The 72,089-nt window shown below is 37.2% G+C and overlaps 3 protein-coding genes and 4 long non-coding RNA genes across 7 annotated transcripts; 5 read left to right on the top strand and 2 right to left on the bottom strand.

Annotated features, from left to right (window-relative positions):
- The first annotated feature begins 9,687 nt into the window (after positions 1-9,687).
- LOC110878951 (protein C2-DOMAIN ABA-RELATED 4) lies at positions 9,688-11,789 on the top strand. The gene is made up of 3 exons (XM_022127350.2): positions 9,688-9,970; positions 10,794-10,886; positions 11,342-11,789. Exons 1-3 carry the CDS (start codon positions 9,860-9,862, stop codon positions 11,630-11,632), a joined length of 495 nt encoding a protein of 164 aa, XP_021983042.1. The 5' UTR covers positions 9,688-9,859; the 3' UTR covers positions 11,633-11,789.
- An 18,956-nt stretch (positions 11,790-30,745) lies between these two features.
- On the top strand, positions 30,746-32,288 carry LOC110874743. Its single transcript, XR_002556186.2, has 3 exons — positions 30,746-30,868; positions 31,493-31,580; positions 32,052-32,288. It is a non-coding gene; the product is annotated as an uncharacterized LOC110874743 (long non-coding RNA).
- Positions 32,289-34,585: 2,297 nt separating this feature from the next.
- Positions 34,586-35,832, top strand: LOC110874744. The gene is made up of 3 exons (XR_002556187.1): positions 34,586-34,714; positions 35,248-35,301; positions 35,565-35,832. It is a non-coding gene; the product is annotated as an uncharacterized LOC110874744 (long non-coding RNA).
- A 5,566-nt stretch (positions 35,833-41,398) lies between these two features.
- On the top strand, positions 41,399-42,645 carry LOC110874745. Its single transcript, XR_002556188.1, has 3 exons — positions 41,399-41,527; positions 42,061-42,114; positions 42,378-42,645. It is a non-coding gene; the product is annotated as an uncharacterized LOC110874745 (long non-coding RNA).
- A 2,546-nt stretch (positions 42,646-45,191) lies between these two features.
- LOC110874746 lies at positions 45,192-46,681 on the top strand. The gene is made up of 3 exons (XR_002556189.2): positions 45,192-45,314; positions 45,939-46,026; positions 46,498-46,681. It is a non-coding gene; the product is annotated as an uncharacterized LOC110874746 (long non-coding RNA).
- A 7,936-nt stretch (positions 46,682-54,617) lies between these two features.
- Positions 54,618-55,256, bottom strand: LOC110876493. The gene has a single exon (XM_022124664.2). The coding sequence runs from the start codon at positions 55,254-55,256 to the stop codon at positions 54,618-54,620; it is 639 nt and encodes a 212-aa protein (XP_021980356.2).
- A 3,121-nt stretch (positions 55,257-58,377) lies between these two features.
- LOC110878952 (probable calcium-binding protein CML23) lies at positions 58,378-59,153 on the bottom strand. Its single transcript, XM_022127351.2, has one exon. The coding sequence runs from the start codon at positions 59,019-59,021 to the stop codon at positions 58,575-58,577; it is 447 nt and encodes a 148-aa protein (XP_021983043.1). The 5' UTR covers positions 59,022-59,153; the 3' UTR covers positions 58,378-58,574.
- Positions 59,154-72,089: the final 12,936 nt, after the last annotated feature.

The following is a 72,089-nucleotide window of genomic DNA, read 5'->3' as shown; positions in this document are numbered from 1 at the left end:
TTTGAGAGGGAGAGGGATGGTAAAAAAGTGCTAAGAGTAGCGGTGGGCGCCAATGATGAAACAATGGTTAACCGGGTAGGGTTAACACACTGGTCTCGTCAAGAAGGGTTAATCCCTTCCTCTCGAGGATCGCTGGCTAGGTCATCCGTTGGTTGATCTCCTGCACAAGGAAACAAACCGTGACTCGTAACAAGGAGGATGGGGTGGGGGGTGCTCCTTGTTACCACTCTCCGGCGTGAGAATCAGTAGTCTGCTTGAGAAGCAAAGTATGATAGTAGTAGTAGTGAGGGAGTTGTGAAGAGATACCTCAAACCTGGTTTGGGGTTGGTATTTATAGCCGAGGAGTGAAGGAGGAGGTGGATGGATAGACTGACGACATGCTGCACCTTTGCAGGTGTGTCAGGCATGTCGGCTGTGGAGGTGAAGCCACGTCAGTCTGTCACTTACGTAGACCTGACAGGCGGCTGCCATTGGTGCTACTTGCTCTGTGGTGTCAGTCCCCCTTGCTGAGTGCACAGGATGCGGTGCGGGCCGCATCGCTGTTTGCGGTAACTGTAGATGTTCCCGCGTCTCACTCTTTGATCAAGAAATACGCGAGATGCGGTGTCAAGCCGCATCATCGTCTGTGGTGACTGTTGCTGTTATCCAGCTCCCTTGTATTGATAGAAGTGTTCACTGGATGCGGTGCTAGGCCGCATCGCTGTGAATACTTCCGTTTTCATACACCAGATGCGGTGCCATGCCGCATCACTATATCGTTCTCATATTCCAGGTAAGTCCTCCATCATTGGGCAGATTGGATTCAACCACTGTGTTTGCACGTTCCCGCACGGACACAGGTAGGTTTTTAGCTAGTGGGGGTTTTGATAAGGGTAATGGTCACTCGCGGTCGTGCTGACGCGAGATCTGGGACCATACCCCTTCAAACCCGATGGCCCAGCTCACCCACTACAACTAATGACCGAGCCTCACCCGCTTCAACCGCCCACGGCCTACCTACCTATGCCACATCTGGCCCCTCTTCACTCGTTAGCCATGACCCACCCACTCCACCTACACATCTGTCCATTCATGCATCCTCGTCCATTCTTGGGCCACCCCTATGACCGCCCATCACAACCATACTATACCAGCGTACACCAACAACCACCTCCCTCGTCCCACTCTACACACCCCATGTAAACCCGATCTCAATCGGGTATCTTCAAACCACGCCATCAAATGTCATTAAATACCGAAACCTCTCCCACCAAACCACCATTACATAAATCACATCTCACCGCCTTGACCGACCCTAACTAGAAAATTACCATGACTAATGAATATGAAGCACTATTGGCAAATAACACATGGGAACTGGGTTCGAGGCCCCAGTTATGCACCAGTGATTCGTTGCATGTAGTTGTTTAAATATAAATTTCATGCTGATGGGACACTTGAACGACACAAGGCACACCTTGACGTTAATGAGAAAAGTCAAACAGTCAGGGCTGGTTGTGATGAAACGTTTAGCCCGGTGGTTAAACTAATTACCATTCGCACGGTTCTTAGCTTGGCTACATCAAAAGCTTTGACCATTCACCAATTGGATGTGAAAAATGTTTTCCTTCTGGTGTCCTTTAAAGGAAACTGTTTATATGTTTCAACCACCAGATTTCACATCACCTTCTCATCCCAAACATGAGTGCAAGCTGAACCGGTCTTTGTACGGCTTGAAACAAGCTCCACGAGCTTGGTACCAATGGTTTGCGGGGTATATTTCTAAATGTGGATTTAAGAGTAGCATATGTGAAACCTTTTTGTTTGTCTATCGTAAAGGAGATCAAATGGCATACTTACTTTTATATGTGGATAACATTATTCTCACTGCTTCTAGTGACTCTATATTAAGAAGTATTATTCAATCATTATCGTAGAATTTAACATTACTGATTTTGGATCATTACACCATTTTCTTGGTATCGTGGTGCAAAAGCAAAAGAATGGATTACTTCTGTCTAAGTCAAACTATGCAGCAGACATCTTAGCTCGTGCACACATGTCCAACTACAAACCTGGTAGCACTCTAGTCAAAATCAGATCCAACCTGAGTGCCAATGACAACGTCCCATTTTCTGACACTTCGTTAAATCGAAGCTTGGCCGGCGCTTTGCAGTATCTTACCATTGATTAGAATATTGATCCCTCAACTAAATGATTAGTTTTAACTCAGTTTACCTATCTTCCCATGAGTGTGATCATGGGTTAGTGACTTGTCACTTTATCAGTTATTAACTTTGTTAGTGTGTTAGTATCACATGATTATAGTGACAAGATTAGAGGTTATGACGACCATTATATATACTCATATATATGTTTCAAGTTCTTATACTTTGAGATTACTATGATATTATGAGATATTATTAATTCTTCTTTTTCCATAAATATTCTTCCTTCAGTTACCAAATTACCATTGCGTTCATCAATTAGGCATTCTTCCAAAGCCGAAAAGTACATTAACGATACACATATATCTTCCGTATATCAACATAGCAATCAAATCCTTCTTAAAATTATTCTAAAACAATAGGATTTCAATATTTTTTTAACGTGTAATCACATGATTATAGTGACAAGTTTAAATGTCTTTTTTAATTACAACTGTATTTCTAAGGTTGAACGTAGTGGGGCGGTATAGCCCACCATAGCGCCGCTATGGCGCCGGGCACACCACCCCCCTGGGCGCTATGTTTCAAAAATTGGGGGAGGGCGCCAGATTTTTCGCGGCGTTATTTTTTGTTTGGTTAATCATTTGGCCAATCAAAAAATAGAAGAGTTTTTTATATTACTTAATAAAACTTAAAATTATTAAATAGGTAATGATGGGTAGGGGCTTTATGACTACGGCCTCAAATTGCATAACGCCCCATAAAGCCCCTTGCTGACGTGGCACGACACGTGTCGCATAACGCCCCACAAAGGGCTTTATGACTACACATGGTCTAACAAAATGAAATTAAACAACTTTAAAGTACCCAATCTCAAATGAACCAAACAAATAAAAAAATAAATGAATCCTAACAATAACCTTATAGAAAGTAAAAAAAAAAATACATAATTCTAAACCAGGATATCAAAATATAATTCCGTTTCAAAATATTAAATAACTAGGATAAAGACCCACGCGCTTTGCATCGCGGGGCTTTTTGAGTTGAACACATAATATGATGCTAAAGAACCATAGCAAAAAGCAAACACATATTTATAAATTTCAGTTCGTGCAAACTATAATCAAGTGCAGGTTAATGAAATGGGCTAGATCAAAAAATATTAATGTTACAAAATCATAACAAAAACCAAGCATAAATTTATAAACTGTAGGGTTCTTGCAAATACGGATGAGCTCGGTACCGACCGGTACCAAAAATACCCAAAAGTGGGTACCGGTACCGAATATACCTGGTACGGTACGGTTCGGTACCGGTATTTGAGGGTAAAAACCGGTAGCGAACCGGTACCGAAAGTGTACCCGGTTCGGTAAATTCGGTACCGGTACCGGTTCAGTACATACTAAAAAATCATCTTACAAAGCACAATGCACACAATACAACTCCTATTGCATAAGATTGTTGTAAAATAATAGTATATAAATATATTGAATTTATATATCGGTTATAGATATTGTATAGTTGTCACGCATCTTTATCATACTTGGTGTATTCTAGAGCACGTATGCAAAGTCTAAATAATAAATGTGGCCTTTATAGGCTTATAGCAACATGTTATCGGTCGGTATGCCATATCATCCAAGTTGTGAATGAATGTTAGAGAGGCGGTGTGGAAGTTATATACGTTTATTATCATTAGGCCATGTGTAGTCATAAAGCCCTTTTGGGGGCGTTATGCAATTTGAGGTCGTAGTCATAAAGCCCCTGTGTAATCATTACTCATTTTTTAAATTTTTATTTTTTTAATTCATTTGTAACTTTTTTAGAAATAAAATTCATTTCATTAAATAAAAAAAAGTACAATAAAATTAAAAAACATTAAACTAGAAAAAAAAAACATTAAACTAGCATAAAAAAAATTACACAATCAAAGATTATATATTTTTTTCAATCCGCTCCTTTTGTGCCAACGCCATTTTCAAAGCTTTTCCCGTTAAGTGGTCATGCGGTTTGGAGTAGAACTCAAAGTCGTGAGCCCATTGTCGATCCCGCATAATCTCCGTAACTTCGCGGTTCTCCACCAAACGTTTATTACCGAGTTCGTGTATGTCTTGAAGTCGCTTGTTTATCTCCGAAAATGCGTTACTCATATCCGTTCCCATAGACATCGACGACGACTCGGGTTTTTTCGCCCGGCTTTTTCTTCCGGGCGGTCTTGGTAGCTCCTCCACCGGCTCGGCATCCGGAATATCCTCGTTCAAGTCGGTGTTTCGAGCGTCGGAGGTTGGGGTTTCGGGTTCACCCGACTCGTTTGTTTTGGACCTCTTTGATTGCCGTGTATTTCCCGAACGACCATTTGGAGTAGATACGATGGCCCATTTGGGGCTATGGCGAAGGATTTGCCAACACTTCATGTACGGGAAATGGCCATTAGCCTCCGTATACTCGACCAATGCCTCTTGCGTAATGTCTTCATCGCTACTTCCACTTTTCCATCCGGAATACAAGCGTTGGTACACGGTTTAAAAGTTTGTGCATTTCCTGTTTATATCGGTCCACTTCCCCGATATAGAGTCCGGTAGGCGGTATTCCTCTCCTCTACCCATGAGCTCGAAAAAGAGTTCTCGTATTCGGTTCCAAAATACGGTTTTACTTTGATTGTTTGCTAAAAAAAAAACAAAATAAAATGTTAGTGCAAAATTTTAAAAAATAAAAACTGAAAATAAGTAAAAAACTGAAAATAAATATAAAACAGAAAAAAAAAACAAAACAGAAAATTAAAAAAAAAACAGAAAAAAAAACAAAACAGAAAATAAATAAAAAACAGAATAAAAAAAAACAGAAAAAAAAAAGAAAATTAATAAAAAACAGGAAAAAAAAAACAAAAACAGAAAAAAAAACATACATATGACCGGGTCCTCCGAAACATCGATGAAAGCGCGGGTTAACGCATACTCATCTTCGGGCTCCCACGTTATCACATTTTTTTTCGCTCGGGTGTTGGTTTCCACTTTCTTTTTATGTGCCCGTTTTGCTTTTCCTTTTCCTTTTTGCGTCTCCGGTTGCGTATCCGGTACCTCGGGTTGCGTCTCCGGAACAACATCGGGTTCGTGTAGTGGGGACCCGAAAGTTTGAGCCGACCCAAACGCTTGAGACGACCCCATCCCATCCGTGTTTTGATTTGGGTTCCACCCGTAGAGATTAGGGTCCCATGATAGCGGTTGGTTCAAAAGATTCATGAACCCGGGACTTTGTTGATTGTAATCGAGAAAACCGGACCCGAAAGGGTTGGGTCTAGTGGGAACCGGCGCCACAAGGCGAGTAGGATTACCGCTTTGGTTTGGGTCCGCACTAGATCGGGGAGGAATGAAGCCACGGTTGAATGGATGCATTGTATAAAATATCAAGAATTTTAAAAAAATATGGAAGAGATGAGAATGTTTGAGTGTGTGTGGTAAAAAAATAGGAGAGGAGAATGATTTAAAGGAAAATGTGAAAAATAAATTGATTTTTTTTTATTAAAGTGACCGTTTGTAACGGTCAAAAAATCAAATTAATCACCTCAACACGCCGCGATAATTATCGCGCTTCAAAAATTTTTTTGGGCATAGCGCCCTTGGTGGTGGTGTAGACGACTCTATGTAGGCGCTATGGGCCTTCAAAGCGCCCCAGTACGCATAGTCTTATAATTCATAACCAATTTACTTGTCGTTCTTGACCCAAAACCGAACCAAACATGTGTTAGCCCTTGTGTAATGGGGCGCTTTGGCCAAGCATGGCGCCCAAAAAACGCCCGGAACACCACCCCCCTAGGCGCCATGTTTCAGAATTTTGGGGGAGGCGCGAATATGTTCGCGGCGTGAGGGAGGAGTGAGGGAGGAAGGTTATTAAGCTTGGACCAATCAAAAAAAGGTTAATGTTTTTATAATTATTTAATAAAAACGAAAATTAATAATTAGGTATTGATGGGTAGGGGCTTTATGACTACGGGCTTAAATGCATAACGCCCCATAACGCCCACCCGCACACGTGGCGCGCCACATGTCGCATAACGCCCCTAAAAGGGCTTTATGACTACACATGGCCTTAGAGTGTCTTTTAAAGACTGCTGTCTATTTTGACCCTTTGTCAAATGAAAACCAGCATATTAAATTAAAATTAAAAACCTATAAATAAGCAACATAAGTATGCATAAGTTAGTTGTAATTTTAGCTTTGGGAGTGTTTCAAAAAAAATGGAATTTTCCTTTTTAACCCTAAAGTTTTAATCTTTGACAATTTATGTTTAAAGTTTTAATCTTTGTTAATTTAACCCCTTTGATTAATATGATTTTTCACTTCTAATTCAAAAGTTTCCATCTTTTACGATTTACCCACTTTGATTTTTTTAACTTTTAACTCAAAGCTTTTCATCTGTTGCAACTTTGGTCCTTATACTTTTAATCTTTCGCGAAGTGTTGTAATCTTGGCTTTGAGGGTTTTTTCAAAGAAAAATGGTTATGCATATGGTTGTTGTAACCTTGGCTTTAAGGGTTTTTCAAAAAAAATAATTTTTTTTCTTTTCACCCAAAAGTATTTTATAAATTACTTTAACCCAAAACTATTTGTTTTTTTTTACTTTTAACCCTAAACTTTTTTATCTTTTACAATTTATCCTCACAACTTTTTTTACTTTCAACTTGTGGGGGGGGGGGGGTAGTTGCACGGACCTCCCATCCGCCGGAGTATTGCAACTCCGCAAGCTAGCTTAGCCCCATAGCTGCCTGGCGGTGATTACCCACGGTGAAGAGCCCCAACACCCCATTAGGGCATTGCCGGGAATCGAACCGGTGACCTCAAGAAGAGTCTGGGTGAGGCTGGCCAACTGGGTTACCCCAGAAGGTTTACTTTCAACTTTGGTCCTTTATAATTTTCATTTTACGCAAATTTTTCGCTTTATGCTTCGTTCTAAATTTTATGACTTAACACATCGCAACATGCGTCTTTGGTTTAACGTTTTTACGTTTCCTTCTAAATTTTGCGAGTTAACACGACGCAACGTGTGTGTGTGGGTGAACGTTTTTACATCGTCTATTTTTTCCCATTTCACAGGTTCAACATAACGTGCGGGTCCTAAATCGACTTCGTTATAACTAAAGAATCCCCGCCGCATTGCGGCGGGTCGTGATTCTAGTTTAAGTCTAAATAATAAATGTGGCCTTTATAGACTTATAGCAACATGTTATCGGTCGGTATGCCATATCATCCAAGTTGTATGTTCACTCTTTGTGAATGAATGAGAGGTGGTGTGGAAGTTATATACATTTATTATCATTATCATTATAATTCATAACCAATTTACTTGTCGTTCTTGACCCAAAACCGAACCAAACATGTTTTAGAGTGTCCTTTAAAGACTGCTGCCTATTTTGACCCTTTGTCAAATTAAACCCAGCACAATTTGACCCCTTTAAGTCTTATTATAATATTCCAAAATAATATATGTATATTATATAATATGATATCATGTTAGCATATCATATCTTTATTATGTTATTGACTTCGGTAGTTTGGTGGGATGAAAACATGCTATCCATTAATTTGTATGGCTATAATTTTTGTAATTACTAAAATATCAAATAAACTTTTATATACTGATCATCGTTTTTGCAATATAATTTAAAACACTATATATAGTACGTAACTAACTCAAGGAAATAATAAATTATAATATAATAAGCTTTTATTACTATTTTACCTAAAGAAAACACATAATGAATAATAATATGATTTGAGGAATTGAGGTTGTATCGCGTGTCATAATTAGTGAGCTCAAATTTTTTGCTAACCGTTGATCTTATTTAACCCCTCTATGTTCTATTTTTATACGTAATTTTAATCATATCTTATATCAAAATACTGTTTTATAATTTCTTAATCTTTCTTATTAACTATTTAATTTTTATTTTATTTTAACTCGTGTAATACAAGAGTTTCTAACTTAGTATCGAGAATAAGAAAATTTCGCCAATACAGGAAAAACGTTTGATCTTTCTTGTACTAATACTCATCAGTTGAAAATGTTTCAAAGGATTGCATATAATGGTAGGAATATCTAACATACCACGAATTTGATATAAAAAAAAATTTATGAGTTTAGGTGGAACTCGTGAACATGGTTTTCTAAATGGTAGGTCTCGGTCAACTAGATGGGTTGACACGTGGCTTGGATGGGCTTCGCTGGGCTGACCCACATTGAAGACGGTATGGTGGGGCGGGGGTTTGGGGCGTGGCCAGCCCAAACTGCATATTTAAAACAAATTTAATTTTTTTAATAATGTCTTGGCCAATCAGCTCCCGCATGTCACCTTGATAGACCCGCCCAACGTCCGGACTAAATCCCCCGCCCAAGGGGCCACACCGAAACCCAAACTCACCCGAGGTGGTGACTTAAGCGTTTGTGGCCAACCCACACCCCAACCCCGCCCCATGCCCCATAGTATAAATGGTGAGTCTTGGTCAAGAGTTTCTAATCAATTATTGAAGGGCATCTTTCATATAAAATCTTTAAGAGAATTAAGTATTTTATATAAAAAAACTAAAAGTCAAAAGAGAAATGGTCATTTAGATGTTAATTAGCTTAGGCATAAATATATAGGTAATTACTGTTTTTTTTTAATTTGTAATTTCAGAGTAATCATATTAAAACAATACATGAAATACATATTTAAACTTTATATGGAGTTAACAATCTGTTTAAACCTGAATCGATTATATCACACCAATTATATAAGCCGGATCCAATTTTTTTAGCAAGTCTTTTTATTAAACCAGCATGATTATAACTATTAATCGACTTATATCCTTCTAGATATTTTCTTAAAATATATTTATTATTTTTGAAACTTGATTATAACTATTAATCGACTTATTATATCCTTCTAGATATTTTCTTAAATTATACTAATCGATTTTGACATGTTCATATTTTTTATTTATCACATGTATAAATTAGTTTTGACATTTAATTATTTAATAATAATAATAAATAGGTTTTTGCTTTTCAAATAGGTGGCGTTATTTTATTTGACGAGAACGATCTATACTTTTGTTTGGTTCGATATTTTCTAGCTTTCTGCTAGAACATGCTTTTGAAATTATTTTCATAACTTATATCATTACGTTTTATATCACTGTAACCGTTCAATTTTTTTTTTGTAACAAATGCTTTATTCAATGACATTGGTATAATTTTTAACACGTGTCAAGAATGTTCAACTTGGTCGGTCTTAATACAAATTTTCAAAATATAAAAAATACAAAGGTTAATTGTATTTATTTAGAAACTTCATAAGAAAGTACAACTAGTAAAATATAAAAAAAAATAAAATAAAAGTGCATTTAGCAACATCCCAAAATTGAATTGCTTAAAGTCAAATTTGCATTTACTCATAACAGAATTGTATTAAAAGTCATGAGATAATAATTAAGAGAATATAAGAAATTTGAAAATTTACTCATTATAACACACGGACCAAACCAGTTACCAGACCTTGTCTTGTTTTACAAATTCCACCCTGACTTCGTCTTCATCTTCTTCTCCTCTATATAAACATAACCCCAACACCAAACCAATTCAATTCAATCATATTCTCTCTCCATTTCACTTCATCATCTGCTCAGTTTCTTTGTTCCTGTTGCTGATTGAACAAGTTGTATTATAAGTTAATCTTGATGGAGCATTTGTTGGGATTGCTTAGAGTTCATATCCACAGAGGTGTAAACCTTGCTGTTCGTGATGTTACTACCAGTGATCCTTACGTTATTATCCGTATGGGCAAACAGGTGATTCTTTCTTTCTGCTTTTGCTTTTGCAATTTCTATGACTGTCGGTTGATGATATACGTGATCTGCTATGTGAACGTCGAAAGCAATTTCTATGACTGTCGGTTGATGAAAGCAATTTAGTTTCAGTCAATCTATGAGTTTAGATGACCGGTGAATCGATCGTGCCTTGTGGGTTTGGGTTTAGTATAAATGGGATTGGGTCAATTTCGGGTGTTTAACTAAACAGGTTGGGTTTGCGGGTGTCAGTTAACACATTTATTTTTTATTTTATTTTCTTAATAAGTGTTTTTATGTCATAAATTAAATTGGTTACTTATTACATACCAAAATCTAAAACTTTGAAGAAAATAGACATAAGTTTTATAATTAAAACGTAATTTGTTTTAAGAACATTTTTTTTTGTTAGTGTTAACGTGCGTTAATATTCATGTTTGTTATGTTCGGGTTCATATGCTTTACACAGTTTATCTTTCAGATATAGATCGTCTTTGGGTTTGGGTTTGGGTTTGGGTTTGGGTTTGGGTTTGGGTTTGGGTTTGTGTTGGGTCCCCTGCTCCTTTGGTCCGCCTTTCACGGCGTCACTATTAAATTAAATAAAGTGTTCAACAGCAACCATGGTTTGACTAAAATTGATATACTATTTTCTCTCTCTAGAAGATTACCGTGTATACTCGTACATATGTGATGGCCGGAAATACTCCGGCAGAAGAAAGTTGCCAAATTAACAGCTTATATAAAATAATATTTATTATTGTTTATTTGGAAATGAAATGATCTTGTAACTAACTATTTGTTTTTTTTTTTTCATTTTATAATTAAGAAATTGAAAACTCGAGTGGTAAAGAAGAATATCAATCCTGTGTGGGATGAAGATTTGACCCTCTCCGTCGCAGAGCCTCTCCCAGTCAAACTTGTAAGTTATTCTCTTTCATTCTAAATTGCTCTTTGAATATCATTTGTAGGTGTGATAAAATACTATTTTACCGGTTCACTAGTCGGACCGTCTTAAAATCTGAATCTCGTTATAAATAATTAAAAAGTTTTAAATATAAATTCTGACCCAAGGTTTAAGTAGTAAATGGGTTGTAAAGTAAATATTTTATGTGGAAAAAAGATAAATTGTGAAAATTATGCTATGTATGTTCATAAAAATATATACTTTGAAAAAAATGAAAAGGACTTCTAATAATAATTAACTGAAATCATTATCAAGACATGACGTGATATATGTTTTGTTTGGTTCACAATGACTTTCACAATTCACATGTGAGTTGTACTTTGATAATATTCCCTTTTGAAGTTATTTTTTATTGTTACAAAAAAGTCAAAAATGACCCTCATGATTTAAACAATTGCAAATCAATACAGGAGGTTTATGATAGGGATACATTTAGTATGGATGACAAGATGGGGGATGCTGTGTTTGACATCCAGCCATTCCTGGAAGCTGTTAGGATGCGTTTAGGGAATCTACCAAACGACACGATCATAACTACAGTGAAACCGACGAGGACTAACTGTTTGGCGGAAGAAAGCCACGTGACATGGACTGATGGAAAAGTTGTCCAACATATGGTTCTTAGGTTGCAAAATGTCGAGTGTGGGGAGGTTGAGATTAAACTATCGTGGATCGATATTCCAGGCTCCAGAGGTCTGTAGATTATTAGTTTATTTTTAGTACTTGTAAACAAGTTTATCTTGCATATTTATTAAACCGAACTAGCTTTTATCATCTCTCTCGGAATTGGAAAGTTTGGTTTTTGATTTTGTTGGCAATGTTGTTTGTGTAAAAGAAAATGTGACATGTCCTAACTTTTTTTTGGTCTATCAATAGTGTTAAGAGAAACATTATTAGAGCGTTTAAAGAAACTATCAGTTTTTCATTGGTTAAAAGAAACGCAAAACCAAATTGTTATGGTGCTTTTTATCTGTCGATATTTTTGGAAGAGCTTAATATTTAAAATTGTTAACTAATGCCTTTTCACCCCGTCACAACCACTTATTGGTCGTCGCCACTGCCACCTCCACTATCGACACCCCAACCTATCGATTGCCACTATTGACACCACCTAACTTGTAACCATTGTTGTCACCAGCGTCAGCTGCACCATCGCCATCGACGGTGGCAAATGACGGTGGTGTGGGATTGGGGTGACTGCGGCCAGGTGGACCGGTTGTGGACCTGGTCAAAGTAGCTGAAGTTGTTAGTGTGGCGAAGGTGTGAATGAGAACCCAACCCTATTCACTAATGATAACTTTTTAGTTTTTACAGAGGAGAGATTATATGAATATTTTCGTACAAGCAATAGATTGCGACAAGGGTTATATCCCTTTTAAAATGGATATAGTGTAAGATTAAATATATTATGTATTAATATTTAATCTATAGCCATTATAATCATCTATACTATATTATAATACATGAGAGAAGGATTCCAAAAAGTAAAGAACTTCTTCCCCCATTATTTATAAATAAACCCCTAGAATGAGGGTAAAGTGGTCTTTTAAACCATAATTATTTTTTAGTCCCTCAATCTATTACATTTAAATCCTTGACATTTAACATAATTATGGGTAATTAGTTACACTCCCCCCCCTCTTTAATTCTTTAATTTATTCCTGCGATATCTTACAATCTGTAACGTTTTAAAAAAAATCCGAAGGTACCATGACGATCGGCACATTTTTTTAAATGTTTCGATAGTTGTCTTTTTTAGTTTCGCCGTGCGTTCATAAAGTACAAATAGCTTATGCGTAAATGTACAATTGATTAAAGCCAACATTTGTTTTTTACCCAAGCCAGCTTTGACCATTACCTAGCTACCGTGCATTAACATTTGTTTTTTACCCAAGTTTTTTATTTTGAACGGCATTAATAAACTAAAATATTCCCTAATTTTACTTGTACAGAGTCAGTTTGTTGTGGCATGTTTAATATAGTAAGTATAGATAAAACTCACAACAAACTTCCTATTAAACATGCCACAACAAACTAAACAGGATATGTGCATCTTATTTTAAAAACTTAAAACTCACAACAAACTTCCTAAATAAATGGATGACCAATCTAAAACTAAACTCTAATGGACTACTATAAATACATAGCAAACACTCACAATTCTACATTTCTATTGCTAAACAGATTTAAAATATGGAGCCAGTTCTGAATTCACTTGATACGAAAAAACAAGCATGTGATATTGAAAAATCTAAGGTCGGTTCTATGATAAGTTTTGTTATATCGCAATAATGAATAATGGTTTTCTTTTATTTACTTTTATGTGAATACTAACTTATTTGATTTTTCAGATTCAACACACCAATTTAAACACCCCAGTTGTCGAACAAGCTTTTGTTAGTTTTTAAGTAATATTTTCGCTTATAATCTTTCATATTAACAAGTTCGTTATGTTATTATTTGGTGTTTTATTGTAGGATGATGGTGATAATAGTGTTGAAATTATTTCTTATGGTGCAATGTTCAGTCCATACAAGTCTAAGCTTCAACGTCAATTTAGTGAAAAGGTAATTTTAAAATTTATTTAATATTTTTTAAATTTTTTATTCAATATTTGTTCTTTTTTAAATTTATTTAATCATTTTTTAACCTTTTTATTAAATTTTTGTTTTTTAAGGATCGGAAGTATGAGAATCAAAAGAAAAGATCTAAGAGACTCTCTGAATGGAAATGGGTCGAGGTTATAAATTTAGATGATTCTGAGGACGATGAGAAAGAAGATGAATTAGATGATACTGCTGATTCGAGCACAAACAAGAAAAACGGATAAAAAAAAGAAGAGATTTTAGATGAAATATATCAAGTGTTTTTATGTTTTTTTCATTTTCAGTTGTTTTTGTTTGATATAGACTATCCCATGAATAATAAAGTTTATTTTATATTTGAAGTTTATGTTTTGTGTTATTTTATTGCACTTATAATTTACATCTCGATTGAACTAATATACTTTAGTACTTAATCATGTTCGTATTATATAATTTACATGTTCGTACTTGATCATTTCCAAAGAGATAAATTCGATTACCAAGAATGGCCAAGACATGAAAACTACCTCTTGGTTTAGAGTAAATTCAAGATTGTATTTACAAAGCACACTAAACTTATTCAATTTAACAGTCATGTTCCACGAGAATTTCATATATATCAATTAGTGCCTTCTATAAAAAAAATTGTTGGACGACACGAGATATGAAAAAATAATTATATAATATTATAGATTTTTTGAATAATTTGTATTTCTTAAATAAAAAGATAAAGTTAATAAAGATATAAACTTTTACATCCTATTTTTTTATAAAAACTGTTTTATATAAATATGATTTTTTAAATATTTATAAAAATGAAATTTAACATTAGTTAAAGGTGTTTAAAACGTACTTACAAGTCACCTACTATTTTTTACTTTTTACTTTTTCAAAAACGAAAATTTTAAAATTAAAGTTTATTGGATGAGTATGATGTGGATATTTAAAAAATTTATGGACTTTAAACAATAAAATTATAAACTTTATCATTTCACCAACAAAATAAACTTACTTTATAACAATAGCAACTTATTTTTTTTTTTTTTTTGTCATTTGTTTAGTATTTTTTATTAACAAACGAATCTTTACATGTTTAAAACAGTTTTTCTATACTTTATTTATTATTAATTTTTATAACAAAACAAAACTTTGATATTTAGTAGATAGAAGATAAACTATGTTCCAAAATTTTAGGAATTATTTAATACTAATTTTCAGATTAGTAGATAGATAGTAAACTATATCCCAAAATTTTAGGAATTATTTAATACTAATTTACGATATTTAGTAGATAAATAGTAAACTATGTCCCAAAATTTTAGGAATTATAAGTCAACTAATAAAAAAATAATTATTGCAGTTATTCTTGGATATTAATCTAATAATTTGCATTTTTTAATTAAAAAGTAATAAAGTAATAAACTTTAAAGCTAAACTAAAAAACTGAACTTACTATGATATAAAGTTAATAAAAAATAATTATTTTATAAACATTTTTATAACAAGTAATATAAATAAAATACTCCGGAAATTTACAATCTTTACTAGATAAATTCTAAACTGGGTTCCAAATTTTTAGGAATTATAAGTTCAACTATATTGTTATAGATAATATTAGTCAGTTCTTAAATAATTATTTACCAACTTGACTAGAGACATAGTAGTAGATTGTGTTGCATATTTTTAGAGATTATTAGTTAAAAGTAGACCCATATAGATAAGATTAGTTAGGAACTAAAAATTTGAACTTAGTATGATATAAAGTTAATAAAGATATAAACTCTTATCATCCTATTTTTTATATTTGTAAAAACCCGAAATTTAACAATTTAAGTTAAAGCTCTAAAACGTATTTACGAGTCAAATACTATTTTTTATTTTTATAAAAACGAAAATTTTAAACTTAAAGTTTATTGGATGAGTACTATGTGGATATTTATAAAAAGTTATGAACTTTAAAGAATAAAATTATACTTTATGATTTAACCAATAAAATAAACAAACTTTACAATTATAACAACTTATCTTTTATTTTTTGTCTTTTGATTATTAATTTTTATACAAAAAAAAAACAATATTTTTTGTCTTTTGGTTATTATTTTTTATAAAAGAACAAAACTTTTACATATGTGTAAACTTATGACATATATCCACCACAATAATGTTATCATAAATATTATACGAATAAGAAAACTACCAGAAATGAGTGTTGCAATGCAAAGTGTCGCCCCCGCCGCATCGCGCGGGCACCCTACTAGTTTACATAATATAGATCAAAATATATTATAACATATTAAATAATTAGTTGGTAATTGTTGATGGACTAATTAGGTTTCCTCCTGGGTGCTTATATAAGGAGAATTATGTGGAGGTTAAGGGGTTACTCAGTTACACAATTACACACACCCCATTAGCTATAACATCATAATTTCGACCTCCTCTCCTAGCCGATATCCCTTTTCGGTTTTCTTATTCCCCATCATTAGTCAGCACCCTAAGAAGGAACCAAATCACGATGACAAGCATGTCGAACTCCATTACTGGATTCTCCAACGCACTGTCTGCTATAACAGGTATGTTTTAATGTTTCCTTCATGTATAAACAGAACTAAACCAACATATAGAGAAAATGATTATAAAAGACAATTAATAAATGATAAAGTGATAAACCACTAACATTTCCTAGATGGAAAGTCGTTATGAGAATTTGTATCCCTTTGTTAGGGTGTCCGGGGCATTTAGCGGGGAGGCATGCGGTGAGTGGAGTTTCCGAGCGGGAACACCGCCGCCATCAAATCGCGGAAGCTAATCGGGGATTGAGAGCGGTGGGTATTCATCGATGAGGGGATTCAATTTTAAACGGCTATATAGCCGTTATATATTTATAAAAAAAAATTCCTAACCCCTATAAATACTACTACTTCAATCTTTTTATTTTTCAAACCCAAAACAACTCTCACCCATTCAACTCATCTAATTTTTTTAACCAATCTTTAAAAAAAATGGATTCCAAGTTCCCGTTTTTTTCTCCCCTGCCCGACTTTCCCGACGATGAAGATTCATCGTCAAGCGATGCTAGTTTAATTTTCTTCCAAAATCTCATCCAACAAGCGGAGCTACTAGACACGTGTAACACCTCGAATTTTTGTGTCCAATGATGTGTTAACACGTGTCATTTGATTACACGTGGCATTGATATTAAATAAAGGACTAATTTTGACAAACCTTGAAAGTATGTAAATTCGAGGGTTATAAATGTCAACAAAGGGTAAATATACTGTATAGTAACCCTAAATGATGCTCGTACCTTCAAACGAATAAATCATGGATCATACGGAAGCGAAACGCGGAAGAAAGTGAGAGATTACGAGCTACAGGGGTTAACCGTGTCAACATGTTTAAATTATACCTCTGAGTGACCCTTTAACGTTCCCGAGGCTTTGTAACGGTATTATACGCTCACCAGAATATACTATATAAATTCCGCGAAGTTCCGTTTTAAAACGGGAAAGTTATGATCAAATTCGTATGAGAAGGGTTAAAAGCGCCAATAATATAATTTAAGGCTTTTCGGATAATAAGTAATATATCCGGGGGCTTAACAATACGGGTAAATAACGCGAGGTCCTTAATTGTAATTAACCGAGGGCCAAATCGCAAAGTTACCCCTTCAAACCCGAAAGGTCAGGTAATTAATTACCAAGATTTTATAATCATTACAAAAGATTTAAAAAGATATTCATTTTAACCCCTTACGGACCGTAAAGGTTATGCCTTACGGACCGTAAGGAGGGGAATGATTGATTTTGATCCGCCTCTGGCTTACGGACCGCAAGGCCGAAGCCATACGGTCCGTAAGCGATGCCCAGCGACAGAAAGTTGGCCAGCGACAGAAAGTTGGCTGCAAGGCCGAAGCCATACGGTTCAATTTTACTTAGTAATGTAGCTAAAAACCAAACCGTCGTAACTACGGTTTGACTTCAAAATAAATCCGTAATGGCTCAGTCTTATGACGGATCAAAAGTAGTTATGAGTTGGTATTTATGTGGGTAATAAACCTCTAAAAGGGTTCCCTCTGATCACCACTCTAACTAGCTCAAATGTCGAGTCAAACGAATGCTTAAAAAGTCAACAGAAAGCTATTTTTGCGATTCTTGCATAATCTGTGATATAAATGATATGCAACCTGTTTAGACACTCATAAAACATGATATTAAGTATATAAACTTGTTTACGCTCGTTTGAATCGACCATTTGCTATATTGACCCGGTTCGGAGCCGAATGTCGCAAAAGTTTGACTTTTGCTTTGACTTCAGTTCTGACCCGTTTTAGTGAGGTATAGATATGCCTTAGGACTCTATTAGGACCAGGTTACATGATGGTATAAACCTCTGTGACCGGTTCGTTGGTTGTCCGAGTCTTTTACGCATTTCCGTTAATCGCCTAAAAGTTGACCGTAACGGCCTTTTTAAAATAAAACGAGTATTTCGGACGCGTGAACGGACCATAACCTTGCTTACTAAATTATAAGCATGTCCTTAAAGTTTCACGTCAATCCGAGGTCTAGAATGAAAGTTATGCTAAATAGCGCATTTATAAGAAACTTTTGTAATAAACGGCGCAATTAGCATAACGCCTATCTAAACCAAGATTTCGTCACCAAAACTTTTACCCACTGTTATAAAATAATATTTTTTGGAATTTTAAAGATTTTTAATAATTTTTACCTTGCTCATAACCTGCGGTTATGGCTACGGTTCGGTAAATACCGAATATGCCCTTTTCGGCCAAAACTTGAGTTCTACAAGGTCTTTTGACCCGATTCCAGTTGCTACTGATTTTAAACAATAAATAAAGTATTTTAGACTCTATAAACTGTTCGGGAAACTCAGATTTCCTGTAGAACTCGAAAAGTTCTTTAAAAGTCCTTAAAATGACCGAAAAACCCCTACGGGGCGATATATTAACTAAAACTCGTTACGGGCATCACGGAAGGTATCCTACTGATACCACAACCTCTTTAAGGCATATTGACTTAGGAAACAAGCGTAGGACTCTCATGGTTAACCGTTTCGCCTATTGCGCGCACGGTTCGGCTTATGGAACTAGTTTTCATAAATTAGCCGATATGGGTCAAACCATATTATTTTGACCCTAAAATCCAGAGTGTGAACTTTAAACCCATATAAAACAAGTCTCTGAACTTGTTGGGTCAGAATCACACTCCATTCTCGGTTTTCGCCTTTTCGCGCGATTAAACCATATCTACCTTTTGAAACCAACCGGTCTAGGCTACGGCTAATATAAAGACCTGTTAGGATTCTAATAGGTTAATTAAAACCTTCGTTCCAGAATAGGAGCCCCAGTAAAAGCTATCTGTGACGTAATCCATTAAGGAATATACTTGCAAAGGTAAATACTTTTAACTTATTTTCCCTTATACGGGCTTGGGATACGGTATATTAATACCGCTTGATTGAGCATCATATCTTCCATCGCTTAGGTGGTTAATTGAATAATGTGATCGGCTCATTTAAACAGTCTTGTTACTTAAAAGCCTTTGGGGGGTTAATGACCGTTGTCCCGGATATCCTTGGCATCATTTTACGAAATGGCCACGACCTCGACATCCCGGTGTAGGCGTACACCCGGTATATTATGTCGACATTATTATTATTAAAAGACGTAGCCGTTGGTTTTTACACCACGGTTTTACGCAATGTGGTGTGTCTATTAATCTTTAACCCGGACAGGATCCGGGCTACTGAACGCATAAAAGGACATGTAATTCGTTCACAAGATCTTAATAATTTTCCCAAGTTATAAAAGAGTTTGTGCCTCGTGCATTCAAATCAATTTTAATAAACATTTTCAAATGTGTCAGTTGAACGTATTTACCAGTGTAAACTGACGTATTTTCCCCAAAAGATTAAGTGCAGGTATTACACGAAATTTGGCTGGTAATAGCTTCCTAGCATCACGAATAGTCTCGCAAACTTGATGCTGTATCTGACTGAACAATACTTTATCTTATTTATGATCCCCTGTGGATACAATTCGACTTCTGTAATACACTTGATATTACATTCAAAAGGTTGAATTATATTTATCTTTATGCTTCCGCTGTGCATTCATATAATTGTGTGGTTTGACTATATTGTTGCCAACTACGTCACGGTAATCCCCCACCGGTGATACACGTGGAAATCGGGGTGTGACAGGTTGGTATCAGAGCCAACATTGAGTGAATTAAACACTATCCTAATGTGTTTAATCTCAGTGACACAATTGCACATACTTGAGTCTAGACAAGAACATAGGACAAATTCGAATTGTTATTCCAATTTTGTCTTTTTCTTTCATTATTAGTATTTAAAGTTTTATAAAGCAGGAAATATGCCGCCAGTGATTTTCCGAGGTAGAGGAAGGGGAAGAAGAGGCAGAGGAGAGATCGTTACTCACCACGATCACGAAGCCGGGCCTTCAAATACGCGAGCTCCTTAAACTACAAGGAGTGAAGAACCGCAGAGGCGAAGAGACCTTTATGAACCTGCGAGGCATTCCACCTCGCACAGCTCGACGCCATCATACCGGCACTCATTCGGGCCAAATTCCGAGAATGACCCCAACAACCCGCAACCCTCCTTCATACCTCTACAGCGTTCGGTATCACACCGAAATTTTGACGACCCTACTCCATACTTCAGAGGTCAGTTTAATCCAGCTGACTACATCCAGGAACCTTCGGGCTTTGTTCCGTTAGGACCACAAGATCATTTCTCCGAAGATCATATGGACGAGGATACTGATCCGACAGAACCTGCTCGTGGTACGCCCACGCACCCAATAGAAGTCTCTGATGGGTCATCCTTCCATGGCACACCCTATCAGGGACCAGATAGCTTCCAAGCGTTGTTCGACCGACATGAGTGGTACTACACGCCACCTCAGCAAACATCACAACAACAGCGACATCCGCAAGATCCTTCCGAGGATTCACGCTTCGTGGCAGTTACGCCACCACCTCCGCCACCGGCACAACCAGTAATGCCTGATCCGCCAAGGTGTAGGAGGACAAATGCTCGTATGTCCACACGAGGAGGAGGGGATTTCCACTTCAGCACCCCTCGACACTCCAGTAGTAGCCACTATCCGCCACTACAAGAAGAAGGACCTTCAAGTCCTGTACAGGAGGCGAACTCCGCACCAGCTGCACCAAATTCGCCACCATTTGCGTATGACCAACCCATACCTGCTTACACGGGTCCAACGTCTTACAACCCGTTCGAACCGTCATCGCAAGCTCATTACAACTACAACTATGAGCGCGACCCATATGTGGTAGCGGCAAGGTATAAAGCCCGCTATCCAGACGGAAATCTAGGGATACCGGATTACTCAGCTCATGGGTATCCAGCACCACCTAGACCTCCAGTGCCGCAACCAGCGCCACAACCACGTTTCTCTCCTCCTGAGCATGAAGAGATACTCCACCGACTGGATCGTGTGGAGAGAGAGTTCGAGGAAGAGAAAAAGAGCCACCGAGGATTTCTCAAAGGCTTGGCAAACCTATTAAAGGGCAAAAAGAAGAAACGTGATCACTAGCCCTTAATAGTTGTACTAAGTAATTTCTATTTTTGAAATAAGTCCCTGCGTGGACACTTATCGTATTTTAGTCCTTCGCGGACTTATCCGTAAATCCCTACAAGGACACATGTCGTGTACTAGTCCCTGTATGGACCTATCTTTTATTTAACCTTTATAAAGGTATGTACTTGCTTTAAAGACCCGTTTAGGGCAATATGTGATTGTATTTGAAACTATGGAATGTATGTTTTGAGTTTTGTTTTAATATGTATGAAATAAATCAAAACCATTCCTTTTCAATTGATCTGCCTAAATAAAGAATCTTAAGAGTGAAACCTAGCCTGGTGTCTTTTAAGATCCGGCCAAGATGGTACGACCTAATTAAAAGATTCCCTGTTAACCTCTGCAAGCATGTTGACGATCATGGCAGATGTGATTCGTTAAAATCACACATGTCATTCTTATACAATAATCCTTTAAAGGATTTCAAAGACCCAACTAAATGATTTATAAATCATGGGCAAAAATCACCAATAAAGGTGATCAAATTATCAAACATCCACTAGTGATGTAGTGCCTACGGGCCAACCTTATTAAAACATCCATTAGCGATGTAGTGCCTACGGGCCAACCTTATTAAAACATCCATTAGCGATGTAGTGCCTACGGGCCAACCTTAATAATATATCCATTAGTGGTGTAGTGCCTATGGGCCGTAATAATTGTCTTATAAGGACAAAAGACGGTGGTGGTCTATGACTCCCTGTCATAAAGAGATGAAAGAACTACGGTTCAAATCTCTATGCCTTTGATTCTCTGAAATCTCGGCTAACATTATAAAACATCCTCGTGGTTAGGCTTTATGCCGCCAATATTATTGTTATAGCTAAAATAGGACATATTCAAATCCTAAAATTAAGTGAGTAATAAGTTAACCAAATATGGTCTCTGTTACCATGGTTAACGAATTGCCATAAAAGACAATTCCATAATAAACTCCTGAATAAAATTTTGTTATCTTCTGTAACAGATTCAAGTTACAATGGCGGATCCCAACGGAGTAAACAGCCATACAAACGAAGATGACTACGACAATGCGCAAGTGCATCTGACAGGCGCACAACTAAAGGCTCTGATTGACAACGCTGTTCAGGCAGCTCTTGATCGTCAATACACCGAGTCTCATAGCAGAACCGTATCAAAACCACCCTCCAAACCAAAGTCACAATCCAAACCACTCTCCAAACCCAAGAAAGATGACGATAATCACTCGTCCGCTGAGAATAGTATTCGTCGTGATCGAGAATATACTGATGCATCCGGTGCCAAGGGCTGCACCTACAAGTACTTCGTGTCTTGTAAACCCCGGGAATTCACAGGGAAAAAGGGTGCTGTTGATTATATCACCTGGCTGGATGAGATGGACACTATTGTGGACAACAGTGGGTGTGCGGAGAAGGATGTGGTGAAGTTTGTGTCGCAGTCGTTTAAGGGCGAGGCCCTGGCATGGTGGAGAGCGTTGGTACAAGCATCGGGTAAGTCTGCTCTGTACAAGATGACATGGGAGGAATTTATTGCTCTCATTAAAGAAAACTACTGCCCTCAGCATAAGGTGGAGAAGATCGAGTCTGATTTTGTGTCATTGGTAATGACAAACCTGGACTGCCAGGCCTATTTGACGAGCTTCAATACGATGTCTCGCCTGGTCCCGTACCTTGTGACACCAGAGTCCAGAAGAATCGCTCGTTTCATTGGGGGATTAGAACCCGCGATAAAAGCTAGCGTGAAGGCCTCTCGGCCGACGACCTTCAGGTCAGTGACTGACCTCTCCTTGTCTCTCACTTTAGATGCTGTCCGTCTGAGGACGCTAAGGAGCAAGGAGGCGGAAAAGAGGAAACGTGAGGACGACACCTCACGAAGGTCAAGAAAGAAACACCGTGGAAACGGTGATGGCAAGAGAGGGGCTGAAGCAAAGAAAGACGAGCAACAGTCAGGAGAAAGACCCAAATGCAAGATCTGCCAGAAACCCCACTCCGGGAAATGTAGGTTTGGGTCGAACTCACAGTCCCAGCCAAAGTCTTTTGCCTGTGGACTATGCAAGTCCAGGGACCATAAGACTGTGGACTGCAAGAAAATCAAGGATGCAACGTGCTACGGTTGCAACGAAAAGGGGCATATCAAGAGTAACTGCCCTAAGAATACCAGGAAACCGGAGGAGCACAAGAAGACAAATGCGAGAGTCTTCCGCATGGATGCAAAGGAGGCAGTGCTGAACGACAATGTTCTTACAGGTACTTTTCTCGTAAATAATATATTTGCAAGAGTACTTTTCGATTCTGGCGCTGATAAGTCCTTTGTAGACCAAAAATTTTGCGAACTATTGAATATGCCTATCAAAACCCTAGACGTAAAATACGAGGTAGAGTTAGCAGACGGCACGATAGAAACCGTCTCCACTATCCTAGAGGGATGTGAAATATCCATTAAGAACCATTCTTTTCCTCTATCTCTACTTCCTTTCAAACTAGCGGGTTTCGACATTGTTCTAGGCATGGACTGGTTATCCCACAACCAGACCCAAATCATTTGCAACAAAAGGCTTATAGTGCTAAAGACTCCGAGTGGTGAATCGTTTACCATTCGAGGAGACACGCAGTATGGATTACCCGAGGACGTATCTATGCTCAAAGCTTCTAGATGTTTGAAGAGAGGCTGTGTCATTTACATGGCTCAAGTGATAATTGAAAAGCCCAAGCCAAAGATAGAGGATCTTCCCGTTATTTCTGAATATCCAGAGGTTTTCCCCGAAGAACTACCTGGTTTACCACCAGATAGACAAGTAGCAGCTCCCATAGCTAGAGCGCCCTACAGGCTATCTCCTACTGAAATGAAGGAACTAAGGACCCAGTTGGATGAACTGTTGGCAAAAGGTTTTATCAGACCTAGTTCGTCTCCCTGGGGAGCACCTGTCCTATTTGTAAAGAAGAAGGACGGATCGATGCGGTTGTGCATCGATTATCGTGAGCTGAATAAAGTTACCATAAAGAATAGATATCCGTTGCCAAGGATCGACGATCTGTTCGATCAGCTGCAAGGAGCGAGCTACTTCTCGAAGATCGACTTAAGGTCGGGCTATCATCAGCTAAAGGTCAGAGATGAAGATGTGCATAAAACAGCATTTAGGACTGGCTACGGTCACTATGAGTTCCTAGTGATGCCTTTTGGGCTCACAAATGCACCGGTTGCGTTCATGGATCTCATGAATCGCGTCTGCAAGCCGTACTTGGACAAATTTGTCATAGTCTTCATCGACGATATCCTGATATATTCAAAGAACCAAGCTGACCACGAGAAACACCTCCGTTGTATTCTCGAATTGCTACAACGTGAGAAACTCTACGCCAAATTCTCTAAATGCGAATTCTGGCTACGAGAGGTTCAATTTTGGGTCACGTTGTAAGTGAGCGTGGTATCCAGGTGGATCCCGCTAAGGTAGAGGCAGTCATGAATTGGCAAGAGCCAAAGACGCCTACCGAAATTCGTAGTTTCCTGGGGTTAGCAGGATACTACAGGAGATTTATTGAGAATTTTTCGAGGATTGCTGCGCCCTTGACTTCCCTAACCAAGAAGAAAGAAAGGTTCATTTGGGGCCCAAAGCAGCAAGAGTCCTTCGAAATTTTGAAGCAGAAACTAAGCAACGCACCTGTGTTGACACTACCTGAAGGTTCAAATGAATTCGTAGTTTACTGCGATGCATCACACACAGGCATGGGGTGTGTGCTTATGCAGAAAGGCAAGGTGATTGCCTATGCTTCAAGGCAATTAAAGGTGCACGAAAAGAATTACACCACCCATGATTTGGAGTTGGGTGCCGTTGTATTTGCACTGAAACTGTGGAGGCATTATCTATACGGTATTAAATTTGTGATTTATTCTGATCACAAAAGCCTTCAACATCTGTTCAATCAGAAGGAGTTGAACATGAGGCAACGCCGTTGGATGGAAACCTTGAATGATTATGATTGTGAGATCAGGTACCATCCCGGTAAAGCGAATGTAGTCGCTGATGCCCTGAGCAGAAAAGAAAGGCTAAAACCTATTCGAATCAATGCCAAGAGCATTGAGGTCAAGAACAATTTGATTGAGAGGATATTAACTGCGCAGCGTGAGGCTGTGTTGGAAGCTAATTATCCTAAGGAAAAGTTAGGAGTGACTGAAGAGCAGTTAACTCTTAGCAAGGATGGAATCCTTAGATTGAATGGACGAATATGGGTTCCGATTTATGGAGGACTACGAGATGTTATCCTCCAGGAAGCCCATAGTTCCAAATATTCTGTCCATCCTGGAGCAGATAAAATGTATCAGGACTTAAAGGCAAACTATTGGTGGATAGGCTTGAAAAAGTCTGTAGCCGCCCATGTAGCAAGGTGCTTGATTTGTGCTCAAGTCAAAGCCGAGCACCAAAAGCCGTCTGGCTTGCTACAACAGCCTGAGCTTCCCGAGTGGAAGTGGGAATGCGTAACTATGGATTTTATTACCAAGTTACCAAAAACCAGGAAAGGAAACGACACGATATGGGTCATAGTTGATAGGCTGACTAAATCAGCTCATTTCCTACCCATCAAGGAGACGTATAGCTCCGATATGTTAGCCCAACTTTATGTTGATAAGATTGTAGCCTTACACGGCATACCTGTGTCTATTATCTCCGACAGAGATACTAGGTACACGTCTCATTTCTGGAAAAGCTTCCAGCAATCTTTGGGCACGCGTTTGAACTTCAGTACGGCTTACCATCCACAGACGGACGGTCAGAGTGAGCGTACCATTCAAACGTTAGAAGACATGCTTCGTGCATGTGCGATCGATTTAGGTGGTAACTGGGATAAGAACCTACCCCTAATCGAATTCTCCTACAATAATAGCTACCATACCAGCATAAAGGCTGCGCCTTTCGAGGCATTATACGGTAGGAAATGTAGATCGCCTGTTTGTTGGGTGGAAGTGGGAGAGGTCCAATTATCAGGACCGGAGATAGTTTTCCAGACGACGGACAAGATTGTCCAGATTCGGGAACGTCTCAAGGCTGCCCGCGATAGGCAGAAAAGCTACGCTGATCCGAAGCGTAAGGATTTTCACTTCGAAGTAGGTGAAAAAGTATTGCTTAAAGTATCACCCTGGAAGGGGGTGATGCGTTTCGGCAAGAAGGGCAAGCTGAGCCCGAGATACATAGGACCTTTTGAGGTCATTGAACGTGTCGGGTCAGTTGCCTATAAGTTGAACTTGCCCGAAGAGCTCAATGGAATTCACAATGTGTTCCACATCTGCAATCTCAAGAAGTGCTTCGCCGATGAATCATTGGTGATCCCACACACGGATGTGCATATAGATGAGAGCTTAAAATTCGTAGAGAAGCCATTGTCGATTGAAGATCGACAGGTGAAAAAGCTTCGAAGAAAGCACGTACCGATTGTAAAGGTCAAATGGGATGCCCGTAGAGGTCCCGAATACACGTGGGAAGTTGAAGCCACAATGAAAGAAAAATACCCCTATTTATTTGAGTAAATCTCGGGTTGAGATTTATTTTAAGGGGGTGAGGATGTAACACCTCGAATTTTTGTGTCCAATGATGTGTTAACACGTGTCATTTGATTACACGTGGCATTGATATTAAATAAAGGACTAATTTTGACAAACCTTGAAAGTATGTAAATTCGAGGGTTATAAATGTCAACAAAGGGTAAATATACTGTATAGTAACCCTAAATGATGCCCGTACCTTCAAACGAATAAATCATGGATCATACGGAAGCGAAACGCGGAAGAAAGTGAGAGATTACGAGCTACAGGGGTTAACTGTGTCAACATGTTTAAATTATACCTCTGAGTGACCCTTTAACGTTCCCGAGGCTTTGTAACGGTATTATACGCTCACCAGAATATACTATATAAATTCCGCGAAGTTCCGTTTTAAAACGGGAAAGTTATGATCAAATTCGTATGAGAAGGGTTAAAAGCGCCAATAATATAATTTAAGGCTTTTCGGATAATAAGTAATATATCCGGGGGCTTAACAATACGGGTAAATAACGCGAGGTCCTTAATTGTAATTAACCGAGGGCCAAATCGCAAAGTTACCCCTTCAAACCCGAAAGGTCAGGTAATTAATTACCAAGATTTTATAATCATTACAAAAGATTTAAAAAGATATTCATTTTAACCCCTTACGGACCGTAAAGGTTATGCCTTACGGACCGTAAGGAGGGGAATGATTGATTTTGATCTGCCTCTGGCTTACGGACCGCAAGGCCGAAGCCATACGGTCCGTAAGCGATGCCCAGCGACAGAAAGTTGGCTGTTGGCTGTCCAAAGCGGTAAAACATGAAGTAATGGGTTTCTCAGGGTCATGGGTGCCCCCTACTCGACCCATAACTCTCTAGGCCACCTGCCATTCATCCATGGTCACTTGTAGAGTGTGTTGTGATGATCTTAAAGCCCTTCTTGCACTATAAATAAGCACATTGTGTGCATAAGTTCATCACAACTCAAAAACACTTCTCTGGTCACTTCAAAAGCTCCCAAGTGTTCTTCTTTGTTCTCTAAGCAAGCTAAGCTTCTGTAAGTCGTTTAGATCCTTTGTGGTTCAATTTTACTTAGTAATGTAGCTAAAAACCAAACCGTCGTAACTACGGTTTGACTTCAAAATAAATCCGTAATGGCTCAGTCTTATGACAGATCAAAAGTAGTTATGAGTTGGTATTTATGTGGGTAATAAACCTCTAAAAGGGTTCCCTCTGATCACCACTCTAACTAGCTCAAATGTCGAGTCAAACGAATGCTTAAAAAGTCAACAGAAAGCTATTTTTGCGATTCTTGCATAATCTGTGATATAAATGATATGCAACCTGTTTAGACACTCATAAAACATGATATTAAGTATATAAACTTGTTTACGCTCGTTTGAATCGACCATTTGCTATATTGACCCGGTTCGGAGCCGAATGTCGCAAAAGTTTGACTTTTGCTTTGACTTCAGTTCTGACCCGTTTTAGTGAGGTATAGATATGCCTTAGGACTCTATTAGGACCAGGTTACATGATGGTATAAACCTCTGTGACCGGTTCGTTGGTTGTCCGAGTCTTTTACGCATTTCCGTTAATCGCCTAAAAGTTGACCGTAACGGACTTTTTAAAATAAAACGAGTATTTCAGACGCGTGAACGGATCATAACCTTGCTTACTAAATTATAAGCATGTCCTTAAAGTTTCACGTCAATCCGAGGTCTAGAATGAAAGTTATGCTAAATAGCGCATTTATAAGAAACTTTTGTAATAAACGGCGCAATTAGCATAACGCCTATCTAAACCAAGATTTCGTCACAAAAACTTTTACCCACTGTTATAAAATAATATTTTTGGAATTTTAAAGATTTTTAATAATTTTTACCTTGCTCATAACCTGCGGTTATGGCTACGGTTCGGTAAATACCGAATATGCCCTTTTCGGCCAAAACTTGAGTTCTACAAGGTCTTTTGACCCGATTCCAGTTTCTACTGATTTTAAATAATAAATAAAGTATTTTAGACTCTACAAACTGTTCGGGAAACTCAGATTTCCTGTAGAACTCGAAAAGTTCTGTAAAAGTCCTTAAAATGACCGAAAAACCCCTACGGGGCGATATATTAACTAAAACTCGTTACGGGCATCACGGAAGGTATCCTACTGATACCACAACCTCTTTAAGGCATATTGACTTAGGAAACAAGCGTAGGACTCTCATGGTTAACCGTTTCGCCTATTGCGCGCACGGTTCGGCTTATGGAACTAGTTTTCATAAATTAGCCGATATAGGTCAAACCATATTATTTTGACCTTAAAATCCAGAGTGTGAACTTTAAACCCATATAAAACAAGTCTCTGAACTTGTTGGGTCAGAATCACACTCCATTCTCGGTTTTCGCCTTTTCGCGCGATTAAACCATATCTACCTTTTGAAACCGACCGGTTTAGGCTACGGCTAATATAAAGACCCGTTAGGATTCTAATAGGTTAATTAAAACCTTCGTTCCAGAATAGGAGCCCCAGTAAAAGCTATCTGTGACGTAATCCATTAAGGAATATACTTGCAAAGGTAAATACTTTTAACTTATTTTCCCTTATACGGGCTTGGGATACGGTATATTAATACCGCTTGATTGAGCATCATATCTTCCATCGCTTAGGTGGTTAATTGAATAATGTGATCGGCTCATTTAAACAGTCTTGTTACTTAAAAGCCTTTGGGGGGTTAATGACCGTTGTCCCGGATATCCTTGGCATCATTTTACGAAATGGCCACGACCTCGACATCCCGGTGTAGGCGTACACCCGGTATATTATGTCGACATTATTATTATTAAAAGACGTAGCCGTTGGTTTTTACACCACGGTTTTACGCAATGTGGTGTGTCTATTAATCTTTAACCCGGACAGGATCCGGGCTACTGAACGCATAAAAGGACATGTAATTCGTTCACAAGATCTTAATAATTTTCCCAAGTTATAAAAGAGTTTGTGCCTCGTGCATTCAAATCAATTTTAATAAACATTTTCAAATGTGTCAGTTGAACGTATTTACCAGTGTAAACTGACGTATTTTCCCCAAAAGATTAAGTGCAGGTACTACACGAAATTTGGCTGGTAATAGCTTCCTAGCATCACGAATAGTCTCGCAAACTTGATGCTGTATCTGACTGAACAATACTTTATCTTATTTATGATCCCCTGTGGATACAATTCGACTTCTGTAATACACTTGAATTACATTCAAAAGGTTGAATTATATTTATCTTTATGCTTCCGCTGTGCATTCATATAATTGTATGGTTTGACTATATTGTTGCCAACTACGTCACGGTAATCCCCCACCGGTGATACACGTGGAAATCGGGGTGTGACAACACGGCATCGTCTAGTAAAAAAAATTGTCCGTCGAGATCGTGTGGGAGGCCACGAAACACTCATGGCCGATTATTTTGTCGATAATCCAAAATTTAATGCCGATATTTTTCGTCAGAGTTTTCATATGTCCAAGTCTTTGTTCCTAAAAATTGTTAGTGACGTGGAAGCGAATAACGAGTGGTTTCAAGAGGGCATGGACGGGAGAATGAAGAAAAGTTTCACGGCGTTGCAAAAGGTTACTTCTGCGATTAAACAACTTGCAACCGGTAATCCACCAGACGAAAACGACGAGTATTTAAATATGGCTGAAAGGACCTCTCGTGAGTGCCTTGAGTATTTCTGCGAGACGGTCTGTAAAATGTATGCCAGTGAATTCTTACGTAGACCAACGAGCCACAACGTTGCGCTATTGTATCAGGCTCATGATGTAACACCCCAAAATGAGTTTGATAATTTAAACTCGGTTAATATAAAGGAATCGGGTAAAATACCGTTTAGGATAAAAGCGAAACCGTAAAATTAAAGCTGACTAGGAATATTTAACCGAGTGGTGACATGTATATGAGTAACAAGATAATGAGTGTAAGTCTCATTATTAATTGAAACGAAATTTGAGGGACCAAAACTGTTAAAAAGGGAAACATGATTTATTATATTAAAGGAAAACACACACACACACACACAAGGTGTGCGTGGAACGATCAGGAAGAAGAACAAGGGTTCAAACCCTTGTTCTTGATAAATCTTCAAATTGAAGGGTGGAATGAAGTCCAAATTCACAACCGAACATGAATTAACGATCACCTTCACAAGGGGATCATAAGGTATGTCTTAAAACTCAGATTTGATGATCTTGTTTGAAGTGGGTTATGATTAATCCATGAATTTATATGAAATTAAGCATGTAGAGGTGATAGAAACACTAAATAGAACTTGTGTTATGAATAATTTTAAGTAATTGGGTGATTTAGAATAAAACCCATTGCATGAGTTTGAAGATGATGATCATGATGAATTTGAAGATGTTATAGTGTGATCTTGTGATGTATAGGGTGTTATATGATAGGCTAAGATAGATAAATTTGATGTGGAAATTATGATTGTGAGATTTTGCTTGAATGTAATAGTTCATAAGATGAAATAAGGAAGAACATGCTTAAAGCACTTGTACATTATGCTTAGGAAGTAGTACGCACACCAAGTGTTTGATGAAAGGTCTAAAAGACAACAACAAGTGAAATTGTATGCAAGTAATGGGTAAATAGATATAGTTCATGTGAAGATTATCTAGGGATGATGTCGAGTATACCTTATGCTTGTTTAAATGAATTTATGATGTGGAGTATGCTTCAAGTGGGTCGTATGTTAGATGTGAATTTGATATGGTTTTTCATATGTATGAGCATATATGCTAATAAGAATGTGAACGTGATGACATGAGTATATAGGAATCATGTCAAGATGGATGGGAGCTTTTGAGGCTAACGGGCTATGGAAACTCAATCAAGTAAGCGAACGAGAATACGGACGCGCAAGGTAAGTGCACTCCGAACTTACTCTTTAGTTGTTAATGTATATATGATATGTGATTATTGTTGAATGCAATGTAAGAAGATATGGATTGATGCAAGTAGTAAGTTAAGTTTTAATGGAATAGGTTGGAAGTGGTTAAGAAAAAGATTCGATTTGGTTTGGGTAAGAAAGGGAACTTACATAATGAAATTATGCTTGAATGAATAAAATGAGTTATGTATATTTGAGGATATGATCATGTAAATGGAAGCTAATGTACTAATCGTTTTTCTCTTGAGAATTAATGTGAAGTATAGGCATGGTAACAAAGGATGTGAAGGTTGACTCCACAATCTGATGCGAGAAATCGAGTGGATGGATGAAGGGGCTAGTATAAGAAAAAGCATGAAATGTTGACGCGCTATTATGCTTGTGCTAAGATTTTTGTATTATGTCACCGGTTGCTAATAATGTGTTTGAATGTGGTGACTGCAGGCTACACATGTTTGGATGTTTCATCTAGAAGCGTACGCGGTTGAAGATCGAGTCAAGACACGGATTGTATGTGGGTGTATACGTAGTCACTTAATTGAGTCATGTATGTTAGTTTTTGCATTAAATTATGAAAGAGATTAATGTATTTTAAATGAAAGAAAGAATATCATGAAGGAAATTTCTAGTTATGTAGTGTCCGCTGCGAATCTTAGGTTAAAGCGTTTTAGGGCGTTACAAGTTGGTATCAGAGCCTCGGTTTGAGTGAAATCAAGTACAAATAAGTGAGTACTTGAACTCAAACCCGTGTGCTCTTGTGACTAATGACCTGTACAATCCGAGACTCGATCAAGACCGAAAGGTAAGATTTAATATAAGTATGTATGTGAGAGGTTACTAACAATGATGTATATTGAAAGGTGAGCTTGTTGGAAAATGAGGACGTTCTGTAGTTGCGAGTTAGTACGAAGGCTAAGGCGTGTGATATGTCAGGAAAATGGACCCCAGGTACACAAATTTTAAAATTTGATAAGTATCGGTATGTAGCGTACCCTTATATATGAGGGTGAAATCCTCGAAGGATTCATATGAGTGTGGCATGAACTTAAGACCGGTTCCTGGATATAAAGTGCTAACTCTCATGAAGGCACGAGACTAGTATATGGATTGCACGCCTGGCCAGTGTGCAAAAAGCATAGGACGCTCGTGAGACCATGAGAGACACCACGTGTATGTCCGGACGAACTGGGATGGGGGTCGTGTGGGAGGGAAAAAGGGGTCCAACGATTCTTTAAGAATCAGGTTGAACATGAGAAAGAAAGAAAAGAATGGAAAGTATGAGTGAAAGGTTTGAATTCGTGAATGAATTCAAACATGAATGGAAAGGAAAGAATGGAAGGTATGAATGAAAGTTTGAATGCGTAGGTGAATACGGATCAAACTTATAAAGAATGGAAAGAAGGAACAAACGGATCAAGTTCGCGGAAAAAGTATAATTCGATGCAAGGTAAGTAAAGTTTACGCTCATTTCGTAGAATACTTATTTGTTTTATGGGTGATAAGTACGATAAGGTGAATTTGAAATAAGATGTTCCAAAACGAATCGATACGGGTCGGAACAAGTTAGAACTGGCAGTAAACCATATTTGATGGTAAAAAGGGTAAAATGGTAATTTGGTCATGGAATAATGAAGGTATAATGAGTTTTGAAAGATTTTGTTATGGGGTATGCCATGATAAGTAATAAGGGTAAAACCGTAATTTAGTTACATGGATGAATGAAAATAATGTTTAAAGAATACCTTATGGCGTAAGCGATAATGGGTTAAATGTATGGAAGAAAGGTTTAAAGATTATAACCATACGGTAAAAATCCGAAATGAGCCAAATGAGCGAATGGTAAATCGATACCATTTTATTTAAAATGTAAAAGGTTTGGGGCGTTTAGACTAAATGGGTCAATTAATGATGATATGATCAATTGATGATGATGATTAATGAACGTTTGTTGAGTTTTATGCTCACATGATGAATAGCATAAGGAAATTACGTTGCTATTAATTAGCAAGTAAAAATGCAGTGTAATTAAACGGGTCACCGCATGATCCAAGCCAGGTATGTACAAATAAGATTGTAGATATAAAGTGTGACTTTTGGTTAATTATGTATTAAGATCTTTGTCGTAAGAACCGGAGCATTTGTTGACCAAATCGCCCTCGAATGACAAAGCGGGTAAACGACCCTTACGGGCTATTTGGAAACAAGTATTATGAACGAGTAAGTCTTTTGAGAAGGGTAAAGGTTAAAGGTATAAACTTTTGGGTTTTGCCGTAATAGGAGGATCCGAGGGGTAAAACTCGGATTATATAGATCACCACGTTAGCTCCACCACAAATGTAGTTGTGGTGGAAAGCCAATTGATAAGAATTGTGAAAATATGAAGCTAGAAGCGAATAAAGGTGATCCATACTTAAAATAGACTTAAATACCCTTAACGGGTCAAAATAGATATATGAGCGAAAACGGGTTTAAGAACGTATATAAACCCGTGATATGAGCCTAGTACGATAGACAATATTAAAATTATAGGGTTCATGAGAATTTGGGATCAAACAAACGTGTTTGTTTGATAAGTGTATGAACGGGTCAAATAACTCTTAAATGAATATTAAGCCGAAAGCTTGTAAGTTAAGAATTTTCTTAATCCAGGCGTGGGATTTTGAGTCCATATGAAAGAGGACCAAATTTTGGTCATATAGGAAGAAACGGGAGGTTAAACGGTGTAACGCCCCAAGAATTTATAAACTATGTTAATAAAAATAGTATGTGTGTAGAACTAGTTAACAATAGAAAGACAAGTAAAAACTCTTGATTTCTAACTAATACATATATATATAAGTAAGATTTAGTTAAAAGAATAAGAGATTTCCTTAAGTGACAAGAGGGTGAAGATCTAGGGGGCAAGAATGACAAAAGTGAAACTTGGATGGATAAAACATGAACAAACCACAACACACACACTGGTGAATGTGTGTGTGTCGCGAACCAGGAAGGAGAAAGGGGAAAAACCCCCTTAGCATCACAAATCACCAAATTGAAGCCCCAAATGTGATCTTAAGATCGTGCATGTACTAATATTGGATCATCTACACATTATTAAACACAAGGTAAGTAGAATTTTGGTAATTGATGATCTTGAATGTGATGGGTTTTTATGAATCCTTGAACATTTGGGTAATTAGCATGAATAAGGAGTAGGAACACGATTTGGAACATGATTGATGCTGAATTTTCACTAAATGTTAGAAACTATGTAAAAACCCACTTATGATAGAATGGTAGTGATATGTAACATGGAATTTTGAGGTAGGTTAGTACATTGATGTTGTATGATGATGTTATTAACGAAATGATGTTATGTGAAATCGAATTTGGGTAAAGGTTGTATGAGATTTTGATTGAAATTGTTGATATTGATGTTATTGTCATGAACTAGTCATGTTATGCATACAAAACTTGTACCTTGTGCTTATCTAATGGTATGCACACCAAGTGTTTGTCGAAATGCTTGAATGAGTTGAATATGTGATATATATTGCTAAATGTCTAGAATAGAGAATTAGCTAGTTGTGAAATTAAAGCTATTATCAAGGGAATGGAAAGAAAGACATGATACTAAGTATGTAACTATGGATTGTAGGAATTAAGGAGGAAAGCACAAGCCGTTCCGAGTCTCAAACGAAGAACGATAAAGGTAAGTTATAGCTTACATATGATCATTATAATGTAATGTTGTAGTATACTATTGTTTAATGATTGAAGTTGTATTATGTAACAAGTTATGGTAAGCCGTTATGTAATCAAGGTATGGGTTGAATGAGCTAGAAGGGTTATGGGTGAAATTAAAGAAGCTTATGTTTACAAAGAAGGTTTAAGAGGTTAACTTGAGGTTCATATTTACAATTGATGTTGTATAAATCTTATAATAAGAACGACTAACGGATTGCTTGTATGTAGGTAAAGCGACTTGCTAAATGACGCTACTTGGATCGAACACGCTCTTGATGCACGCTTCCGCAAGGATTTTAGTTTGGGTCAAAACTTTTGTTAAATATACTTTTGGTAAATGGGTCTTTGTGTAAGTAACAAACTTGTTTGTTGTTAGATGTCAAACTCGTAGTCAAAGACAATGTTAGTTGTTTATGGAATGTTGGGTTGTAAGATATTTAGCATCTACTAGTTAGTCATGTTATGGTTAAAATGCAGAATTTTTGCTTATGAATTATTTGACCCGTTTGGTATTTTCTCCGAATGAAGTTCATTAGAGTCTTTTAAGTTTTGGCCCTTACAAGTTGGTATCAGAGCCTAGGTTTGAGGGATTCGAGTAGGTGATGGTGCTCGAACTCAAACCGAAAGCTCTTGTGAAAGTGTGTTCGTTCCAAAGCGCCACGCAAGTAAGTAATTTAAAGATTTTATGTTTATAGATAGAAACGGGATTGGGTTATGGTTTAGTTGCTAGTATATCAAGGTTGGGGATGTTAAGGTGCGCTAACGAAGGTTTCGGGGCTGCCCGAGACCATTTCGGGTTGGAAAAAGAGGCTGAGAATGAAGGTTTTGATTAAACAGCGACTGCAGGCCAGAAGCACCGTCAGCGACGGCCCTCTTGGGCGTCGGCGACGCACTTGAATGCTCCGACGGCTTAACTCCCTGCCTACGGAGAAAACTCAGCGACGGACATTTTGGGGAACCGTCGCCGACGCAGCCTTGTGCCGTCGGCGACGCCCTCTCCTGAATTGCTTTGCTGAATTGTTTTGTTTATGATTCCGAGGCTCCCAAACCCGTTCCAAACACTTGTTAAACCTTAAGAACACCTCAAATTTTCTATGAAATTTAGATTACTATTAATTACCATGCTTTAATAAGGAATGTGTAAAAGAACGAGACGTTTTATACATGGATGAGTAAAGTAAGAAGTGTATCTAGAATGTTTACAAAGAAAAGTTGGATGAAATTGCGGTTTACAAGAATGAATTAATGATTATGATTGAAGTATAGAAAGACTGAGAAAACGGATGTAATAATGTTTAACATGAATGTTCAATTGTAGATGGCAAGTGGAGGAAACACGGATACTACCGAACGTATAACTCGAAACGAGTTAAACAAGATGATTTCGGATGAGGTAACGAAGGCATTTGATGCAAACGTCTCAAAGTTAGCCCAAGAGGTGGAGGGCCAAGTACTAAGTACGGTGGAGAATATGATCACGAGCAAAGTGGATGAATTGAAGGAAATGATAACCGGGATTCAAGGCAAGAAGGAAGCAAGACGGTGCACCTACAAGGATTTCATGGCATGTAAGCCTACAACCTTTAATGGGGAGATCGATCCCATAGAATGCCAAAGATGGATAGCTAACATGGAAGGGGTGTTCATTCGAAGTCATTGTGACAAGGAAGATCAAGTCATGTTTGCCACCGGGCAACTTTTACGAAGGGCTAAAGATTGGTGGGACTCGTATAGTAAGGAGATCGGAGAGAATCGAGTTCAAACTTTGACTTGGCAAGAATTCAAACAACCTTTTATCAAATACCATTGTCCACAATCAGCGGTGGATCGAATTCAAGAAGACTTTCTCCGACTCCGACAAAGGGATGAATCTGTCAATGAAATCACGAACACCTTCCTTGATCAACTGAAGTTTTGTGAAGAAATAGTTGGAACGGAGAGAAAGAAGATTATCCGTTATCATGGCATGCTTAAGGCTGAAATCCGGGAGTTCATAACTCCTTCGAAATGTGAAACTTTGGACGAGATCATTGATCTAGCGAGGGATAGGGAAATTGAAATAAAAAGGCAAGACGAACGTGGAGAGAAAAGGCAAGCCGAGAAGGGGCCAACACAAAGCTCATCTAAGAAACCTAAAACGCATGATCAAGGAAAGAAGGAAGCTTCCAAAGGAGGTTTTCCACGATGTAAGACATGTGGGAAACCCCATTCGGGTGAATGTTTGTTGGGAAGGAAGGGGTGTTACAATTGCGGACAAGAAGGGCATCCGTACTATAATTGTCCGAATCCCAAGAGGGTATGCTATAATTGTAACGAATCGGGTCATGTGAAAGCTGATTGCCCAAAGCTCAAACAAGGAGGGAGGAAGGAAGGAAAGAAAGAAGAACCCGCGAAAGCTAAGGGAAGAATGTTCCAAATCTCCACGGAAGAAGCGAGAGCTCACCCGAATGTGGTCTCAGGTATCTATATGATAAACACTATACCCACTTATATATTATTCGATACCGGAGCTAGTAGATCATTTATTTCTAGTGAGCTTGCACGTTTCCCTTTATTCACGATAGAAAGAATGTGTACACCTCTCGAAGTAGAAATTGCCGATTGTAAGAGTTACCTTTTGCACGAAATATGTAGAGGTTGTAAAATCACCATAGATGATGAAGATTTTGATATTGATTTGATTCCCATGGTTTTGGGAGAATTTAAAGTAGTGGTAGGTATGGATTGGTTATCCCGTTATCACGCGGAAATTTTATGCGAAAACAAAATTATTCATGTGACATCCCCTAAAGGGAAACGGGTAACCATTCATGGGGAAAGGGAAGTAGGAGCAAAATTTTGCACTATCCTAGAAGCCATTAAGTACGTGAGGAATGGGAGTAAAGCATTTTTGGCCTATGTAGTCGATACCAAATTAGAAGCTTTAAAACTTGAAGATACTAAGGTAGTGAATGAATATCCGGATGTATTTCCGGACGAATTACCGGGACTTCCACCCGAGCGGGAAGTCGAGTTTCGTATCGAATTAGAACCAAATGCCAAACCGGTAGCCAAAGCCCCTTACCGGTTGGCACCCGCGGAAGTACGGGAATTAATGGTCCAACTACAAGAACTTCTTGACAAGGGTTTCATACGCCCTAGCGTATCCCCGTGGGGAGCGCCTGTCTTGTTTGTTAAAAAGAAAGACGGGTCGATGAGAATGTGCATCGACTACCGTGAACTTAATAAACTCACGGTAAAGAACCGATACCCACTTCCGAGAATAGATGATCTCTTTGATCAACTACAAGGGGCAAGTTGGTTCTCAAAAATCGACTTGCGATCGGGCTACCATCAAGTACGAGTAAGGGAAGAGGATGTACCTAAGACTGCGTTCAGAACTCGCTACGGACATTACGAATTCTTAGTAATGTCATTCGGGTTAACTAACGCTCCGGCCGCCTTTATGGATCTAATGAATAGGGTATGCCGAAATATGTTAGACCAGTTCGTCATAGTGTTTATTGATGACATTTTAGTATACTCTCGTAGCGAGTCTGAACATGCAAGTCATTTACGTCAGGTACTCGAAACGCTTCGAAAAGAAAGATTATATGCTAAGTTTTCTAAGTGTGCGTTTTGGCTTAGGGAAGTGCAGTTTTTAGGACACGTAATTAACGAAAAGGGGATTTTAGTGGATCCCTCTAAGGTAGAAGCCGTGATGAAATGGGTACCCCCGAAGAATGTAGGTGAAGTAAGAAGTTTCCTAGGTCTAGCCGGCTATTATCGGAGATTTATCCAAGACTTCTCCAAAATAGCCCTCCCTTTAACTAAACTAACAAAGAAAGAAGAAAGGTTCGAATGGAATGATGATCAGCAGAAAGCTTTTCGAATGTTAAAGGAGAAATTGTCAAGTTCCCCCGTTCTAACGCTGCCAGAAGGAACGGAAGACTTAATGGTTTATGCAGACGCATCTCATCAAGGGTTGGGTTGTGTCTTGATGCAACGGGGCAAGGTCATTGCCTATGCTTCAAGACAACTAAAGCAACATGAAGTTAACTATCCAACCCACGATCTCGAACTGGCGGCGGTAGTGTTTGCCTTAAAAATTTGGAGGCATTATTTGTATGGAACGAAATGCACCATTTATTCGGACCACAGAAGCCTTAAATACCTCTTCGAGCAGAAAGATCTCAATATGAGGCAACGAAGGTGGCTAGAGTTGATCAAAGATTACGACTGCGACATTCTTTACCATCCAGGAAAAGCTAATGTTGTAGCGGATGCGCTAAGCCGGAAGGAATACCCACCACCCATTCGAGTGAAGTCGATGAGAATGATAGTTACACCAAACCTTCTTGAAACGATACGAAAGGAGCAAGACGAATCCTTGAATAAAGGCGATCCGAAGGGTGAAAGAACGAAAGGGTTTGAAAGTGAACTTGAAGCAAACACGAGCGGATTAAGAACAAGGTTTGGGCGAGTTTGGATACCGCGATACTGTGAAGCAAAGACCTTATTATTGGAAGAAGCACACAAGTCCCGTTACTCAGTTCATCCGGGAGCCACTAAAATGTACCAAGATTTGAAAGAATATTTTTGGTGGCCGGGAATGAAACGCGACATTGTCAAGTATGTATCTAAATGCTTGACATGTTCTCAAGTTAAGGCGGAACATCAAAAACCTTACGGGAAATTACAACCCTTAGAAATTCCGGTGTGGAAATGGGAGAATGTGACTATGGATCTGGTGACCAAACTTCCAAGAACCAAGAAAGGGCATGATGCAATATGGGTCGTTGTTGACCGCCTTACCAAAAGCGCCCATTTTCTACCCATTCGAGAGACCTATTCCTCGGAGAGGTTAGCGGAAGTTTATGTGAATGAGGTCGTTTCCCGCCATGGTGTGCCAGTGTCTATCGTCTCAGATCGAGATACGCGATTCACCTCCCGCTATTGGCGGAAATTTCATGAAGGAATGGGTACTCAATTGCATCTAAGTACCGCATACCACCCGCAAACGGATGGCCAATCCGAACGAACGATTCAGACTCTCATAGACATGTTGAGAGCATGCGTGATGGATTTCGGGGGAAATTGGGATGAACATTTACCGCTAGTAGAATTTTCATATAATAATAGCTACCAAAGTAGCATACAAATGGCGCCGTATGAAATGCTGTATGGAAGAAGGTGTAGAACCCCGGTTTGTTGGGGAGAAGTAGGGCAAAGGGAGCTCGCACCGAATGATGTGGTGGCGATAACCAATGAAAAGATCGACGTCGTACGGGCTCGGTTAAAAGCGGCGCAAGACCGACAAAAGTCTTATGCGGATAGAAGAAGTCGCCCTATCGAGTTCCAAGTGGGGGACCGGGTATTCTTGAAGGTGTCTCCGTGGAAAGGTATAATTCGATTTCGTAAGCGAGGAAAGTTGGGTCCCCGATATATCGGACCGTTCGAGATTCTAGCTCGAGTTGGAAAGGTGGCCTACCGGTTAAATCTACCAACTTCTCTGGAAGGGATTCATAATACCTTTCACGTGTCACAATTGCGAAAATGCTTAGCGGATGAAACGGCCCATGTACCAATTGAAGACATTGAGATCGATGAGAAAATGAATTATATAGAAAGACCGGTAGCTATAAAAGATTCCAAAGTAAAGACACTTCGTAACAAGGAAATCAAGCAAGTCTTAGTCCAATGGCAACACAGAAAGGGGTCGGATCTCACTTGGGAGCCGGAGGATGAAATGAAGAAGTTCTACCCGTTTTTATTTGGTACGTTAACCGGGTTTCGAGGACGAAACCTCTTTAAGGGGGGTGGACTTGTAACGCCCCAAGAATTTATAAACTATGTTAATAAAAATAGTATGTGTGTAGAACTAGTTAACAATAGAAAGACAAGTAAAAACTCTTGATTTCTAACTAATACATATATATATAAGTACGATTTAGTTAAAAGAATAAGAGATTTCCTTAAGTGACAAGAGGGTGAAGATCTAGGGGGCAAGAATGACAAAAGTGAAACTTGGATGGATAAAACATGAACAAACCACAACACACACACTGGTGAATGTGTGTGTGTCGCGAACCAGGAAGGAGAAAGGGGAAAAACCCCCTTAGCATCACAAATCACCAAATTGAAGCCCCAAATGTGATCTTAAGATCGTGCATGTACTAATATTGGATCATCTACACATTATTAAACACAAGGTAAGTAGAATTTTGGTAATTGATGATCTTGAATGTGATGGGTTTTTATGAATCCTTGAACATTTGGGTAATTAGCATGAATAAGGAGTAGGAACACGATTTGGAACATGATTGATGCTGAATTTTCACTAAATGTTAGAAACTATGTAAAAACCCACTTATGATAGAATGGTAGTGATATGTAACATGGAATTTTGAGGTAGGTTAGTACATTGATGTTGTATGATGATGTTATTAACGAAATGATGTTATGTGAAATCGAATTTGGGTAAAGGTTGTATGAGATTTTGATTGAAATTGTTGATATTGATGTTATTGTCATGAACTAGTCATGTTATGCATACAAAACTTGTACCTTGTGCTTATCTAATGGTATGCACACCAAGTGTTTGTCGAAATGCTTGAATGAGTTGAATATGTGATATATATTGCTAAATGTCTAGAATAGAGAATTAGCTAGTTGTGAAATTAAAGCTATTATCAAGGGAATGGAAAGAAAGACATGATACTAAGTATGTAACTATGGATTGTAGGAATTAAGGAGGAAAGCACAAGCCGTTCCGAGTCTCAAACGAAGAACGATAAAGGTAAGTTATAGCTTACATATGATCATTATAATGTAATGTTGTAGTATACTATTGTTTAATGATTGAAGTTGTATTATGTAACAAGTTATGGTAAGCCGTTATGTAATCAAGGTATGGGTTGAATGAGCTAGAAGGGTTATGGGTGAAATTAAAGAAGCTTATGTTTACAAAGAAGGTTTAAGAGGTTAACTTGAGGTTCATATTTACAATTGATGTTGTATAAATCTTATAATAAGAACGACTAACGGATTGCTTGTATGTAGGTAAAGCGACTTGCTAAATGACGCTACTTGGATCGAACACGCTCTTGATGCACGCTTCCGCAAGGATTTTAGTTTGGGTCAAAACTTTTGTTAAATATACTTTTGGTAAATGGGTCTTTGTGTAAGTAACAAACTTGTTTGTTGTTAGATGTCAAACTCGTAGTCAAAGACAATGTTAGTTGTTTATGGAATGTTGGGTTGTAAGATATTTAGCATCTACTAGTTAGTCATGTTATGGTTAAAATGCAGAATTTTTGCTTATGAATTATTTGACCCGTTTGGTATTTTCTCCGAATGAAGTTCATTAGAGTCTTTTAAGTTTTGGCCCTTACAAGTGGGTAAACGGTTCAAAAGTTATGCGCGTTTAAGTATGCAAGAACGACGGAAAAATCTGCTGATGTGCAGGTTCCACCGTAAATTACGGTGGGTACCGTAATTTACGGTGGGTACTGGGGATAAATGTTTGCACCGTAAGACAGGAGGTTTCCACCGTAAACAAAGTTGCCACCGTAAGTTACGGTAGGTACCGTAATTTACGGTGGAGGTCAAATTTGAGCAAATGTGTATATGACATTGTGTAATCATTTTGGGGATGCACTTTTTGGCCGAAATCAAGTTCTGATGCATTTTTGATAAAGGACTTTTGCCCAAAATAAAAATTTTCCAAGCTGACCTGGCAGCTCGACCCTAGCTAGGGGCTCTGCCCCCGAACCCCCGTTAGTATAGGAAGGTACGTACGTATGTATGAGTTATGTATGAACGTATGCAAGTATGAAGTAATGTATGAAAGATATGCACGTATGAAGTTACATAGTAATGTATGCACGTATGAGGATATGTATGATTGTACACACGTATGTAGAGATGTAGGAAATGTATGTACGTATGAAGATGCGTATGTAGGTAAGTACGAATGTATGCATGAGTGTATGTGTAAATGTAGAGATGAAGTAACATATGAACGTATGTGGATATGTATGAAGTAGGCATGAATGTATGAACGTATGCATGAAGAAAGAATTATCTTCCATGAAGGTACGAGGAGTATGTATGAATGTATGCATGTACATAGAGGTGTAGGAATGTATGTAAGTATGCATATATATATATATGTATGAATATATGCACGTGTGAAAGCATGTACAAATGTATGACTTAGATACGTTTGAGTATTAACGTTATTAATCGTGTTCCCGTTGAGAAAGTAATGTAATGCAAGTACGAGAACATTGAATGCATGAGGAATCGAAGTTGATCTCGGAAAGGGTAAAGTTATGTTATGTTACGAATTGAATCAATTATGAACCTTGTAAGGGTTTTATGAATATGAATATGTTATCATATTAAAGTGTTGAATATGTTATGGAAGGATGCTCACGATGAGAGCTCATTTTGCTGACGAATGAAATCAACCTAGTTAGAGGTCAATAAAAGAATGAAATCCTAGTTCAGTCTCAAAGTATTCAGTAACGCCCATATGTATGAATGTATTAAGGTATGAAGGTACCTATGAATGTATGTATATTTGAAGAGATGTAGGGAGGTATGTATGTATACAAGTAGGACTGTATGAAGATATGAAGATACGCATGAATGTACGTATGTATGTAGAGAGAGATAGGGATGGTATGAATGTATGTAATAAATGTATGAAGGTACGTATGAGTGGATGCATTATATAACGATAAGTAAGCATGTAAACATGTACGTATAGATGTGTTATTGTTGCAAGTATGTATTCGGTGTTTGTAAATAGATGTATGCAACGTATGTAAGTATGTATTAAGTGGGATTGAATGTGCACAAAGGAATAAAGCCTGTATGTATGAACATACGTGTGAGTGTGCGAACATGAGTATACCCAGTAGCATATAACATTAATAGACGTAGAATGATATTAACCTTAGGACAAGCAAGTATGGATGACTATGAAATGGTAGTTTTGTTGTGATAATGAAACAAGAACCATAGGCTATACATTGTATGTATGGAATGTAATCTTAAAAGATGAGATAAAGGTATTATATTTGTTGTAAACGGGTCATATGAATGTATGTATTATTACAAGTTTGAAGAAGTATGCATATTGATCTGTTACTAATGGGTAAAAAGGGTATGTGACAGTATGGATTATTGTAATGAGTATTTGTGCGACGAAAGCAAGAGTGGCACGTCCAACATGATATATGAATAAAAGTAGAAATAATTGAGTTGTTATGATCAATGAACATATGGAAGTATTATGCTCGATTCAGGAAATTAAGGATAGGACGTACGGTTATATTGGTTCATGAATGAGACATTTTTATAAAGTATGAGTACATTCTTGATATGGTATGTATTTTGAATGAAATGAATGAATAAATATGTAGTGATGGATGCCACTAAGGAACTAACATGAGGCAAGAATTTGGAATCTAAAGATGTATGAGTATATCTCAGAATTGTGTTACATAGAAGGACCGGTAAGTAAAGGGTTATGGTCTCGTGGAAGTAAGCAAGGTTTCGGGGACGAAGCCTCTTTTAAGGGGGGTAGACTTGTAACACCCCAAAATGGGTTTGATAATTTAAACTCGGTTAATATAAAGGAATCGGGTAAAATACCGTTTAGGATAAAAGCGAAACCGTAAAATTAAAGCTGACTAGGAATATTTAACCGAGTGGTGACATGTATATGAGTAACAAGATAATGAGTGTAAGTCTCATTATTAATTGAAACGAAATTTGAGGGACCAAAACCGTTAAAAAGGGAAACATGATTTATTATATTAAAGGAAAACACACACACACACACACAAGGTGTGCGTGGAACGATCAGGAAGAAGAACAAGGGTTCAAACCCTTGTTCTTGATAAATCTTCAAATTGAAGGGTGGAATGAAGTCCAAATTCACAACCGAACATGAATTAACGATCACCTTCACAAGGGGATCATAAGGTATGTCTTAAAACTCAGATTTGATGATCTTGTTTGAAGTGGGTTATGATTAATCCATGAATTTGTATGAAATTAAGCATGTAGAGGTGATAGAAACACTAAATAGAACTTGTGTTATGAATAATTTTAAGTAATTGGGTGATTTAGAATAAAACCCATTGCATGAGTTTGAAGATGATGATCATGATGAATTTGAAGATGTTATAGTGTGATCTTGTGATGTATAGGGTGTTGTATGATAGGCTAAGATAGATAAATTTGATGTGGAAATTATGATTGTGAGATTTTGCTTGAATGTAATAGTTCATAAGATGAAATAAGGAAGAACATGCTTAAAGCACTTGTACATTATGCTTAGGAAGTAGTACGCACACCAAGTGTTTGATGAAAGGTCTAAAAGACAACAACAAGTGAAATTGTATGCAAGTAATGGGTAAATAGATATAGTTCATGTGAAGATTATCTAGGGATGATGTCGAGTATACCTTATGCTTGTTTAAATGAATTTATGATGTGGAGTATGCTTCAAGTGGGTCGTATGTTAGATGTGAATTTGATATGGTTTTTCATATGTATGAGCATATATGCTAATAAGAATGTGAACGTGATGACATGAGTATATAGGAATCATGTCAAGATGGATGGGAGCTTTTGAGGCTAACGGGCTATGGAAACTCAATCAAGTAAGCGAACGAGAATACGGACGCGCAAGGTAAGTGCACTCCGAACTTACTCTTTAGTTGTTAATGTATTTATGATATGTGATTATTGTTGAATGCAATGTAAGAAGATATGGATTGATGCAAGTAGTAAGTTAAGTTTTAATGGAATAGGTTGGAAGTGGTTAAGAAAAAGATTCGATTTGGTTTGGGTAAGAAAGGGAACTTACATAATGAAATTATGCTTGAATGAATAAAATGAGTTATGTATATTTGAGGATATGATCATGTAAATGGAAGCTAATGTACTAATCGTTTTTCTCTTGAGAATTAATGTGAAGTATAGGCATGGTAACAAAGGATGTGAAGGTTGACTCCACAATCTGATGCGAGAAATCGAGTGGATGGATGAAGGGGCTAGTATAAGAAAAAGCATGAAATGTTGACGCGCTATTATGCTTGTGCTAAGATTTTTGTATTATGTCACCGGTTGCTAATAATGCGTTTGAATGTGGTGACTGCAGGCTACACATGTTTGGATGTTTCATCTAGAAGCGTACGCGGTTGAAGATCGAGTCAAGACACGGATTGTATGTGGGTGTATACGTAGTCACTTAATTGAGTCATGTATGTTAGTTTTTGCATTAAATTATGAAAGAGATTAATGTATTTTAAATGAAAGAAAGAATATCATGAAGGAAATTTCTAGTTATGTAGTGTCCGCTGCGAATCTTAGGTTAAAGCGTTTTAGGGCGTTACACATGAGGAGAGACATCATCTACCTGGTATAAACATGCATAATTACAACAAATAAAAAAAACAAAAAACAAAAAAAAACAAGTCCCCCAAGAGAGGAGTGCCTCATCAAATTGAGGGTGTGGGGGGAGTTAAGGGGGGAGTTGACGTGACGCGTGCTAATTGGTTTTTTGTAAGAGAGGTCACTCCCCTAAGAGAGGAGTGCCCCTCTCACCCTTAGTAGGGTCAAATGACTATGGGATGATACTTATAATATATCGTAATTAACAAACTATAAATTAGGGTTGTTGGATATTAATAATTCAAAGTTTCACCAGTTGGCCGATAATAATCTTAACTTCAAAAACTCCCTTTAACAATCCCAACTTGTAAGATTTTGGCTCCATCGATCATTTTCTAACTGGGTTATAACCCAGTTAGTTTTTGTTGACTTGGACGCTGACATGGCACACAACTTTATTATTTTCTGACGTGGACAATGATTTGTCACTCTCATCACCACCTCATCACCACCACTATCAGTCACCACCCACTGCCATTTACACAGACCACCACCACTGCCATATCCACCAACACCGTCGTCATCTCCACCCACCACCACTGCCATATCCACCACTACCACCTACCATCGTCATCTCCATTTGTGTGCGAGATGCGACGTTGAAGTTCACGCAGCAAACGAGCCGGCAAGCAAGCACCAGATGCTGCTACTCAACACACCCTCCGATAAGTTACCCCCGTGTGATATTTGTCAAGAGAAAACGACGTTTATTTTTTGTGTGGAAGATCGGGCTCTGTTTTGTCGTGATTGTGATGAACCGATTCATTCTGCTGGTAGTCTTGCTGCTAACCATCAGCGGGTTTTGGCTACTAGAATTCGGGTGGCTCTTGGATCTGGTTGTTCGGGTGTGTGGAGTGAGAAGATTAAGTACGAAATGCCGTGATATGCTTCTTTGATTTGATTATGTTACAGTGTAATTGTGAGCAGATTTAATGCAATAATGTAGCTATTGGATTCAAAACATTGTACTCTGTACATTCTAACTTAATATATCAGGTTAATTAATAATTACAAGTTTTTTTATGTTAAAATTAACCATTTCAGTGAGATAACAAAAATAGAGGTTCATACTTGAAGGGTTTAGGTCTCGTTGAATTCATTTGCATTGTGCCACCACATGGCCTATTTTCATTGGTTTAAATTAAAGTTACATTATTGAAACAAAAATCAATTATTTTTTGCAAAAGTAATAGTCAAACACTATTTGGCCCCCATCATCGATCCTGGTAGTGGAGATGGCGGGCAATGTTGATGGAGGTGTGGTGGTGGGAGATGTGTGGTTGTGGTTGTGGTGGGGGTTGTAGAGAGAGAAAGTAGAGAGAGTGTGGGTTGATGGTAGAGGTAGAGGGAGAAAAGGAGAGAGATCCTCTACATCATCATCCACGTCATCGCTCACATTAGCAAAAACTAACAGGGTTATAACCCAGTTAGAAAAGGATCAATGTGGGTCAAATTCTTACAAGTTGGGAATGTTGTAGGGAATTTTTTTTAACCATACAACTTTTTTACTTTAAACTTTGGTCCCCGTACTTTCCATATTTCACAACTTTTTTGTTTTACGTTTCGTTTTAAATTTTGCGAGTTAACATAGCGTAACATGCGTGTGTGGTTCAACGTTTTGATGTTACGTTTTACGCTTAATACTAGATTTTGTGAGTTAACACAGCTCAACGTGCATGTGTGGTGGTTTAACGTTTTTTACGTCGTCTATTTTTTCCCGTTTGATAGGTCCATTACAACGTGCGGGTCCTAAATCGATTTAATTATTATTTTCTAGGTTTTACGTTGTGGTCTAATTTCTTCATATTAACACGCCGTAACTTTAGTGTTGGTTGTTGTTGGCAGTGGTGTGGCATTGATACTATTCGACAGGGCCGGCCCAATGCTTATCAAAACCTAGGCTCGGGCTTAGGGCCTCCAAACTTTTAGGGCCTCCATTTAATATAAAAATGATATATAATATATAATTGTTTTGATTCTATAGATCTATTAACTTTGCTAGTGTAGTGGTATTAGTCCTGCCCTAGTCTTGTAAAGACCCTAGCTCGAATCTCATAAGCAAAATATTTTTTTTTTCCTTTGGCGCATCCTTCTGGTGACATTAAACGAAAGAATCATAAGCAATATATTTTTTTTCCTTTTGGCGCATCCTTCTAGTGACACTAAACGAAAGACTGAGATATATTAATTAAACAAAGTTGTGATAGTGTAATTATTTCAAGTATTTTTATCAAATACAAAGCAAAGCAAATTAAAAAATAATATGGATTTATATTGTGTAAAAAATAGAAAATAGGGTATTAATGTCTAGGTATCTAAAAACCCGACTTTCTAATACCCGATCATACCGAAACACGGTTTGGTTTCCGAAATTGGGTATTAGAAAAACCCAATTTTTGCACCTCTAATGCTAGTCAATAACGAAATTGGGCCTCCACTTTGTAGTTTGCTTAGGGCCTCCGAAAACGTAGGAACGGCTCTGCTATTCGACACAGTTTTACGCGACGGATGGTAAATCTAGTTACAATAATATGAAAACGCTTTGGCTTTATGTAAAATACACAAAACAACATTGAAAGTTATATATAGGATATGAATTATTACACAGTTTAATTTTATGCTAATTTTAAATAATAAATCTGAATACAACAAGTCAACAACTGTGAATATTAAGTATGCCTACCTAACTAAAAATGGCTTAAAGTTGAAGGCCCAGGCCGCCATTAGCCGGCTGGATAGATAACGACACCTTTGGACTTTTTGTTAATTGTATTAGTCATGATATTTAATGTTTTTTGTTTAATACGGATTGGATATATATCAATTTATAAATCTTTATCTATTTTATATAAGCAGAGGATTTGGATAATATAAGCAGAGGATTCGGATGAAAAACCTTGAACTTGACTTTTCGGCTTTTGCATTTACAGAATTTATCCCAAAAGTCCACATGCCCCTTGTGTCACGGAACAAAGTTTCTAGTCGACCCGAGTAAAGGTCTTGCTTCACCTGCATGTTTCTTTAAGTTGTTTTATTTTGACTACCGTTCGTGACTATATACAATGTTAGTGTCTTAGCTATTAATATAGTACCTCAATGGGTTCGGCTAGTATTTACTTGACTTGCACGACTCTCCCCCGCATCACTCTTGTTCTGGGTCACTTGTGAGTCGAGTGAGCTTCGTCAATGAACTTTGTCATGGGCGGATCTTAGAGTGGGCTAGGGGTGCCCCACCCCTTGTTTTTCCGCTTCGTAGTGTAAATGTTACCGAAAACTCTGAAACTTTTATATGTATTGAGCCTCAAAAAAAAAAAAAAAGAAAAAAAAAAGAAACTTTGAGTTCACTATGCATATCCTTCCTCTAATGTATCAGTTCTCTTTGCATAAATGTATCTAAAAACTATTGGAAAAAAGGTTATTATGCTTCTAGACCGTTGGATATATTAATAAGCGTCCTTTCAAAAACGCAATAGTTATTTACACTTTATTTAAATATGGTCATTCACAAAATATATACAATTCACAATGCTTATACCATGTGTAGTGGAAGACACAAATAATGTCCCCACCCTTACGCGTTTTACACCATGTGGTCAGCAATGAGGCATTATGAGGCGTTTTTCTAAAATGGGTATAGTGAGGATGTGAGCATTGTGGGACCTTATGTTAAAAGAGGTGTTAAACAAGTAAATAAAAAAACCATCCAAAAAATGTTATTGGGCAAACAAAAAGTAGAATACATGTCATTGGCCAAACAATTCAAGAAAAGGCGTGGAAAAAAGGACGCCATATGCTTAAAAAAAACACCCAGAGGGCAATTGATGGGCGTTAAAGGGCGTTTTTGAGGAAAAACACTCAAAAACCCCACTACGGGTGATATTACAAAAATTAACAAACTATTACATCATTCTATACATGTAGGGTATCTGTTGAATGCTGATTTTCATATTGTAATAACTTTGATAATAACTACTTATATTTGTCCACTTGATAAGAATCGACATACGAAGTCATAGTAGTGGGTCTCCACTAAAGATAATCTTATAGGCTAGAAAATGATTAACAATAAGACAAACTTACAATAAGCATTTTAGTATGTATGTTCGGAGTTATAGCTATAGTCCGAATAATTTAAGACTTAGTCATCGTTTTGGTTGTTAGTATAAACAAATGTTTGTTCTTTACATACTTTAGTACAAGATGGTGTTTTGTAATATAATTATCTTTTCACAATCTCTCTCACTAAATTTGTCTTTTCATTATACTTTTATTATTAATGAAAGGAACCCCATAATTTCTCTCTTTTACCACCCGGCTCTTCTCCTCGTGCATCAAAAGAGTTAAATTTATGATCTTGGTTAGACCTGATGGCGAATATTCAAGTGCTATGTACGAGCTAGAAAAAAAAAAGTCGCTTATACCCTAACGAATTATATGAACTGCTATTTATAAATGACGATTAACGTTAACAATTACTCAACATTCAACAATTAACACAATTTAGGACTTAACAAAACGCCCAATTCCAACGATTGCTTAACATTCAACAATTAACAATTATTTAACATTCAACAAAAGTTACAAAACACTCAATTTAGGGCTTAATAACATACGATGGTTAAATTGGCTAAATTGATGGACTGGCGGCTAGTGCATGTGTGGTTTTCGGTTAGTGGCGGAGTCGTGTGACTGTGGACTGTGGTGGAAGGCGAGAGTGTGTGCATAATGATTGTTGCGTCGCTGCTGCTTGTTTCCTTTTTTGTAATTATGTTAATTGTTGTTATTATTGTTATTATTTACGTTACTGAATTATGGATCATTTTAGTTGGGGCCAATAGGTTATGAATTATGATGTTTCAATGTTCTAGATAGAGGGATTAATAAGTTTTGAGGTTTTAATATTTTATATAGAGGACCCAATAATTTTTTTGGTTTCATAGTTTTAAAAATATATAAAAAATTGGCCATTGGGAAAAAACGGCCCTCGGCCGGGGGTGCGGCTCACCCACCCTAGGGCCGGCCTTGATCGTGGACGTGTCATTGCCACTACAACTTCTTTCTAAACGTATTCATTGGTGGAAATGGACAATGGAAACGAGAAAAATAAAAAATAAAAATCAATTTATAACTTTTGTTGTTAAGTAAAAATTGCAAGAATTCTAAGTATTGCACTTGTTACCTTTTTAGTGTTTTTAGTTGGTATTCCTGTTTAGTCTGTCACCACTCAATGGAAACGAGAAAAAAAAAAAATTTATAACTTTTTTAAATTGCAAGAATTCTAAGTATTGCACTTTTTTAGTGTTTTTAGTTGGTATTCCTCTTTAAATTGTCACCACTCAAAGTAGAGTTGTCTACATGTACTTTTAACTAGAATTGTCTGCTTACCATCAAAAATACCTAAGTCAACAAAATATAAGGGTATGGGGAGTGGGCGGCAAACCATCATCGGCAAATGGGTTTGCCGAGCGGGAACACTACCGCCGACCCATTTTGCTGATCGGTAAGTTTGGTGATTCGGTGACCGGTTGCCGAAGCGGGGAGAGGGAGGGAAGGAGAGAGAGGGGGTGTGTGTGATGGGGTCCATGCCATCTCAACCAATCACAACTTTTTCTTTTTTTTTAAATAGTTTAACAATTCATGAAGTGTCTAATGATTGCCAACACTTTTGAGCATAGTTTAAACACTTTTCACTGAATGACTTGACACACTCTCATTGGTTTATTTTGAAGTTTACCACTTTCAAGTGTCTAACCACTCCCTACACCCTAATGATTTTGATTAAGAACTATCATATTTACATGGTATAGAGTATAAACTTTTATTAAAGGAACTTTGTGAGATTAAGCTGAACACGTTTGTTCAATGTAAATAAGCCAACATTGATTTAACAATATCTCATGACTTGAATCCAATAATCATGGAGTGTGACTTTCTCACACAATACAAATCTAAAACAAAACTTTTGGGTCTGAGTTCAGTATAAACAGGTCTGGTCAGTTTCAGGTTTGAATCGCAAAACCGTTTAGCTTTAGTATAAACGTGTCATGTCAGCCCGACGGGTTCACGAATAGACCCGTTTAACCCATTTGTTTTTTTTTTATTTTACTTTCTTAACATGCTTTACGTAATAGATAAAATTTATCGGGTATTTTATGTCAAAATCTAAAACTAAAAAGAGAAACTGATATAAAAAATTATTATAATTGAAGTGTAATTTTTTTACACAGACTTGTATTTTTTTTTTTTTTTTTTGTAATTTAGAGTATTATATGAGAAAAAAAAAAAGAGTTAGACGGGTTGTGTTGGATGTGGATTTGGACAAGCCTCAGTGTGGATTTTGGATGCTTAGGGATAGTCGTATAGACATATTGAATATCCGTCTTCCATTTATGTTAAACCACTTACCTAATAGCTTAACAAACTACTTATATTGATTTGGGCCAGTTTTGAAAACTATTTACTGGGATTTGGGTGTGGGCGGCCCAAGACTATATTGGGCGTTAGATTAATTACGAGCATATAAAATATATTGGACTATGATCTATGGGTGGGCAAGGAAACGCCTCCAGTATGCTTACCATTGACGCATTGTGCTCATCGTTGGTCGATTGGTGGCTTGAAAAATAAAATATGAGTGTAAATCATGTCGAGTGGACAAGTAGAAGGATATTGTATTGAAGGATTAAATAGGTGAATCTAAACACGGTTAATATATATATTTGTGTCAAAGACATCAATCTAAACCCCCGATACACTTAATTTTGTCGACCCATCATATTTTTCATTTGTAAATATAAGTGGTAACCGGTGAGTCGTGTCTTTTTAATTGTTTTGTGTCCTTATCACTTATTTCTAATTAACAAATTTTGGTTTATATATAGCTCGAGAATAGCGATATCTCGTGGTTTATATATAGCTCGAGAATAGCGATATCTCGTGGAACTAATTAGACTAAGCGGTATGGGGGCCGGTTGAGGCCCGGCACCGGTCCCCCACACCGCCCCCTGGTTCCGGCTCGGCAACTTCGGCTCCCCACAGACGGAGAGGACGGGCCACTTTCTCTCACAATAACCTATACATACATACATATATATATACATAAAGGGGCTCATCCCCCACCCCTATGTCCATCCCCTTGAAGCTCCTCCTACGTGGCGGTGACGTGGCGGCCCATCCCCTTGGGGATGAGGCTCTCTATACCCACTAGTCTTACAGAATGGGTAGTTGGGAGCGTTGAATAAAGTTTTTAGTATGAAACTGAAAAAAAAGAAAAAAGAGAGAGACAGAGTATCAATTTAAATGTAAACCTTTTTTTAAATAACTTTTCTAAAATCTGAATAAGAACGTTTTAAAAATCCTGAAACTTTAACATGTTTACAGGTGAAACTGAAACTATCTACCAAACGGATCATATTCAAATTCAGCCTTTTATGAACCAGGTCATGTGCAGCTTAACCAATATAAATATAATGAACAGATTATATTAGCCGAAAAAAAAAGTTTAGAAGGGAAGGAGAAATCTTAAAATTGGGATATTTACGACCGGATCATGAGTTAAACTTGTTTATATCAACTTAAGGTGATTGGGAATAAGATATAGTATATACTATATACAACTCCTTTCAGTTTGGGGAAAATTCAGCAAGTTTAAACCATTAACTAAATTTCTTGAAATTTTACTTGAATACATTTAATAGAAACCGAACATTGAAATATGTAAATTTTTTTTTTTTGAACGGCAAAATCACTTTATAGCTGAATATAAAGAGCCAGCAAGAAACTGGGATACAAAAACAAAAAGAAACGAAACACAGAAAACAGAAACAATTACAAAAGATCTAACACATCGAATCGGACCCAATCTTCCCAAACCGGTTTCTTGTTCCTCGCTCTTATGTTGATCCATAAAAAGGAATCTTCTTTAATCAAATCGACCGTCTTCATAATTGGGATAAAATTACCATCGAAAACCATAGCATTTCTCGCGCTCCAAATTCTCCAAGTCGTTGCAATAATGATGGTATACACTAGCCGCTTCCAAACCTTGCTGCCCGGACTCTCTTTTATATACTTTATTAAATCCGAAAACGAGTCGCAATCCGCCGGAAAACTAATACGGATCCATGCCAAAATATTCCACCAAATTGACCTGGACCACAAGCACTTCAGGAAAATGTGATCCGGACATTCCGCCTCTAAACCGCAACGAGGGCAGCCGATATCAGCGATCGGGATCCCCCTTCGAGCTAATCCCACTCTAGAAGCTACTCTTCCGAGCATAGCCCTCCACAGGAGATGGTTACCTTTAGGCGTAGCCCAATTGTTCCAGACAAGTTCTGGCTCGTTTGGCACATTAGCCCATCTAGCGGCTTCTATATCTTCTCTAACTTGCTTAACAGAGAAAGGAATTTCCTTAGAAGTCCGCCATCTCCAAGCACCCTCTACCTCAATCAAATTATCAGCCATATTAATTCCTTCCATGAGCAACGAAGCATCAGTATTACCAATGCCTTTCCATGAACCCGGGATGTTCTTATGCAACTCTTTACCTTAAATCAATATATGAGTATTACAACCAAGTATTGAAGAAAACAATAGTGAATTATGTTCGCTACTTACAAATTCGTAATAAACTCATTTCAATAGATTTTGTAATTATTAGAAGCCTTAAACATCCTTAGCTGCTACATCATATCCTTACAAATCCTTAAAAACCTTCATTTCATTTTCAACCCTATAAATATCATTACTCTTCTAAATTTCCACCCCATCACCCTATCACCAAAAACAATACAAACATGCATCCATAATTAAGACTATCCACTATCACAACCCAATCCAACCAAACCTTTTATTAAAAAATTAATTTCTCTTTCCTTCATATACACAACCCAACTCAATCTTACTTTTCACTCACATTCACAACCCAACCTACACTAATATTTTATTAAATAAATATAATTTATAATTATTGTTTATTACAAAAATTTATATTGATAACAACTTAAATAATAGAAAAAAAATATATATATTATAATATTTAGCAACCGTTTGCAACCTTTGGTTGTCCCACCAAACCGTTTGAAGCATAAATTAATTTTTACATTTTTAAATTGCAAATGTTTTTTTGTCTTTTTGTAAATGTGGCAACTGGTTGGTGAAACCGATCACCGTAGTGGGTAGTCTAAGGGCTCCATTGTTAAGGCTTCAAAGGGCACCATTGCTCCAATGGTAAGAGCATGTAAGGGCTTCTAATGACAAGGGTCTTAAGGATGCGTTGGAGATAGTATTAGATATTTACAGATGTGCAAACTCATCAACTCCGAATCTTTCTATACTAATAAATGAAAATCTTTTTTGAACACGTGTCACTTCCTGGTGCTTTCTCACCTTATTTTCCTATTTATCTCATATTAAATAACAATAATAATTTTAAACAAAAATATTAGATAAGAATAAATATATAGATAAGGATAAACATCTGTTTTAATTATAATCATATTAAATAATAATAATAATAATAATAATTTTAAACAAAAAATTAGATAGGAATATAAACGTTTATTTTTATTATGCTCATATTAAATAATTATTATTATTATTTTTTACAAAAAATTAGTTAAGAATACATATTAACAAAGTAAAATATTACAATAAGTAAATCTTCTATACTATATAATAAAAGAAACCACTTTTGGGACACATGTCACACATTGGAGCCATCTATTTTTTAGCCTATTAAAATTAAATAATTATTTATGAGATATACGTAGAGATTAAAAACCTATTTAGAAAATATACTATTAATATTAAATTATTATTTTTATAATAATATATTTCCTTAGATATAGGAATAGGTTTCATTATAGTTTTATTATATCGTAGAGAGATTTTATTTTAATATTTACGTTTATACTTTTACATCCAAATTTAGGTAACATATTTAAATTGTCTATGACTCTTTATAATCAGTAATATGTTTTAAATATATTTAACTCTTTATAATCGGTAAATGTTTTAAATATATTTATTTTAAATAAAATATTATATATTTTTTAAATATGTTTTATAAAAATAAGAATATGACTTAAGATGTAATTTTAAGGAGAGAAAAATTATTATTATTTAATAGGAGAGAAAATGCAGGAAATCAAAATCTGAAATTAATCAGAACTCAACTCGTGTATTACACGAGGTTTTTTAAAGATATAAGTTTTTATTATTTACTATATAAAATTACATTTATTCAACTCGTGTAACACACGAGATTTTTTAAGATACAACTTTTTTTATCATTTACTATACAAAATTACATTTATCCAACCCGTGTAATACATGAGGTATTTAAAAATATAATTTTTTATTATTTGATATATAAATTCAACCCGTGTAATACACGGGGTTTTTTAAAGATATAATTTTTTTTATAAATTATTATACAAATTTACATTTATACAACCTGTGTAATACTTGAGTTTTTAAAAATATAACTTTTTTTTATTATTTGGTATATAAAATTAAATTTATTCAACCCGTACAATACACGGGGTTTTTAAATATATAAATAATTTATTATTTAGTATTTTTTTCATTATTTGATGTATAAAATTATATTTATTCAACCTGTACAACAATACAAGGGGTTTTTAAAGATATAACTTTTTACTTTTTAGTATATAAAATTATATGTATTCAATCCATGTAATAAACAAAGTTTTAAAGATATATTATTTTATTATTTAGTATACAAATTCACATTTATTCAGCCAATGTAATACACGGGGTTCTAACCTAGTAGTACATTAAAGTAAAATATATTATAATAGTATATTTATTTATTATATAAAATCATATTTATGCAACCCGTGTAATACACGAGGTTTTAACCTAGTTATTTAGTAAAGCAAAACTTGTGTGTGCTTGTTTTCTTGCAGGCATGAATGTTGGATGGAAATCTTTACATTTGTGCAATCAATTGTTACAATGCTTGTGCGCTCTTGAAATTAAATGGCAAATTGAATTTAAATAATCTGAACTATCTCAATTTGGCCGATAATAATCGTACTGTTCCATTTTTGGCTAATAATAGTCTGCGTTAAATATAGTTTATCAGAGTTAAGTTTTTTCATGAGATGTAGGTCAAATTTTATGCTACACCTCCACAACATATTCTCACCTTTAGTACCTTGTGTTACACTATGTTATATGTTATATTATTAACTTGTTAAGTCAACCTGGATTACATCAAGTTGAACAGAAACCAACTCCATGAATAGCAGCATTCCAATGCTTACCATACAAACTAAAACCGTTTTCACCAAAAAAATAAATAAATAAATAAATAAATAAATAATAATAATAATAATAATAATAATAATGATAATAATAATAATAATAATAATTTCCGCGTTCTCTTTAACAGAAAGATGGAAACTGATTCACTAAAACAAATATCTAAATTTACATGCTGTACATCCTCTTCAATTAACAAAGAACATATATCAAATCTGACATGATAAAACTGATTGGATCCTGAAAAGTTGAATTCTGAAAACAAATGCACCAAACTATTCAATCAACAAGAAAATTGTTGCTATGAACATGTTCATCAAAAATATTAAACTGATTTAAACCATCCATAATACGAACGAAACCAAATTACAGCAATATTACTACAATTCTGCATCTAAATTCACTGAAAATCTAGAAACAAAACAAACTACCTGATTACTCACATGAAAACTTATGCACAGACAGAAGACTAATCAACACTACTAACGACCGTTACTTACTCATCATCTTCTTAAACTCTTCAAAATTCACGCAACCATCACCGTCCACATCAACCGATTCAATCATCTTACAACAATCATTCAACGAACACTTCTCACCTAAACTTTTCAAAACCGAATGCAACTCAACGGCCGAGATCTTACCGTTCTTATCCTGATCGTACAGATCAAACGCGTCACGCAGCTCCTTATTCACTGCATCTCCGTCGGAACCGCTGCATCCTCGCCGCTGAAACTCGGTGAACTCGTTGAGATCAATGACGCCGTTACCGTCAGTATCAATCTCCGTCATCACAACTTTTAGTTCTTCCTCTGGAGTCTCGGATCCGAGTGCTCCGAGAATGGATCCGAGTTCGGAGATGTCGATCTGACCGTCGCCGTTAGCGTCGAACTTGTTGAAGACTTTCTCAACGTCGGTGATTGAAGGTTTTTTGGCCATTGGAGGTAGGTTTTGAAGTTATGAGTGAATTAGGGTTTTGCAGGTGTATGTATATATGGAAGATGAAGAAGACGCGTTAATAGTAGGGTGACGGTTTGGTGATGCTAAATTGCTAACGTCTATACGCGTCCTGTCATTGTCTTTCATAACTACTTTTTTTTCTAGGGTTAACTTTTTTTTTTTTTTTTTTAATGGCTAAACTTGCATGTCATGAGAATTGAACCTATGACCTCCACATGTTCTACACCTTATCTAACTCAACAACACCATTGGACTATTCCCAATGGATTTTACTAGGGTTAACTATGTGTTCGTTACATAAAAAGAATTAACTATATTTACTCGTTTTACTTCAAACAATTTATTTTATTGAAATGTAGATATAAATAAACACGTTGCAATGTTATATTTAGGACTTTATAACATGTTATATTGTAATGATAGAAATGATAAATGGCATCACTTCATACAAAAAGAGAACCGAAACCGTGACCAGTGGTGGAACCAGAACGATTTAGTTAGGGGGTCATCATAAGCTTATGTTCTATACTGGTTCAAATTAGAAGGTCCATCTATAAGTTTGTTCTTCAAAAACTCAAACTTTATAAATAAAAATTCAAAAAGTTCCGGTGGCCGGAGGGTCAACGGACCCTCTTGACGCTCTCTGGTTCCGCCCCTGACCGTGACTCCATGAGTCATCTTTAATGTTATATATGTTTGTTTTTCAATTACTTGTACACTATTGTTAAAAACTAAGTTTTTAACAAAGTTTATATGAAAATGTAGATAGAATAAGTATGTCGCTCGAAAGCTTACGTTAATGTAATGTTTTAACATGCATAGTATGTTAAGTGTTAACCTTTAACAGGTTTTGGCCTAGTGGTCAAGGGAAATTATTTCTTATGAGAAGAACAAGATTCAATTCCTTAGAGCCCTAAGTACTTGGGGAAAAAATTAGTTGTTAAAAAAAGCGTTAACCTTTAACTAACATTTTTACATTAGATTTTGTAACGTTATATCTTAACCCTTAATATTTCTTCTTCGAATGCCAAATTTTACTCCCATTTTGAAACATTTTTATTGGTAACGATATCTCACTCAGGTAGGTCTCTTTCATTTAATGAATCCCGATTATCCACTTCTTAATTACGTGATCAGATGCAAAAGATAATATTGATTAGTTCTTATTTATTCAACGGTTGATATTTAAAGTCATTATTATAAAGTATTAATATTAATTAAATATAATAAAAAGTCATCGCATCATGTAATTTTTTAATTAAATTTACATAATTATTTTATTTGTTAATATTATGAACTAAGCTAGCTGGAACAGTTGTGTGAAACCATGCAAATTAGGTAGGATTATTTCGCAAAAAAGAAATAAGATAAAAAAACTATTGATGTGTTGATTAGGATATGTGTTGTACTCTTGTTCAACATTTTATTATAACTTAACGGCAAACATTGTTAGAGATTACTAGGTTAGAACTCGTGTATTATACGAATTAAATAAATAAATATTATTGTAGACACATAACTTTAAAAAATATAATATCGTTAATTTGTAGTTTATAATTATTATGAGATTTATAAATAAATAAGTAGATTAATATTTTATTACTAATATATAAGTGAATGATACGTAAAATTCTTTGGAAACCCGTATATTACAAATTTGTTGAATATCAAAAAAAGAAAAACATAAATTATAAATTTTTTTAATAGTCCCGAGAACTTGGTCTAGTGGTAAATTGGTCTGCCCTCCCTGTTGGAGACGCATGTTCGATTCTCACTTGAGCCATTTTCAAGGGACATCTGGGTGAAGGGATGAATCAGGACTTTAATCCAGGGTTCGAACCTAACGGGGGGCGAGAGTTTACGGATTACATCTGGTTCCCGTGCATCAGGGGGAACGGTCTCATGGCGGATGAGGAGTCGACCTTGGACATAGCCCCGAGCAGGGTGAGTTTACACGTAAGATTCTTTGCCGTCCAAAAAAAAAATAAAAATTTTTAATTAATTATTACAACTGTATCACAATCCTGTGTATTACACGGGTTGACATTATTTGGAATCGTTAAAACTAGTTTAAATTATAACATGGAATTGTTGGTATATAATATATATAAGGCTGGGTTCAATGGAAAACACTAAAGAAGTGGGAGTCGGGGAACTATGTATTTAATATTGTAACACCCCTAAATTTATTAATCTATATATGTTGCTATACATGTATAAGTTAAAATAATAGTCATAAAATAATGAGAAACGAAACTAGGAATAATAAACCTAGTTACAATACTAATAGAAAAGATGGGGAAATTAAAGTGTTTTAACTCTTTTTATAAAATTTGGAAAATTGAGGGACCAAAGATGTAAATCCTGAAACTCAAATTCTAAAAACCTGGATAAACATCAGGATATACACTTTGTGTATATCCTGTTCGATCAAGAACCCCAGGAGCGACCCCAAGCCCTTTCCAAAACCCTAGCTCTACAATTTCACTTAAAATCAGGGAATCAAAACTAAATTCAAGGAGATTCAAGGCTATATAAGTGATCTCCATCTTTAGTATATTCAAAGGTATGCTTAATTCTTGATAAGTGAAGATGTAGTGATGATTTTAATTTCTCATAACAGAAATTAGTGTTAAATTAATGGATGTTATGGGTAAATTATGATGAATACCAGTCTAGAAATGAGAAATTGATTATAAATTCATTCATTCATGTTATAATTCATGAGTTTCATTACTTGTTATATAAGGGTATATGAGTTTTATGAAGAATTCATGTAGTCTTGAGATATTGGATGTTGATTGATGATTATGATGCAATTTCTAGTGTGATTATAGTATTCTTGAAGTATAAATTTGAATAACTAGGCTTAAACATGGTTAAAGGTATTAATCATGAGCATGACAATGCTAGAATACTAAGTATGCACACTAGATGTTTGATAAAATGTTTGAATGAAATGAAATACTTGAAAAGTATGAATTAATCGCTTAATTCACTAAACAACAGTATGAAATATGGAATATTGAACCATGAGTTCTAAACAATATACTCGAATCAAATTGTATAGGTGATTTGGGTGGATCATCGAGTGGACAAGGCAGATCGGATAACCTCTTAAAAGGAAAGCTCTAAAATGTACGTGGCTATTCGCTTCGTAATATCGTGTTTAGTATTTTTACATTGAGTACTTGACTGATAAGCAAATTATTGTAATGTTGGATAATATTAAAACGAAGGATTTCGTTTGTAGTATTCAACATGAATAAGTATGAAATTCGAACTATAGATATACGACAAGTGGTGGATTCCACTTGAAAGTTTAAACGGGTCAAAGGGACTCGAAGACTACATGTTTGATTCACAAAAGAGCGATAGATTTCGCTAGTGAAATTAAACAGGTTAAAATCCTTGAAGTATTTCGTTTTGATAAGATAAGGTGTTAAATGTCGCTAAATAAGTTAAATCAGACAAGTAGAATATATGTACCTTAGTTTCGGCATTTGAGTTTGGTGTATCATGTGTCGAAATGTAAAAATATGATAAGGCATCGTTCCTATATCACTTTGAGTTCATAAATGCATTTTATGTCACAATAATGTAAACGGGTTGAATAACTAGAAAGATTTCTATAAATCAAGTGTGTAAAGTCAGAAATTTTGTGAAACCATATAATTGCTTTGTACTCCATGATATAGATGGCCGAATTAAGGTCACGTAGAAAGAAACGTGACTCAAAACGGACGAGAAACAAACTAGTTATGACGTTTATCGTAAAAAGGCTCTTAGCTGGGAAATTTGTAGGTTTGGAAAACAAACATGCGTCAAAATGATATCGTCGCGTCACGCGACAGAAGAACAAGATCATTGTCGCGTAGCGCAACCATGGTGGCGGGCCGCGACGGCTGGATTCAATTCGGTCGCGCCACGCGACCGTACTCCTGATCGGCAAAAATTTTTATTTTGCTTTGTTTGCTATTCCGAACATGTTAAGTCACATTATAACATCATAAAAATTGATATTTGATGCCTTTTTAATCACAAGTAGCTATAGGACTTGGGATGAAGATCAAGCTATGATTACGAAACCAAATACGCGCATAGAGAAGCTTCCGCAAATCAAACTAGATCTTTTGTCACAAACCATTTTAAGTGTTGTGTCTCCATACTTTAGTACTTAATGTTGTGTGTGTTTAAGAAAGGTTATGGTTGTAGGATTTGAAACCATGTTTTGGGTAACGTTTGTATACGTATTGTAAAGTGTTGCAACTTATCTAAATATTGTAAATTTGACGTTTACTATAAAAACGGTTAATAAATGATAAATTAAGCGTGAAGGGTCTTATAAGTTGGTAATCAGAGCCTCGTTAAGACAAAGCGTGTTCGGTTCAAAGCTTGATCAAGACATCCGGTAAGAGTTATTTATAAATAAGTTTAAATGTATAAATTTAGATGATGTAGTTATACAAAAGTGTATGGGAGGAGTGTATTATTATACTCGAACCCGGGAAATACACTAAGTAAGAAAGGTAAGGCAAGATATGTACTTGACCAAACCGAAAAAGAAATACACATTACTTTTGATTAAGTATGTGTAATATAAATTTCCATGTAATAAGGTGGAAATAGATTAAATAGTTATTGATTAACTATTGTGAATATTTCAGTCAAAGAAATGGACGGTGAAACCGGAAAGGAATCAACATCTCGTGTAACTGAAGAGATGAAAGCTACTATTTCCGAGGAAGTCGGAAAAGCTGTAGAAGCTAGTCTACCGTAGTTCATCGATAGACTACAAACAACGCTTTTAGCAGTAATAGACGATAAGATGAATGAAAAGAAAGATGCGGGTAAATCGAAAGCGTGTCCATATAATAAATTTATGGCATGTAAACCCTCGTTCTATCATGGTGAAGTTGATCCGATCGTTTGTCAACGATGGATTAGCGACAATGAAGGGGTATTCGAAAGGACCCATTGTGATGAGACTGATTTCGTGGCATACGGAACCGGTCAGTTGAGGGGCCAAGCTAAGGATTGGTGGGATAATCTGAAGAAGGAGCAAGGAATTGAGACCACGAGAACTATGACGTGGGAAGAATTCAAAACCCCGTTCCTTAGACACCATAGTCCGAAATCTGTGATCAACAGGATCAAAGAAGAGTTTATTCAGCTAAGGCATAATGGTGAGTCGATTGAGAAGATTACGGGAATCTTTCTTGATAAGCTTGTGATGAGCTGGTTCAGAATGAAGAACATAAAATATATTATTATTATAACATGCTGGGTGCTGAATATCGGGAGTTTATGACTCCTTCAAAATACGGGCATCTTACGGAGATAGTGAACGTCGCACGTGAAAGGGAAATTGAGCTGAAAAAGTAGATTGAAAGGGGTGAGCGAAGGGTGTTTGATAAAAACCCAACCCCTGCGAAGAAACAAAAGCTGAATGAAGCTCCGAAGAAAGGAGTAGAAAAGGGGGGGATACCTCCATGTAAAATTTGTGGAAAGAATCACAAGGGTGAATGTTATTTTAAGAACAAACCATGTCCTACTTGCGGTAAAGTGGGACATGTGGTTGCGAATTGCCCAGGAAAGGTGTCGGTATGCTATAAATGTTATAAACCATGACACAAAAAGTCTGAGTGCCCGGAGTTAGTTGGGACCAAAGACACCACTGATGTAAAGCCTGATGCCCAGAAAGCAAGGGCTAGATCTTTCCACATGCCAACTGCTGAGGCTAAAACTGAACCTGATGTTGTTTCAGGTATATTTCTTGTAAATTCAATTCCAGCACGAATTTTATTTGATACGGGTGCAAATAGATCTTTTATAGCACATCGATTTATTCAACACCCTACATTCACGCTAACAAAATTACCTATACCACTAGAAGTAGAAATAGGTGATAATAAAAGTTTTATTGTTTGTGATATGTGTTGGAATTGCAAATTGAGCATTGACGATGAAGAATACTTTGTTGATTTAATTCCCATGTCAATGGGAGAATTTCAAGTGGTAATCGGGATGGATTGGCTAGCTCGATATCACGCGAAGGTAATATGTAACCGTAAAGAGATACAACTAATGTTTCCAAGCGGGAAACATGTTACATTTATGGGGAGAAAAGTGGTAGTCCCATAATCTGTACTTTCCTCCAAGCTTGCAAGCTGATTCAACATGGATGTAAAGCATCTATGGCCTACATACATGATTCGAATCAAGAGACTCCAGAAATCAAAAATGTACCAGTAGTACGAGAATACGAAGATGTTTTTCCGGAAGATTTACCAGGGTTACCACCAGAGCGTGAGGTGGAGTTTGGTATTGAATTAATTCCGGGCGCGAAACCGGTAGCCAAGGCTCCATATAGATTAGCGCCGTCGGAACTACAAGAATTGCTATCACAATTACAAGACCTTTTAGATAAAGGATTTATTCGACCGAGCGTTTCTCCGTGGGGAGCGCCAGTATTATTTGTAAAGAAGAAAGACGGGAGTATGAAGATGTGCATTGATTACCGGGAGTTGAATAAACTGACGGTAAAGAATCGATATCCGCTTCCTAGGATCGACGACTTGTTCGATCAGTTACAAGGCGCGAGTTGGTTTTCGAAGATCAACTTAAGATCGGGTTATCATCAGTTAAAAGTAAAAGACGAAGATATACCCAAAACAGCATTCCGAACGCGTTATGGACATTATGAGTTTTTAGTAATGTCTTTCGGATTAACTAATGCACCAGCGGCTTTCGTGGATCTTATGAACCGTGTCTGCAAACCAATGCTAGATAAGTCAGTGATTGTTTTCATCGACGACATTTTGGTGTATTTAAAAAGCGAAGTGGATCATGAATGTCATTTGCGTGAAGTACTTGAAACACTTAGGCGTGAAAGACTTTATGCAAAGTTTTCAAAATGTGCCTTTTGGCTCCGTGAAGTACAGTTTCTAGGGCATGTTATTAGTGCTGAGGGAGTTTCGGTAGATCCGTCCAAAATAGAAGCTGTGTCGAAATGGAAACCTCCAAAGAATCCATCAGAGATTAGGAGTTTTCTAGGTCTTGCGGGTTATTATCAGAGATTTATACAAGATTTCTCCAAGATTGCAACTCCATTAACTAAATTGACCCGTAAAGAGGAGAGGTTTGTATGGGGTAGTGCGCAAGAAGATGCCTTTCGTATCCTTAAAGAAAGATTGACCAGTGCCCCGGTATTGACGTTACGGGTGGTACAGAAGACATGGTTATTTATTCAGACGCGTCTCAGCTGGGTCTTGGGTGTGTACTTATGCAACGAGGAAAGGTGATCGCGTATGCTTCCATACAATTAAAGATTCATGAAAAGAAATATCCAACACATGACCTGGAATTGGCGGCAGTAGTCTTTGCTTTAAAAAAATGGAGGCGTTATTTATATGGTGTGAAATGTACCATTTTCACTGACCATAAAAGTCTCAAGTACTTCTTTGATCAAAAGGAGTTAAATATGAGACAACGACGTTGGTTAGAGACGGTGAAGGATTATGACTGTGAAATTCATTATCATCCCGGAAAAGCCAACATAGTTGCAGATGCACTTAGTAGGAAAGAAGAATATTCACCTATTCGGGTGCAGTCAATGCAATTAGTAGTGACCTCAGGGTTACTTGAACGGATCAAGGAGGCGCAAACCAAAGCTGTAAAAGAAGAAAATGTGAAGAAAGAAAGAATAGTGGGTCAACTCAAGGATTTGCAAGATAATAGTAATGGATTAAAAACCCATTTCGATCGAATCTGGCTTCCAAACACTTGCAATGTCAAAACTCTTCTTCTTGACGAAGCTCATAAGTCCCGCTATTCTATTCATCCGGGAGCTACCAAGATGTACAAAGACTTGAAACAAAATTATTGTTGGCCTGGAATGAAACGAGACATAGTAAATGTAACACCTCGAAAAATTTCGTCCAATAATGTCTTGACACGTGTCATAAGGTTCCGTTATGTGAAAACATACTTTAGAGGGACTAAAAGTGACAAACGGTGAAAACTATGGAACGTAAGGGTCCAAAGTGTCAACAATGGATAAATAGGCTCTATGATAACCCTACATAATGTTTATAACCTTAAACGGATGGTTCATGGATCATACGACGCGGAAATTGCACAAAAGTGAAGTATTGTAAACTATAGGGGCCAAAAGTGTCAACATGTTTAATTTATACCTCTGAGTGAACTTTTGGCAGACCCGAAGCTTTGTATAGCTAAAATATACTCACTAGAATATGTGGTAAAAATTTCATGAAGTTTCGTTAACGTATGAGAAAGTTATGGCCAAAACCGTACTTAAGGGACTAAAAGCGTCAACGTCGAATTTCAGGGCTTTTCGGTTGAGCGCAAAGTTATCCGAGGGCATTACCATGTTGGTAAAAGTCCTAAGGTTCTTAGAAACCAAGATTGGGGGTTTACGGGTCGAGAAAAGTAGCCGAAACATCGCATACAAGCTCAGGGACCATTTCTGCCAAAGTTTAAAAGTTGTTGGCTGATCAGGAGGGTCAGGCGACCCGCCTGGAAAAGCCCAAGCGGGCCGCGTGGGTTGCCCAGCGACAGAAATTCGAAAAATGGGTAGTTTGGCCCGAATTTGATGTTGGTAACAGCTGGTGGCACCTCCAATTGAGCCAATAACACTCCTTGCATGCCTACATCAACAGTAAACCTCAAAAACTCTGCTTTAAATCCGAATTCATCTCATTTCTTGGCATTTACAATTGTGAACAAGAACACCAAGACTTGCAAGAGCTCTCAAAGCTTCTCTGGAGATAATCTGATCATCAAGGCCGACTTCTAGTGTCCACTAAACACCTATAGAACCTTTGTAAGCTTTCAATTCGTTCCTTAATCCATTCTTGTTGTGATTATTGATAAAAGTCAAACTGGGTGTTCATAACCTTTGACTTTCCGATTAAACGGATTCCTATCAGTCATTTCTCGAATTGAAACTTGTTATAGATTGGTATTTATGTGGGAAACAAACCCTCTAAAGGGTACAAACTGATTCCCACTACATGCATGCTAAATGTCGAGTCAAACCTATTTCTAAAAAGTCAACAGAAACGATTTTTGTGAAAAATGACATGATTAATGATATAGATGACATGCAACCTGATTGATCATTAAAAATAACTTGTAATACATATAAGAATGTGTTTTAATCATCATCAACTCGACAATCTATAGTATAGCCACGAATCGAAACCGAAAGTCTTGTAAAACGATTATTTCGTAGACTATCGATTCGGATTCGTACATGCATGTTCGAGATCTGTATTGGAAAGTATTTTTGACTATTTTTATTTTAGTTAAACTTTCTGGAATTTTCTTTGATTGAGTCTATGCTTAGCCTATTCGAATGCATGTTTCCGGTTTATGCATAAAGTTGACTATTTTGCCCTTTTTGATTTAAAACGGGATTTTTGGAAAAGTGAAAGGATAGAAATCTTTATTTTTAATATATGAACTTGCACCGAAAATTTCGGATCAGTTGGTGGTCCAGATTGTGAGTTATGGCCATTAGCGTAAAACTATATTATAAATTTACATAAACGGTCCTTTTCGCATAGAACCCGTTTCTGGCCACGTTTTGGTACAAAACTTTTTACCAACTGAAGCAATATAATATTCTGGGAATTTTGATGATTTTTAATTAATTTTTGGCTGAACGGATCCTAGATCGCCTAGTCATTTCGGCTTATGTCGGTTTTGACCGTTTTAGCCATAAAATGAGTTTTACACATCCTTTTGACCCGAAACCTTTTTCTACTGACTTTATATGATGAATAAATTATTTTAAGTATTCTGGAAATATAAAAATCTCAGATTTTATTTGAAAACCCGAAAACGCCCTTAAATCGCATATTTAGCGTTTTAAGCGCATAGTAAGCGTTATACTTGTTTTAAACATATAAGACCTATACCTACTGAAGTGTTTAGCATATTTTCATATAAAAACAGTAAGTATAAGTATATGAACTCAGATTTCCAGTTTTGGCATTTTTAGCCCTTGTGAAATTACTAAATTACCCCTACGGTGCATAGTTTGGTTTTAAATGATATATTTGGTATATGGGTCATACCCTACTGATATAATATGTTATATTAAGTATATTTACTGTATGAACCAGACCCGAAACTCAGATTTCTAATTTTACCCTTTTATTATCTTTTAAATGACCAAAATGCCCTTCTAAGGCATAAATTGGGTTTAAAATTATCCCGGGCAATATAAAACATAACTTACTGATATAGTATCATATTCTAAGCATATTACTTCAGGAAACTTGCATTTGAATCTTTTGGCTACCCGTATCGCCCTTATCGCGTTCGGTTCGGTTTACGTAACTAGTTTGCGTAAATTGACCGAGACGGGTCAAACATTATCATTTTTATCTCAAAATCCAGAATGTATTTAGTATACCCATATTATACAAGTATTCAAACTTGTCGGGTCTAAATCACATTCTACCCGGTCTTTCGCTTAATCGTGCGTAAACCGTATCATTCCTAAAACTAACCGGTCAAAGCTTAAGCTTAAATAAAAGGCCGTTAGGAATCTAATAGGTTAATTATAAACCTTTGTTCCAGATTAGGAAGCCCGGTAAAAGCTACCAACACTTATCGTTTGTGACTTATACTTGCTCAGGTAAATACATTTTGACTTATTTTCCCTATACGGGCTTGGGGTACGGTATTTAAAATACCGCTTGATCGGGCGCACAAGTCCTGCGCCTTATGGGTGTACAGTCTTGAATAGCTTGTGCGACTTCGTTTAAACAGTTTTGTCTTACTTAAAGGCTTTGGGGGGTTATTGACCGTGTCCCGGATATCCTTGGCATTATCTTACGAGATGGCCACGACCAGAGCACGGGGTGTAGGCGTACACCCGTCGTGTATAACTCTTTAATGTGGTGTGTCAATTAAATCTCTAGCCCGGACAGTAGATCCCGGGCCACCAGAGATATAAGTGCATGTAATTCGTTCACAAGTTTATATTATATAATTATCCCAAGTTAATAAAAATATTTATGCCTTGTGCATTTAAATAAATTTTCAATCATTTTCAAAATGAGTCGGTTGATTTGTATTTACCAGTGTAAACTGACGTATTTTTCCCAAAAGGTTAAGTGCAGGTACTATACGGAAATAGGCTGGCTGTTTCCTAAGAGCGTCCACTATAGTCTCGCAAGCTTGGACGACAATTATCTGTTGAACTATTTTTATCTTATTTTATTGATCCGCCTGTGGATCCATTTCAACTACTGTGATATTTATTATTACACTTTATTTAAAGTTGAAATGTTTCTATTCTGCTTCCGCTGTGCATTATTATATTGTGTTGATTGTCTATGACGATGCCAACTACGTCACGTACCCCACACCGGGCCCACCGGTGACACGTGGAGATCGGGGTGTGACAGGTTGGTATCAGAGCCAACGCTGAGTGAATTAAACACTAGTCCTTTGTGTTTAATCTCAGTTACACAATTGCACATTCCTCGATTTTCGAGTCTAGACAAAGAACTTAGGAAATGTTCAACATTTCGTTTAATTTATTTTTAATTATTTTGCATTGTCTTATATATTTTGTTGTGCAACTTGTTTAACTTTTGACAGGATCACTATGCCGCCGCGAATGAGAGGTCGAGGAGGATTTGCTACTACCCACGACCATGAGGCAGGGCCCTCACATAGGCGAGCACCATCCGCCACGCACAACACAGCCGCCAACGACCTTTGGAGGTCTTTTGCCGAGCCTGCTAGGCACTCGGTATCCGCCAGCACTTCACCGTCTTTACCCCACTCGTTCGGGCCCCACTCAGAGAATGGGCCCCATGGTTCGCATGGATCCTACATACCTTTGCAGCAGTCACCGCCCCAGTATCCAGCGCCAGCCTACCAGGGTTTGTATGACCCTAATGCTTTTGTGGACGAGCCAGTGGGTCATAACCCACTTGGACAGGAGGACCACTTTTCTGGTGGTCACGAGATGGACGTCGACGAGGATACGGACCCCTCGCTACCACCATCAGGTACGCCTAACCATCCGATTGAGATATCGGATGGGTCGCCATTTAGGGGATCACCCTACAATGGTGGGGACAGCTTTCAGGAGAGATTCAAGCAGCATGATTGGTACTTCACCCCCAGCCACAACTCTCCGATGCTTCAGTCTCACCAGGTTTCACCGGTGCACTCGCAGCACCACTCGCAGCAGCTTCAGCAGCAGCCGCCTCTACCGCAGGACCTATCTGAGGCCCTGTGGCGTGATGTGATCACTCCGTCACCACCGCCGCCACCAGTTTTACCTCCTCCACCTCAGAGGCCGAGGAGGAACGCGCGCATGTCTACGCGCGGAGGGATTCGCATAGGCACCCCTCCACATGTTAGTAGCAGCCGCTACACGTCTCTTCCCGGGGAGTCCGAGACAGGGGAGTCTCAGCATCCCGTATCGGAGGTTACTTCTGTTCCGATCCCGCCTCTGCCGCCGCAGAATTTTGGAGAGCCGATTCCGGCTTATGCTAGTGCCGCTCAGTTCAACCCGTTCGAGCATGTATTCCCTCAGGGTTATGATTACACGGGAGACCCTTATTGGCAAGCTGTGAACTACAGCTCACTCCCTCCTAGTGGTCCATTGGGAGACCCTTGGACTGCTGGGCAGTCTACTTTTGGTTACCCTCCGGGTTACCAGCAGCCACCGCAGCCGTACCAGCCTCCGCAGCCGCAGCACTTCCAGCCACCGCCACCGGCGCCTATGATGTCGCCGCCGCAGGTTCAGGAGATCCTGCATGGGATTGATAGCATGCGACGGGAGTTGCAAAGTGATCGCCGTCACAACCGTGGCATGTTCAAGAAGGTGTTTGACCTGCTCAAGGGTAAGAGCAAGAGGGATCATTGAATCCTTCGATTATTGTCTCAAGTACTCAAGTCCCTGTGTGGACATTTATCCTTGTACTCTACCCCTGTGTGGGTATATCTATCTTATTCTACCCCTGCGTGGGTATGCTTTTCTGTTGACCC

This window comes from Helianthus annuus, chromosome 9, assembly GCF_002127325.2.
Source record: "Helianthus annuus cultivar XRQ/B chromosome 9, HanXRQr2.0-SUNRISE, whole genome shotgun sequence".
Lineage (NCBI taxonomy): Eukaryota > Viridiplantae > Streptophyta > Magnoliopsida > Asterales > Asteraceae > Helianthus > Helianthus annuus.
The sequence above is the reverse complement of the archived record's forward strand: the minus strand, read 5'-3'. Positions and strand labels throughout refer to the sequence as shown.

Bases quoted from the DNA above. Each gene is read 5' to 3' on its own strand.
- LOC110878951 (XM_022127350.2), top strand. From the start codon at position 9,860: ATGGAGCATTTGTTGGGATTGCTTAGAGTTCATATCCACAGAGGTGTA. The intron at 9,971-10,793 runs GTGATTCTTTCT...TTTATAATTAAG, and splicing joins TTATCCGTATGGGCAAACAG to AAATTGAAAACTCGAGTGGT. The intron at 10,887-11,341 runs GTAAGTTATTCT...AAATCAATACAG, and splicing joins AGCCTCTCCCAGTCAAACTT to GAGGTTTATGATAGGGATAC.
- LOC110876493 (XM_022124664.2), bottom strand. From the start codon at position 55,256: ATGGCTGATAATTTGATTGAGGTAGAGGGTGCTTGGAGATGGCGGACT.
- LOC110878952 (XM_022127351.2), bottom strand. From the start codon at position 59,021: ATGGCCAAAAAACCTTCAATCACCGACGTTGAGAAAGTCTTCAACAAG.